This window comes from Rattus norvegicus, chromosome Y, assembly GCF_036323735.1.
Source record: "Rattus norvegicus strain BN/NHsdMcwi chromosome Y, GRCr8, whole genome shotgun sequence".
NCBI classification, from domain to species: Eukaryota; Metazoa; Chordata; class Mammalia; order Rodentia; family Muridae; genus Rattus; species Rattus norvegicus.
The window spans coordinates 5,330,972-5,403,060 of NC_086040.1; the positions used below are offsets into that span (position 1 = coordinate 5,330,972).

Sequence of the window (72,089 nt, forward strand, 5' to 3'; positions counted from 1 at the left end):
GAATCTGTTTCTCTTTTGAGGGACATCTGGCTTCTTTACAGGTTCTGTCTGTTATAAATAAGGCTGCTGTGAACAGAGAGGAACATCTGTCCTTGCTGTAGGTTGCAGCAAGTTTTGGGTATGTGCCAACAAATGGTACAGCTGAATCCTCATTTAGTAAATGAATTCTGAATAAGCTCCAGCCTGTTTTCCAGAGTGTTTTTTTTTTTGGTTTTTTTTTTTTTTTTGGAGCTGGGAACCGAACCCAGGGCCTTGTGCTTCCTAGGTAAGAGCTCTACTACTGAGCTAAATCCCCAGCCCCCAGAGTGGTTTAAGAGCTTGCAATTTCAACAGAGACAGAGTGTTCCAATCTCTCCACATCCTTGCCATGGTCTGTTGTCATCTGACTTTTTAACTTAGCCATTCTGACTTGTATGAAGTAGAATCTCAGGATTGTTTAGTTTCACATTTCACCGATGACTAAGGATGTTGAACATTTTTAGGTGCCTCTCACCCATTCAATATTCATCAGTTGAGAATTTCTTGTTTAGTAGTGTAGCCCACTATTAAATAGAGTTATTTGATTCTCTGGAGTAAATCTTCTTGAGTTTTTTGTAAATATTGGATATTAGCTCTTTTTGGATGTAGGATTGGTAAAAAATCTTTCCCCAATCTGTTAGTTGCTGTATGGAACTAATGACAGTGTCCTTTGCCTTACTGAAACTTTGAAATTTTATGAAGTTCCATTTGTCGATTCTTGATCTTATGGCAAAAGAACACGAATGTGTTCTATTAAGGAAATTTTTCCCCAGTACCCATGTGGTCAAGCTTTCACTGCTTTTTCATTAATTAGGTTCAGTGTATCTGGTTTTATGTGGAGATCTTTAATCCACTTTTACTTGAGCTTTGTACAAGGAGATAGGAATGTATTGATTTGCATTCTTCTACATTCTGTTCTTCAGTTGAAATATCACAATTTTAAAAAAAATGCTATCTTTTTATCCACGGGATGGTTTTAGATCCTTTTTCAATTATCTAGTGGCCATAGCTGTGTAGGTTCATATCTGGGTCTTCAGTTCTATTCCATTGATGTACCTGCCTTTCTTCATACCAATACAATACAGTTATCAATTATATATTGCTCTGTAATACAACTTGACCTCAGGGATGGTGATTTCCCCAAAATGATTTTATTTTTGAGAATAGTTTTATCTATTCTGAGATTTATTTTATCCCAAATAAATTTACAAACTGTCATTTTTATGTCTGTAAAGAATTCAGTTGGAATGTTGATGGGGATTGTATTGAAACTGTACATTCCTTTGACTTGATGGCCATTTTTACAATGTTAATCCTGCCAATACATGAATATGGGAGATCTTTCTAATCTCTGAGATCTTCAGTTTATTTCTTCAGAGAATTTTGTTCTCGTCATATATATCTTTCACTTGCTTGGTTAGAGTCAAACTGAGGTATTTTATATGCTTTTTGACTATTGTCAAGGGTGTCATTTCCATAATTTCTTTCTCACCCTATTTCTCTTTTGAGTAGAGGAAGTCTACTTATTTGTTTGAAACAATTTTATACTCTGCCACATTGCTAAAGATGTTTATCAGGCTTAGAAGTTCAGTTGTGGAAATTTTGGGGTCACTTAAATATACTACCACATCATCGGCATATAGTGACATTTTGAATACTTACTTTGCAAAATGTTTCTCTTTACTTCCATTTGTTGTCTAATTACTCTGGCTAGGACTTGAAATACTATATTGAAAAGGTAGGGAGAGAGTGGGTATCCTTGTCTAGTTCCTGATTTTAGTGGGATTGCATTAAGTTTCTCTCCATTTAGTTTGATGGTAGCTACTGGTTTGCTGTATATTGTTTCTACTGTGCTTCAGTAAGATCCTTGAATTTCTGATATTTCCAAGACTTTTAACATGAAGGGGTCAGTTCTATAAAATGCTTTCTCAGCACCTAGTGAGATGATTGCTTGTTTTTTTCATTGAGTTTGTTTTTGTAGTGGATTAGGCTGATTGGTGATTAGGTTCTGTATATTGAACCACCCCTGTGTCTCTGGGATGAAACATAGTTGTTCATGATGGATCATTGTTTTGAGGTCTTCTTGGACTTAGCCTGCAAGAAATTTACTGAGAATTTTTGCAGGGATATTCATGAAAAAATTGGTCTGAAATTCTCTTTGTTTGTTGGGTCTTTGTTTTCTTTAGTTATAATCATAACTGTGGCATAAGAAAAGGAATTGTGTAGTGTTCCTTCTATTTCTAGTTTGTGGAATAGTTTTAGAACATTGGTATTAGGTATTCTATGAAGGTCTGAGAGAGTTCTGTACGAAACATTTCTGGTCCTGGGATCTTTTGTTTGGGAGACATTTACTGACTGCTTCTACTACTTTACAAGTTATGGGAGTATTTAGACGGTTTATCTGATTGTGATTCAACTTCGGTACCTTGTATCTGTCTACAAAAATATCCATTTAATTCTTACTTTCCAGTTTTGTTAAGTATAGGCTTTTATAGTAGGATCAGATAATTTTTTGAGTTTTCTCATTTTCTATGTTTTTATCTCTATTTCACTTCTGATTTTGTTATTCTTAATTTGAATACTAAGGATTTACCTATCTTCTGGATTTTTCAAAGAACCAGTTCCTCATTTTGTTGATTCGTTATATAATTCCTTTTGTTTCTAGTTTGTTGATTTCAGTCGGGAGTTTGATTATTTCCTGCTGTCTAGTCCTCTTGGAGAATTTGGATTTTTATTGGTTTTGAGATTTCAGGAGTTCTGTCAAACTGCTAGTGTATCATAGTTCCTGTTTCTTTGTGGAGGCTCTCAGAGCTATGAGTTTTCCTCTTAGCATTGCTTTTTTTTTATTCCCTATTTATGCCTTCATTTTCATTAAATTGAAAAATGTCTTTAGTATTTTTCTTTATTTCCCCCTTTAACAAGTTCTCCTCCTGTAAATCATTCCTCAGCTACCATGTATACGTGGGTCTTTGGTTGTTTTTGTTGTTATTGAAGACCATTCTTAGTCTGTAGTGATCTCCTAGGATGCATGGGATTAATTCAAACTTCTTGTATCTGCTGAGGACTGTTTTGTGATGGATCATATTGTCATTTTTGGAGAAGGTAGCATGTAGAACTGAGAAGAAAGTGTGAGGATCCATAACAGGACAAGCTAATAACTAGCAGGTGATCATTCTCAGATGGACAGTCTCGGATTATTTTATAATCCACAACAGGTTTGCCATTATTAAGCAAGGCTGTAAGGGATTCATTTTGTGAAAGTTTCCTGCTATTAAAATTATATTCCTGTTGTTATTATTAGACATATATAACAATCATTGAGTAATAGCACACCGCTTTGGAGCAGATCTCTGCAGGCCTATGAAGTTGTATTGTCCCGTAGTGATGCTATACAGACAAATAGATGAATTCCTTATTCTTTTTTTTTTTATTAACTTGAGTATTTCTTATATACATTTTGAGTGTTATTCCCTTTCCCGGTTTCCGGGCAAACATCCCCCTCCTCCCTCCCCTTCCTTATGGGTGTTCCCCTCCCAACCCTCCCTCCATTGCCGCCCTCCCCCCATAGACTAGTTCACTGGGGGTTCAGTCTTAGCAGGACCCAGGGCTTCCCCTTCCACTGGTGCTCTTACTAGGATATTCATTGCTACCTATGGGGTCAGAGTCCAGGGTCAGTCCTTGTATAGTCTTTAGGTAGTGGCTTAGTCCCTGGAAGCTCTGGTTGCTTGGCATTATTGTACTTTTGGGGTCTCGAGCCCCTTCAAGCTCTTCCAGTTCTTTCTCTGATTCCTTCAATAGAGGACCTATTCTCAGTTCAGTGTTTTGCTGCTGGCATTCGCCTCTGTATTTGCTGTATTCTGGCTGTGTCTCTCAGGAGTGATCTACATCCGGCTCCTGTTGGTCTGCACTTCTTTGCTTCATCCATCTTGTCTAATTGGGTGGCTGTATATGTATGGGCCACATGTGGGGCAGGCTCTGAATGGGTGTTCCTTAAGTCTCTGTTTTAATCTTTGCCTCTCCCTTCCCTGCCAAGGGTATTCTTTTTCCTCATTTAAAGAAGGAGTGAAGCATTCACATTTTGATCATCCGTCTTGAGTTTCGTTTGTTCTAGGGATCTAGGGTAATTCAAGCGTTTGGGCTAATAGCCACCTATCAATGAGTGCATACCATGTATGTCTTTCTGTGATTGGGTTAGCTCACTCAGGATGTCCTTATTCTTAATAATGATCCTACAATAAATCCTAAAATTATATCAATGTTTATTGAGGTCTTTTATAGTGGGTCTGCTAGAAGTCTATTTCTAATTGTCAAAATTGCAGTGACAAATCTGCCAGTCTCCCAGGTGTCACCAGTTATTGTTCTGAGATAGTAAACAGACTTTATCCTTCTCAAAACACATTCCAAGCATTTGCAAAACAGTTAACAAGATTCATAAAAAGAGAACAAATGATTTGTTACAGGTGCAAGGACAGATGATAAGATATTGACTGGGTTTATCTGTAAATAACTTCTCTATCAACTATGGTTTTAGACTTTCAGTGAACATGTAGAGCTGACACTGGTGATGAATGTTTAACCAGATAATTGCTCCAAATGGATATTCATGTAAAAATTCTCGGTTGTAAATTATATTTCAATTTATGCTTTGATCTTTCATATGAACTTGTGATCAACATTGTAATATGTGCTCATGTATTCTGAAATATGTTGAAGCACTTAGGAGAAAGAGAAGACACACAGAAGGATTGAGAGAGAAGGTCTGAACTGGAAGGACAGAGACAGCTGGACTGGGCTAGAGAGGGGCTGAGCTGAAAAGTCTTTGAGATAAGTAAGTAGAACTGAGCCAAAAAGATCTGGGCTGAGAAGAAATGTAGAGATGAATAACTTATGTAACATAAGATAGCGACCTGCAGAATGCAGGGGAAAAGAGGAAAAATGAAGAAGGTGGAAAGAACAGAAGGTGCAGGGAGGTTTCTTCTTACCGTGGGACAGAAAAGGTCATCTCTTAATAGCAATGTAGGCTTAGTCTTGTTAAAAGGAAAAAGCCTTTTCTCTTACAAACTTGGGTTTAATTCACTTATCACTAAAAGGGTAGAAGCAATTTCTTTCTCTCTGTAATAAAGATTGGAGTTCATCTTTCTGCACTGGTCCTTGGTCTTTTGCTCCATATGTATATGTAAGTATGGATGTCTGTGTAAGTATGTAATTATGAAAATGTATGCAAATGTGTGTTTGTAAGAATGCAATTGTGAGATTGCATGTATGTTGGGCCCAGCTGAATTTGAGTGGAAATGTATCAATGCACATTTACTGAATCCAGGTGTGAAATTATATGTTTATGCATATTACTATGTAAAATTTTTACTTCTGTAATTGCTATGCACTTCGCATGGTTTAATCGACGTTTATTGCTCCAAGCTTCTCCCTAGTATGACAAGCAAAAAGCCTAAGGACAAAAGGGAAAAGGCTCCAGCAAGTAATCCTCTACTTTATCTCCTGCTCTTTTAGAATGAGGTGGTAAGTGCCAGATACTGCAGTTTTTGGTCTCAGAGGCAGACCAGTTACACTAGCAAAGCACTGTGACTTAGACATAGATAAGTAAATCAGATACTGTAAAATAGTAACTTATACTTAGATGAGTAAACTTATTATTACACAGCAATCCTAAATATCTTGTAAGACAAAATCTAATCCCATATCTCATAAGACAAAGCCATACCCTCTGCTAACACTCTTCCTCCTCAGCTGCCTCAAGAAGAACCAACAGGAGAAAGAAGATCAATCTTAGGGCTAGCCCATGGCAATGAGGTGTATTATTTGTTTTAGGATGAAGTGTTGTATTGACATTTGTTAAATATATTTGATTCATACCTTCTTAGTTTCTTTGTGTCTCCACTTAGTTTCTCTTTCCATGTTCTGTCCATTTATGAGAGTGGGGTATTGAAGTCTCCAACTATTATTGTATATGGTATTATGCATGCTTTGTGCTTTCGTAAAGTTTCTTTGATGAATGTGTATGCCCTTCAATTTGTAGCATAATTATTGAGTATTGAGTTTTTCTTGGTTTATTTTTTGTTTGATGAGTATGAAATGTCCTTCATTACCTTTATTCATAACTTTTGCTTGAAAGTCTCTTTCATTTGATATTAGAATGGTTACACCAGGTTCTTTCTTGGGAACATTTGCTGGGAAATTTCCAGCCTTTCACTCTGAGGAAGTATTTGTCTTTGTCATTGAATTGTGTTTACTTTATGCAGCAAAATGCTGGGTTTTATATATATATATATATGTGTATATATATATATATATATATATATATACACATATATATTCACACATACACACAGTCAGTTATTGTGTGTCTTTTTATGTAGTATTGAGTCCTTTAATGTTTAGTGATATTTGGGACCAATTGTGGACTTTTTCTATTTATTTTTTGTGAGATGTCAAATTATGATTCTGTGGCTATCTTCTTTAACTTCTTTTGTGTTTTTTCAAAGTATATTTTTTTTTTTTGCTTTGTGTGGTGTGTACTTTCCCTCCATGTGATGGAATTTTAAATCTATTATCTTTGAAGGACTGGGTATGTGGAAATATATTTTATAATTTGCTATCTTCATGGCATATCTTGGTATCTCGATCTTTGTAGTTGAGAGTATTTATTGTAGCATGGGCTGACACTTTTGTTCTTTTAGGATCTGTGTGATAAATGCCCAGGATCTGTTAACTTTCAGTGTGTTTAAGAAGTCTGGTGGAATTCTGATAGGTTTGCCTTTTTATGTTACTCTACCTTTTTCCCTTACTGCTTTTAATATTTTTTCTTTGATATGTGCACTTTATATTTTGACTATTATGTGATGGGAGAAATTGCTTTTCTGGTCCTATTTATTTGGAGTACTTTATTCTTTTCATATGTTTAAGGTTGTCTCTTTCTTTAGGGTAGGGGACATTTCTAGAATAATTTCCTTGAATATATTTACTGGCCCTTCAAAGTGGGAGTCTGCATTCTCTTCTATACCTATAATCCTTAGGTTTTTATCTTCTCATTTTGTCTGGGATACCTGGGATGTTTTGCTTTTGGAGGTTTTTTTTGTGTTTTGCATGTTTTGACAGTTGTGTCAATGTTCTCTGTGATATTTTCTGCCTCTGAGAATCTTTTTCTATATTCTATATTCTGTTGTTTGATGCTTGCATTCTTGACTCCTAATCTCTTCCCCAGATTTTCCATATCCAGAGTGTATCTCGTTGTGTGTGTGTGTGTGTGTGTGTGTGTGTGTGTGTGTGTGTTAGTTGTTTTTGTTGTTGTTTTTTCTGTTTAAATCTTTACTTCCGGATGGGTTGTTCAATTCCTCCACCTGTTTGGTTATGGTCTCCTGTAATTATTTAAGGGATTTTTGTGTTTCCACTATAAGGTCTTCTATCTCTTTATATCTGTTGTCCTGTATTTTTTGGTGGAGTTATTTATGTCCTTCTTAAAATCCTTTAACATCATCATGTTAAGTGATTTGAAGTACAAACATTTCTTTTTCTTTTCTGTTGTGAAGTACAAACATTTCTTTTCTTTCCTGTTGTGTTGAGGGTATCCTAGGCTTGCGTTGGTGTGAGAACTGGGTTATGATTATATCATGTAGCCTTGGTTTATGTTACTTGGCTATTTTACTTCCCTCTTGCCATCTCGTTATCTCTGGGGTTAGCTGGTTTTACTGTCTCTGACAATGGATTGATCTTCCTGTAAGCCTGTGTGTCAGCACTCTAGGGAGACCAGCTCTCTCCTGAATGATCTTGTATACAAAGATCTGTGGATCAGGTTCAGCTACAAGGAATTGATAGAAACCAAAAGTATCGTGTAACAGACTGACCGTCTTTTCCTGGGTTCTGAGGGCTCTAGGCTGTTCCCTCTGAAAAGTGGTAGTCTCTCCTGTGATCTTGAGTGTGTCAGCACTCCTGGAAGTCCAGCCATTTCCTGGTGGGATCTGGGGTCAGAGAGATGAGGTACAGGTTCAGCTCTGGAAACACCGTTTTGGGTCCTCTTGGTTTTTAATCTTTCAGTGAAACAGCTCATAAATGAAATTTGATTCTGTGACCAGGAAGACCCTAGGAATGATCATCTCTATGTATCTTCAGAGATGGGACCACAAATGAATGGCACCTCACATTTTTACATGGGTGCTATGAATTAAAATTAGATATCTTATTCTTTCATGTCAAATGTATTCCTAGCAGAGATAATTGCTCAGTCAACAAAGCATTGCTGGTGAATATGAAATAGACTATCGTTGACAAATAAAAATATTTAGGCAATGTCACCTAGATCATTGAATTTTAATATATTAATGAACGCACATAATTACTTCATTATGGTTTAACTAATGCATAAAATGCATATTCATTAAAACGAAGAATAGTATAACGTTTATTTTTACAACTTACTGAATCATGTAATAAATAATAAGTCTCCATTAATGTATCAGGCTCCATAATATTGGTATAGATTAGGAAAGAATAAAAAGTATTATGATCTTTCTTTTTTAAAAATTGCATTAAGATATAAGAAAAAAAGAAATGAATGCATAAATCAGTGTGTTGGAGTTGATTGTATTCAAATAATTGAAGAATTTATCTTAGAAATGAGGTCTTGGAGATTGTCCAAAGAAGTGACAGTTAAGTTAAATTAGATGAAAAATAATTGAACTATATTTCGGGCAATATTACAATATATAAAGGCCAAGAAAAGGAAAAAGAGCTTGATATATACAAGAAGTAAATGGGAAAGTAATTTGTACAGAGTAAGTGATGGAAGATAGGACCAAATAAAGCTGAAGCTTAGGCAAAACAATAGAAACAATATAAGAGATATAAAATTTTATTTATGGAAAATGTCTTAGAAATCATTGAATAGTTTTAAATAAGTTTGTTTAACTCACTACGTATATAGGAAGGGACTCTGGCTATTTATGTATTATGAAATGATACAGAGAATGATTTGAGGGATGTTTTTGATGTCAATCTGGAAGTAGTGTCTGTGATAATGAAAAAGATTCATATCAGAGAGCTATGTTAAAATTTATGTGTTTGGTAGTAGACTGGTTATGGGGAGGGCAGAAAGAAAAGAAAGACAATGTCTTGTTTTAAGCAAATAAAAATATGTTGGAGTTATTTACTGTGACATGGAGATTTTATGATAAGTGTATTTAGGAAAATTTTAAAGGAATTTATTTTAGATCGTTTTACTTGAAGATGCTTGAGCGAACCTCTAATTCAGTAGAAATTCCTATTTACTGTTCATGGTTTGGTGATTTAAGCCATTACTCAGACCATGCATTAATAGCTGTTATATAACAAAATATTTACTTTAATAGATGTATTTTTTCACGTTATATCTCGTAGTTCTTATTTCATTAAGAGAAAACATATGCTTACATTACATGCTTGTTTAGTACATGCAGACAAATAATTTGCCCATTTACTTACGACAAACATTTTGGATTGCAATTAGCATTTAATCCAACTTTATGGGAACTGACACAGCAGTTTGATTAGAATATAATAGCACATGAATGTGAAATTGACCGACAGAAAAGATTTGCACATATTTTGTAAAGTTACAAACTCTAGAATAGTAAAAATATATAAGATATATCTAGCTCTTCTATGTTTTATCTTTAGTATTTTAGTGTTTTATGATATTCATGCAAAAATTCCTTATCCAGATTCTTTTTAACTATAATATCCATATTAAACACATACACAGCATTTTACAACTATGAATAATATATGCCTTCAGAAAATTTTCATCAAATGAGCCAGAAATTCTTCATGACTTCAACACAACATGGCCATTGGGAACAAAACAAACCACAAATAAGGAAATGTAGAAAGTGATTGACACACACAAAATTCTTGGTTTTATATTTAACAATCATGCTAGTTATGAGATAGAGCTTTGAAGGTAGAGTCAAGGAGAGAATGAAAAATACTGAGGAAGAGTAGTTAAATTAAATTCTTGCTACATGAAAGAAAACACTGGATCTGAAGGTAAGGTATATTTTATAAAATAATCCTCATCTGCAACTATTTATTCAATGCTTTGGTATTTGTTCCTATATTATGCTCCAGAAACATATCAAAGATTCTGGTTATTCTTAATTAAATGAACATGCAGTTCAGCTGATTTAATTTCCACAATATCTTAATGTTCTTCTGTAGCTTTGGATGTTAAAATTATAGAGATTTATTTTGATTAGAGTAAAATTTTATTGTTTGTTTATCATATGAGAGAAGAAATTATTAACAAAGAATGTATACCTGATATTTTCTAAAAAAAAGTCAATAAAGGTTTAAACCATATACTTAGCTCAACCATTTATACCTTCTCCAAATGAAACTCATTGAAATGTCACTACACAAATAGTACATAAAGGAAGTGATATATAGGAATAAAAACATCCCCTATGCATCCAGAGTCATCTATTATCGCCATGATGAAAGCCAATATTAGGAAGAGAATATGGTACAGCCACATTGCAGGATAAATCAGCTTCATTCAAAATGAAGATTGAGCTGGAACGTGATTTGAACTAAGTATAGTATAATTTGAACTAAGTATAGAATAATCTAAATGCCCAAAAATTGCAATCTCACTAGGTGGTATGTCCTTGTTGCAGACTGTATGTTGTTAGTGGTAGGCTTTGAGGTTTCAAAGGACTTAAGCTATTTCAATCTAGTTTTCTCCACCTTCTGCTTATGGTCTGAGATGTAATCTTTCAGCAACCTCTGCCTGTGTATCTTTGCTCTGATATCATCCATCACTGATTCTGATATTCTGGAATGTAAGCCCAAACAAGTTATTTCTTTTATAAAGGAAATAATAATATAAATGAGTTAAATGTTATGAAAAGCAGACATAGGTTACCTGATATGGTTGCCTTTTCCCTTCTTAGCTTGGGCTGCTCCACTTCTGCTATGTTGAATGAGATGTCTCCACATTCTTTACTCTCACATATTGCAGTTTGACACTTGGTCCTCAGGACCTCCTTATACCTGGGGCTGTATTTTTGTTCTTGTAAGTTAGAAAGTTTGGAATTTCCTGACTTTGGAGGCAGGGTTAAAAGTAAATGGGAAGTGAGTGACATACATATCATAACTCTTCTGTTTTAGTCCCTAAATGGGGGTATTGGAGGATGGGATTACTGAGGTGAGAAGAAAGAAAGGTGCTGCTTTATTTGAAATGTTTTCTTACCTCAATCTGGGCTCCTGTAAAGGACCAGCCTTATCTCTCAGGCCTGGCCATGTTCCTGTCACTGCTCCCCTGCCTGTCTCTTGCAGCTCTTAATTCTGGTTCCTGCTTGCCACTCTAGGTTTCTTGTTGACCAGATTTAGGGCATTTTCCAGAGCTGCTGCTCTGAAACATACACGTTTGTTTTTTTTTTTTTTTTTTTTTTTTGCTTTATTTTCATACTTTAATGTTTATGTTGGTTTTTGTTTTACCTCTTTTATGGAAGCCTTAGAGGAGAATCATTCATGGGTGTGTGTTTTGATTGGAATGAGAAAATAAGGAAAATATATTTTTTAAAATTACAGGACATTTTCATGTCTATGTTTTTCTCTTACATCCACACACCATGCTAGTTTATCTCCCTGTCTTGTCCTGAGTCCCTTCCTCCCATTGCTACTTGGATACTGCCTCTTAGGAATTACTGCAGAACCATGAATGCTGGCATACACAAGGAAGGTGTTGACTCTTCACCACTTTTCTAACCCTTTTTTCTTCCTTCATTCTTGAGCTGTTTGAATTAATTTGGATCACTGTACTCAATAGAGATATAGTGCTTGGGTCTTGAAAATATCTTTTATTATTGCCTAGTCATAGTTTTACAGCTCAGGGTTGGACCTAGTTACACTTTGGAATCTTAGTCCAAGATGTTTGAGAACTTTAATAAAATCTTGTCATGAGCTATAAATACATTTAAATGATTCCTTAATACATGAGGCCTAAAAAACCCTTCAATAAATCATGGAAAAAGCAGTCTGAGATTCTTGTTTCTGAAAAGTACCTGAAAAACATGAAAGGAAGAAAGGCCATGGCTCACTCACTCTTTTCATCTGAATGGGTGCTCAAATATGACCTCACTTTTCCTGAGATTTCTGGTTAGAACATAAAGATGTCTGTGAAAGTTTGCATTAACGGATTGCTTATATTAATTCCCCCTTTGATATTGTTTTGTTGTTCTGTCTTCTTTGTTTCCATTAGGGCCATAGCTTCCCACTCTATGTAGATAACAGGTGGGTTCAGTCCAGCTGTTATTGTTCTGGCACACAAACCACTTTTTGGTAACAAATGTTCACCATTGTATAGTTCACCGTGATTTGAAATTCTTCCCTTTTCCTCCCTTTCTTGTAACAACATACTTCTTTATATCTTCTTCAATTAATTGTTTTGACCACCCTGTAATCCTATTATGTATCATGTATATGGAATTAAGTGTTTCTTTAAATTTTCTGTGGTATGTGGAATTATTCTTCCATAAATTATTTCCGAACAGTACATGACATCAGGCCATTACTGGGCATTATTTTATGCTAGGATCATTGGGGTAGGATAGTATGAAATTCATCGCTGTCCTTTGTTTCAGAGATTTTTATTTTTTAATAAGTAATACAGGGGCTGGAGTGATGGCTCAGACGTTAAGAGCACTGACTGCTCTTCCACAGGTCCTGAGTTCAATTCCCAGCAACCACATTGTTTCTCACAACCATCTGTATTAGGAGCCAATACCCTCTTCTGGTGTGTCTGAAGACAGCTACAGTGTACTTATATATAATAAATAAATAAACCTTTATAAAAAATAAGTAATCCATACTATAAAAATAACTAACTCTTGTGTTCCCCTTCCTGTATGGCTGCTGGTGTAAAAAAATTGCATTTTTTTCATTGATAAACAATAATAAAATCACATAAAAACACAAACATACTTAAAGACAGAAAGTATTCACTAAGAAAAATCCATTTAAAATGGAGATAAAATATAAACAAAATGAGATCAAAAGATCTATTCAGAAACCATGATATTAAAAATGTCATTTTCAAACTACAAATTTTTATGATGAGATTATAATAATATATATTTAAGTAAAGAAGAAAAACATTAAATGCACTGTGTGCCCAAAGAGTTCACTCAAAATGTAGTATATAAACAAGAATGGAATGGAGAGCTCACTCTTGCTAATATAGAGGCAAAATGGGTGGATTACAGTTAGGCTAAACCCAACCTGGATTACATAGTGCCAAACTATCAAGAAAGATGATGTTTCAAAAATACCACATAAAGAAAGTATCGATAATAAAAACAAATATAAAAATAAGAAAGTAATGAAGACCAGCCCTAGTCCATGGTAATCTGATAGGGTGCATGGGATTATTTCAATATTCTCGTATCTATTGAGACCCTTTTAGCAACTGAGTATATCGTCAAGTTTGGAGAAGTTACTTTGAGGAGAAGAGAAAAAGTTAAAGTCTCTTGTTTTAGGATGAAATGTTCTTTAAATATCTTTTAAATCCATTTGGATGATAATTTATGTTATTTTTACTCTATCAGTTTACTTTCAGTTTCCACAAATTGTCCAATGATGAACGTGGAGTATTGAAGTCTCCCACTATTATTGTGTTGGGGGCAATATATGCTTTGAGCTTTAGTGATATTTCCTTTGTGAATTTAGGTGCCCTAGCATTTGAAACACAGTTGTTGAGAATTGATAGTTCATCTTACTATTATTTTTTCTTTGACAATTATTTTGTCCTCCCTTATAATTTTTGATAACTTTTGGTTGAAAGTCAATTTTAATCAATGTTAGAAAGGCTATTCCGTTTTGTTTCATGGGACCATTTGATTGGAATTTCTCTTCAGACTTTTACATTGAGATAGTGACTGTCTATATAGTGTTTCCTGTATGCAGCAAAATGTTCGGTCCTCTTTATGTACCCAACCCTTAATTTATATCCTTTTAATGGAGAATTAAATCCATTGATGATAAGAGATACTAAATAAAATGTATTGTTGTTTCCTGTTATTTTTATTGTTAAAAATGGAATTACATTTGTGTGGCTATCAACTTTTGGGTTTGTTGAAAGATTAATTCCTCACTTTTTTCTAGGGTGTAGTTTCCTTCCTTGTGTTGGAAGTTTCCATCTACTATCCTATGTAGGGTTGGATTTGTCTAAAGATATTTTGTAAATTTGGCTTTGTCATGGAATATCTTGGTTTCTGCACCCATGATAATTGAAAGTTTTACCGGATATCGTAGCCTGGAGATCCAGAAATGAATGCAAACACTTATGGTTACTTTACCTTTGACAAAGGTGCTAAAACCATTTAATGGAAAAAGGACAGAATTTTCAAGAAATGGTGATGGTTAACTGGAGGTCAGCATATAGAAATATCAATTATATAAACAAACTCACAGGGTGGGGGAACAAATGTTCACCTTGTTAGATGCTGACAAAAAATGAAAACAATCAATACCTCATGTTAAAATACTTGGTACATATCATAAATTCAAGGTCCATACATAAACGTAGTAAAAGCAATAGTACAAAAAACCAGTAGCCTAACATCAACCTAAATGGACAGAAACTTGAATCAATTCAACAAAAATCAGAGAATAGAAAAGGTTGTCCAATCTCCACTTATTTCTTTAATATAGTACTGGAAACCTTATTCACAGAAATTAGACAACAAAAGCAGATCTAAGGGAATTCAAGAAGTCAAAATATCATGATTTGTACATGATATGATAGTATAATTTAGTGACCCCAAAATTCAACCAGAGAACTCCTTCAGCCAATAAACAACTTCAGTAATGTCAGCCATATAAAATTAACTCAAACAAATCAATACTCCTGTACTTCAAGGATCAACTGGTTGAGAAGAAATTAGGGATATGACGACCTCCATATTAGTTGCAAATAATATAAAATACTTCAGTGTGACTCTAACCAAGCAAGTAAAAGGTCTGTATGACAAGTACTTCAAGTCTGTGAAGAAAAAAATTGAAGAAAATCTCAGATGGAAAGATTTTCCATGCTCATGGTTTGGTAGAGTTAGTATGGGAAAAATGGACAACTTGCCAAAAACAATCAACATATTCAAGGCAATCACCATCAAAATTCCAACTCAATTCTTCATAGAGTTAGAAAGAGCAATTCTAAAACTCATTTGGAATAACAAAACCCCGTAATAGGGAAAACTATCCTCAACAATAAAAGAACTTCTTTGGGAATCACTATCCCTTACCTCAAACTGTATAACAGAAAAATAATCATAAAAATTTAATGGTTATGGTACAGAGACAGATACATGATCAATGGAATAGAATTGAAGACCCAGAAATGAAGGCACAACACCAGAAACATGATATTTGTCCAAGGAGCAAAACCATTCAAAGGAAAAAAAGATCGCAATTAAAAAAAAAAAAAACAGTGCTGTTTTGACTGGAGATTAGCATGTAGAAGAAGGGAAATCAATCAATTCTTATCACCGTGTACGAAGCTCAAGTCAAAGTGGATCAAGGATCTCCACATAAAACCATATAACCTAACACTAATAGAAGAAAAATGCGGAAGAGTCTCGAACACTTGGGCACAGTGGAAATTTCCTGAATATAAAATCAATGGCTTATGATCTATGATCAAGATATGACAAATAGAATTTCATAAAACTGTAAAGCTTTTGTAAGGCAAAGGGCACTGTCATTAGGAAAAATGAGCAACCCACCAATTAAGAAAAGATCTTTACCAATCCTACATATGATAGAGGGCTAAATGCAATCTATACAAAGACTCAAGGTATTATGTTACAGGGGATCAAATAGTCATTTCAAAATGGTGTATAGAGCTAAACAATGAATTCTTAACTGAGGAATATCAACACCCTTAGCCATCAGGTAAATGGAAATCAATAAAAAAAATCCTGAGATTCCACAGCAAACCAATCAGAACAGCTAAGATAAAAACATATTCAGTTGACAAATGATACCTAAAAGGATGTGGAGAAAGAGGAACACTCCTCCAATGTTGATGGGATTGCAAGCTGGTATAACCACTCTGGAAATTCAGTCTGGAATTTTCTTACAAAATTGGTATATATATATAATCTGCCTCAAGCTGAAAAGAACCGAGATGTCCCTCAACAGAGTAATGGATAAAGGAAATGTGGTACATTTACACACCTGTACTTCTAAGGTATCAAAAACAATGTTTGCATAAAATCCTTAGGATGGAAATAGAAATTTTCATTCTGTGTGCAGTAAGCACACAAATAGTATAAACTAATTGGAAGTGTGTATCAACCCAAAAGTGTGGAATGCATAAGAAAGAATCCACAGGTCATATGAAGCCCAAGCAGAAAGAAGACCAAAATGTGGATGCTACATTGTTTCTAAGAAGGGAGAACAAAATATTCATGGGAGGATATACAATGATAAAGAGTTAAGCAGGGACTGAAAAAAGGGCAACCAGAGACTGCCCCATGTGGGGATGCATCAATATGCAGCCAACAAATCCTTGCTGATAGAAGTCAGATATAGATGTCTCTTGAGAGGCTCTGATAGATCACTACTGATATAAATGAGGATGGTTGCAGCTAACCATTGGATGGGGTACCAATGGAGATTTTAGAGAAAATTCTTAATGAGCTGAAGGGATTTGCAAAACCCCAGGAAGAACAACAATATCAACCAACAAGATCACACCAGAAATTCGGGGGATTAAACAACCCACTAGTGAGTACAGATTGAGGAACTCATGATACCAGCCACATGTGTGGCAGAGAAATGCACTGTCCAGCATGATTGGAAGGAAAATCCCTTAATCCTGTGAAGATTTGTTTCCCTAGTGTATGGTAATGCCAGGGCATTGAGGTTGAAGTGGGTTGTGGAAATGGGAACATCCTCAGTGATACCACTTATTTGCTGGGGGTTATGAGAGAAGGAGGAAAAGAGATAACATTTGAAATGTAAATACAGCCCACACCCGCGGATCCCGGCCCGCAGCAGCTCTCTGCTCCCAGACCCGGTGAGAGAGAGACCCAACCGCCTGGTCAGGTGGGCACTCCTGAGGCTGCAGAGCGGAAGAGACCACCAACACTGCTCACCCCTGCCCACATCCCTGGCCCAAGAGGAAACTGTATAAGGCCTCTGGGCTCCCGTGGGGGAGGGCCCAGGAGCGGCAGGACTTCTGCGCCTGAGACACCGCCGGAACCTGAAAGAAACAGACCGGATAAACAGTTCTCTGCACCCAAATCCCGTGGGAGGGAGAGCTAAACCTTCAGAGAGGCAGACAAGCCTGGGAAACCAGAAGAGACTGCTCCCTGCACACACATCTCGGACGCCAGAGGAAAAAGCCAAAGACCATCTGGAACCCTGGTGCACTGAAGCTCCCAGAAGGGGCGGCACAGGTATCCCTGGTTGCTGCCGCTGCAGAGAGCCCCTGGGCAGCACCCCACGAGCGAACCTGAGCCTAGGGACCACAGGTAAGACCAAATTTTCTGCTGCAAGAAAGCTGCCTGGTGAGCTTGGGACACGGAAGCAGAATTTCTCTAGGAGGCACGGTCTGTGTTTACCGGAAGTCCCACACCCGCGGATCCCGGCCCGCAGCAGCTCTCTGCTCCCAGACCCGGTGAGAGAGAGACCCAACCGCCTGGTCAGGTGGGCACTCCTGAGGCTGCAGAGCGGAAGAGACCACCAACACTGCTCACCCCTGCCCACATCCCTGGCCCAAGAGGAAACTGTATAAGGCCTCTGGGCTCCCGTGGGGGAGGGCCCAGGAGCGGCAGGACTTCTGCGCCTGAGACACTGCCGGAACCTGAAAGAAACAGACCGGATAAACAGTTCTCTGCACCCAAATCCCGTGGGAGGGAGAGCTAAACCTTCAGAGAGGCAGACAAGCCTGGGAAACCAGAAGAGACTGCTCCCTGCACACACATCTCGGACGCCAGAGGAAAAAGCCAAAGACCATCTGGAACCCTGGTGCACTGAAGCTCCCGGAAGGGGCGGCACAGGTCTTCCTGGTTGCTGCCGCTGCAGAGAGCCCCTGGGCAGCACCCCACAAGCGAACCTGAGCCTAGGGACCACAGGTAAGACCAAATTTTCTGCTGCAAGAAAGCTGCCTGGTGAACTCAAGACACAGGCCCACAGGAACAGCTGAAGACCTGTAGAGAGGAAAAACTACACGCCGGAAAGCAGAACACACTGTCCCCATAACTGACTGAAAGAGAGGAAAACAGGTCTACAGCACTCCTGACACACAGGCTTATAGGTCAGTCTAGCCACTGTCAGAAATAGCAGAACAAAGTAACACTAGAGATAATCTGATGGCGAGAGGCAAGCGCAGGAACCCAAGCAACAGAAACCAAGACTGCATGCCATCATCGGAGCCCAATTCTCCCGCCAAAACAAACATGGAATATCCAAACACACCAGAAAAGCAAGATCTAGTTTCAAAATCATATTTGATCATGATGCTGGAGGACTTCAAGAAAGACATGAACACACTTAGGGAAACACAGGAAATCATTAATAAACAAGTAGAGGCCTACAGAGAGGAATGGCAAAAATCCCTGAAAGAATTCCAGGAAAACACAATCAAACAGTTGAAGGAATTAAAAATGGAAATAGAAGCAATCAAGAAAGAACACATGGAAACAACCCTGGTTATAGAAAACCAAAAGAAGAGACAAGGAGCTGTAGATACAAGCTTCACCAACAGAATACAAGAGATGGAAGAGAGAATCTCAGGAGCAGAAGATTCCATAGAAATCATTGACTCAACTGTCAAAGATAATGTAAAGCAGAAAAAGCTACTGGTCCAAAACATACAGGAAATCCAGGACTCAATGAGAAGATCAAACCTAAGGATAATAGGTATAGAAGAGAGTGAAGACTCCCAGCTCAAAGGACCAGTAAATATCTTCAACAAAATCATAGAAGAAAACTTCCCTAACCTAAAAAAAGAGATACCCATAGGCATACAAGAAGCCTACAGAACTCCAAATAGATTGGACCAGAAAAGAAACACCTCCCGTCACATAATTGTCAAAACACCAAACGCACAAAATAAAGAAAGAATATTAAAAGCAGTAAGGGAAAAAGGTCAAGTAACATATAAAGGGAGACCTATCAGAATCACACCAGACTTCTCGCCAGAAACTATGAAGGCCAGAAGATCCTGGACTGATGTCATACAGACCCTAAGAGAACACAAATGCCAGCCCAGGTTACTGTATCCAGCAAAACTCTCAATTAACATTGATGGAGAAACCAAGATATTCCATGACAAAACCAAATTTACACAATATCTTTCTACAAATCCAGCACTACAAAGGATAATAAATGGTAAAGCCCAACATAAGGAGGCAAGCTATACCCTAGAAGAAGCAAGAAACTAATCGTCTTGGCAACAAAACAAAGAGAATGAAAGCACACAAACATAACCTCACATCCAAATATGAATATAAAGGGAAAAAATAATCACTATTCCTTAATATCTCTCAATATCAATGGCCTCAACTCCCCAATAAAAAGACATAGATTAACAAACTGGATACGCAACGAGGACCCTGCATTCTGCTGCCTACAGGAAACACACCTCAGAGACAAAGACAGACACTACCTCAGAGTGAAAGGCTGGAAAACAATTTTCCAAGCAAATGGTCAGAAGAAGCAAGCTGGAGTAGCCATTCTAATATCAAATAAAATCAATTTCCAACTAAAAGTCATCAAAAAAGATAAGGAAGGACACTTCATATTCATCAAAGGAAAAATCCACCAAGATGAACTCTCAATCCTAAATATCTATGCCCCAAATACAAGGGCACCTACATACGTAAAAGAAACCTTACTAAAGCTCAAAACACACATTGCACCTCACACAATAATAGTGGGAGACTTCAACACCCCACTCTCATCAATGGACAGATCATGGAAACAGAAATTAAACAGTGATGTCGACAGACTAAGAGAAGTCATGAGCCAAATGGACTTAACGGATATTTATAGAACATTCTATCCTAAAGCAAAAGGATATACCTTCTTCTCAGCTCCTCATGGTACTTTCTCCAAAATTGACCATATAATTGGTCAAAAAACGGGCCTCAACAGATACAAAAAGATAGAAATAATCCCATGCGTGCTATCGGACCACCACGGCCTAAAACTGGTCTTCAATAACAATAAGGGAAGAACGCCCACATATACGTGGAAATTGAACAATGCTCTACTCAATGATAACCTGGTCAAGGAAGAAATAAAGAAAGAAATTAAAAACTTTTTAGAATTTAATGAAAATGAAGATACAACATACTCAAACTTATGGGACACAATGAAAGCTGTGCTAAGAGGAAAACTCATAGCGCTGAGTGCCTGCAGAAAGAAACAGGAAAGAGCATATGTCAGCAGCTTGACAGCACACCTAAAAGCTCTAGAACAAAAAGAAGCAAATACACCCAGGAGGAGTAGAAGGCAGGAAATAATCAAACTCAGAGCTGAAATCAACCAAGTAGAAACAAAAAGGACCATAGAAAGAATCAACAGGACCAAAAGTTGGTTCTTTGAGAAAATCAACAAGATAGATAAACCCTTAGCCAGACTAACGAGAGGACACAGAGAGTGCGTCCAAATTAACAAAATCAGAAATGAAAAGGGAGACATAACTACAGATTCAGAGGAAATTCAAAAAATCATCAGATCTTACTATAAAAACCTATATTCAACAAAATTTGAAAATCTTCAGGAAATGGCCAATTTCCTAGACAGATACCAGGTATCAAAGTTAAATCAGGAACAGATAAACCAGTTAAACAACCCCATAAATCCTAAGGAAATAGAAGCAGTCATTAAAGGTCTCCCAACCAAAAAGAGCCCAGGTCCAGATGGGTTTAGTGCAGAATTCTATCAAACCTTCATAGAAGACCTCATACCAATATTATCCAAACTATTCCACAAAATTGAAACAGATGGAGCCCTACCGAATTCCTTCTACGAATCTACAATTACTCTTATACCTAAACCACACAAAGACACAACAAAGAAAGAGAACTTCAGACCAATTTCCCTTATGAATATCGACGCAAAAATACTCAATAAAATTCTGGCAAACCGAATTCAAGAGCACATCAAAACAATCATCCACCATGATCAAGTAGGCTTCATCCCAGGCATGCAGGGATGGTTTAATATACGGAAAACCATCAACGTGATCCATTATATAAACAAACTGAAAGAACAGAACCACATGATCATTTCATTAGATGCTGAGAAAGCATTTGACAAAATTCAACACCCCTTCATGATAAAAGTCCTGGAAAGAATAGGAATTCAAGGCCCATACCTAAACATAGTAAAAGCCATATACAGCAAACCAGTTGCTAACATTAAACTAAATGGAGAGAAACTTGAAGCAATCCCACTAAAATCAGGGACTAGACAAGGCTGCCCACTCTCTCCCTACTTATTCAATATAGTTCTTGAAGTTCTAGCCAGAGCAATCAGACAACAAAAGGAGATCAAAGGGATACAGATCGGAAAAGAAGAGGTCAAAATATCACTATTTGCAGATGATATGATAGTATATTTAAGTGATCCCAAAAGTTCCACCAGAGAACTACTAAAGCTGATAAACAACTTCAGCAAAGTGGCTGGGTATAAAATTAACTCAAATAAATCAGTTGCCTTCCTCTATACAAAAGAGAAACAAGCCGAGAAAGAAATTAGGGAAACGACACCCTTCATAATAGACCCAAATAATATAAAGTACCTCGGTGTGACTTTAACCAAGCAAGTAAAAGATCTGTACAATAAGAACTTCAAGACACTGAAGAAAGAAATTGAAGAAGACCTCAGAAGATGGAAAGATCTCCCATGCTCATGGATTGGCAGGATTAATATAGTAAAAATGGCCATTTTACCAAAAGCAATCTACAGATTCAATGCAATCCCCATCAAAATACCAATCCAATTCTTCAAAGAGTTAGACAGAACAATTTGCAAATTCATCTGGAATAACAAAAAACCCATGATAGCTAAAGCTATCCTCAACAATAAAAGGACTTCAGGGGGAATCACTATCCCTGAACTCAAGCAGTATTACAGAGCAATAGTGATAAAAACTGCATGGTATTGGTACAGAGACAGACAGATAGACCAATGGAATAGAATTGAAGACCCAGAAATGAACCCACACACCTATGGTCACTTGATTTTTGACAAAGGAGCCAAAACCATCCAATGGAAAAAAGATAGCATTTTCAGCAAATGGTGCTGGTTCAACTGGAGGGCAACATGTAGAAGAATGCAGATCGATCCAGGCTTATCACCCTGTACAAAGCTTAAGTCGAAGTGGATCAAGGACCTCCACATCAAACCAGACACACTCAAACTAATAGAAGAAAAAGTAGGGAAGCATCTGGAACACATGGGCACTGGAAAAAATTTCCTGAACAAAACACCAATGGCTTATGCTCTAAGATCAAGAATTGACAAATGGGATCTCATAAAACTGCAAAGCTTCTGTAAGGCAAAGGACACTGTGGTTAGGACAAAACGGCAACCAACAGATTGGGAAAAGATCTTTACCAACCCTACAACAGATAGAGGCCTTATATCCAAAATATACAAAGAACTCAAGAAGTTAGACCGCAGGGAAACAAATAACCCTATTAAAAAATGGGGTTCAGAGCTAAACAAAGAATTCACAGCTGAGGAATGCCGAATGGCTGAGAAACACCTAAAGAAATGTTCAACATCTTTAGTCATAAGGGAAATGCAAATCAAAACAACCCTGAGATTTCACCTCACACCAGTGAGAATGGCTAAGATCAAAAACTCAGGTGACAGCAGATGCTGGCGAGGTTGTGGAGAAAGAGGAACACTCCTCCATTGTTGGTGGGATTGCAGACTGGTAAAACCATTATGGAAATCAGTCTGGAGGTTCCTCAGAAAATTGGACATTGAACTGCCTGAGGATCCAGCTATACCTCTCTTGGGCATATACCCAAAAGATGCCTCAACATATAAAAGAGACACGTGCTCCACTATGTTCATCGCAGCCTTATTTATAATAGCCAGAAAATGGAAAGAACCCAGATGCCCTTCAACAGAGGAATGGATACAGAAAATGTGGTACATCTACACAATGGAATACTACTCAGCTATCAAAAACAACGACTTTATGAAATTCGTAGGCAAATGGTTGGAACTGGAAAATATCATCCTGAGTGAACTAACCCAATCACAGAAAGACATACATGGTATGCACTCACTGATAAGTGGCTATTAGCCCAAATGCTTGAATTACCCTAGATCCCTAGAACAAACGAAACTCAAGACGGATGATCAAAATGTGAATGCTTCACTCCTTCTTTAAATGAGGAAAAAGAAAACCCTTGGCAGGGAAGGGAGAGGCAAAGATCAAAACAGAGACTGAAGGAACACCCATTCAGAGCCTGTCCCACATTTGGCCCATACATATACAGCCACCCAATTGGACTAGATGGATGAAGCAAAGAAGTGCAGACCGACAGGAGCCGGATGTAGATCGCTCCTGAGAGACACAGCCAGAATACAGCAAATACAGAGGCGAATGCCAGCAGCAAACCACTGAACTGAGAATAGGTCCCCTATTGAAGGAATCAGAGAAAGAACTGGAAGAGCTTGAAGGGGCTCGAGACCCCAAAAGTACAACAATGCCAAGCAACCAGAGCTTCCAGGGACTATGCCACTACCTAAAGACTATACATGGACTGACCCTGGACTCTGACCCCATAGGTAGCAATGAATATCCTAGTAAGAGCACCAATGGAAGGGGAAGCCCTGGGTCCTGCTAAGACTGAACCCCCAGTGAACTAGTCTATGGGGGGAGGGCGGCAATGGTGGGAGGGTTGGGAGGGGAACACCCATAAGGAAGGGGAGGGGGGAGGGGGATGTTTGCCCGGAAACCGGGAAAGGGAATAACACTCGAAATGTATATAAGAAATACTCAAGTTAATAAAAAAAAATAAAAAATAAAAAAAAAAAGAAACAAAAAAAAAGAAATGTAAATACATAAAATAGTCAGAAAAATTATTAAATAAAACTGACATTTTGTCTCATTAAATTAGTCACACAATAAAATATCATTTCTCATTTCAGATACTGGCACAAATGTTAGAGTTTGGCATTAATTCCCTTTGGTATCTTTTGGTGTCTAAAGCCAATATGTCCATTTTTGTTATGGCTTATTTAAAAAAACTATTTTACAATTTAAAGTAATATAGAATGAAAATATATACTGACATCATTTGTGATTCAAAGATACTAACAATTTTACTATATTTCCCATTACTAAAATTTAGACAACTCCTTGAAGAAACTCTGATGGATAATATCAAAATATGTTTATAGGAATGGGACATCAAATGCTTTTTGTTAATAGCCTCAATCAGGAAATGGTTCTAATGTTCTTAGATTTCATAATAATGTATATAAATCATTAATTCTTAATGTTTGTTGACAGAAGGAAGTTATCAACGAATACATATATACAATGTTGTACACATTCCTAAAATAAATAGAGCAAATTAAATATATAATTTATGAAATAAAGATGAGCAATCATGTACAAAAGAAAGATATATCACTGAATCTACCAACAGTTGGAATAAGATATGATTCATGCATCCATGTATTTCTTTCTAGACATCTAATGAGATAAAATTAGTGTGGAAAAAGCTAAAACTTCAATTTGCAGGTTTGATCAAGTATACATATTTAAAAATTGCTTTTGAAAAAATACACAGAAAATATTTTCAAGGTTATATATACAGCATATACAAAAATTAACTGTGTCCATAAATTATCAATATCGCTCAAACAACCTTCTCTGGTTTTATTACTTTTGAATTATCAAAATGCATTTGTATGTATGTATGTATGTATGTATGTATGTATGTATGTATACACACACAGGCACACTCACACACACACACACAAACAAATACACACAATACTTCTAAAAATTTAAAACAAATCAGTTAAGAAGTCATTCAGAGAAAACTAATGAAAAAGGATGAACTAAATTTCCAGTATAATGTACTCACAAAAGTATACTTTCTAGCATATAAAACTTTGCCGTATAAAATTTAGAAAAAAAAGTATGGGTCCAATAAATATAATCTGATCCCATTTGGACTTATCACTCAGAATTGAAGTACAAATTGAAATAGAGTGGGAAAAATATTAAATAACAAGATTTAGCTATACTTTTTCAATTATACAAAAAAATCTGAGAAACAGTGAAATGACACAACGTGTAAAATTGCTTTCTATTATGCATTGATATCTAAGTTTAGTCTTCATAGTCTATATAATAGAGAGAACTATATCTCAGAGGTTGTTTCATGGATAAAATACATTTTTTTGGCTTGTGAATATACACAGAACCAATCAATACAATGAAAATGGACAGATGTTGTGTTACAAAAAGTAAAAGACATTTTGTTTATTTATCCGGTATGAATGAATTTTTGTACCATTTCCTCCCACCTTTCTGTTGGATATCTTATAAATCCTCACTTTGGTGTGGTCGGTGCTTAAATTTAACTGATCATTGCTGAATATGTCAATATAGTAGAAATGGATTCTTGGGGCAGAGAATACCTTTTTGTTAAACCTGGTTATAGTGAATTGGTGGTCACAGTGAGTGCAACTAAATAGAAAGTAAGAAACTGTGGCTTCGGGTATAGGAGTCATTATAAGATTTCATTTTGTAATGTTGGAAAAATAGTTTAATGATATCATGAGATTGTGCAGTGAACAGGCCTTTTCTTTACTCCTGTAATGAAAGCAAATATTTGTTGTTTTCAGTTCCTTCAGAGAGCTTGCTAGGTGACTAAATCCATCAGGAACTTGGGAAGAGGGACTTAGATATGCAAAATATATTTTTTGTTATTGGATTTCTTCTAGGTACATTAGGGAACTAACGTCATACGATTTGGAATATAACCAGACAAGAGCTTGTTAAAGTAGTAGAAAAGCACGGGGTGTGGTGGCACAGGCCTTTAATCTTAGCACTGGGGAGCAGAAGCAGGGAGAACTCTAAATTCGAGGACAGCTTGGTCTACAGAGAGAGAAAGAGAGAGAGAGAGAGAGAGAGAGAGAGAGAGAGAGACAGAGAGACAGAGAGACAGAGAGACAGAGAGACAGAGAGAGACAGAGACAGAGAGACAGACAGAGAGACAGACAGAGAGACAGACAGAGAGACAGAGAGAGAGACAGAGAAAGAGAGAGAGAGAAAGAGAGAGAGAGAGAGAGAGAGAGAGAGAGAGAGAGAGAGAGAGAGAAAGTGTTCTGGTACTGCCAGGGATATAAGAGAAACACTGTCTCAAAAATGTTCAAGAATAAGTTCTGTATTATACAAAGAAAAAATATTCATTGTATTTTAGTAAGATGTTAATAATTTTATCTTGATTCTAATGAAATGTATTAGCTATGAAATAATGTATAGGCACTGCAAATGTATGAAAAGATGTTTTCCATCACTATTCCCCTTAAACTATAAGCTGAATTTGTATTAAATAAACCTATGTAAATATACTTTGAATGCTTTTCTGTGATTAGCTAAAGTCTTTTACATTGTGAATTAAGAATGGTGGATTTCAGGACAATCTTGGATGGTCATCAGTAAGGTGTAGAAGTTTATTAAGCATAGAAAATCAAATATAAAATTTTGCACAATAAAGAATGAGAACCTTAATTGGTTTTCCTCTAATGTAAACAGCTTCTTTCTGTTGGCATGAAGATCAGATGATTTGAACTAATTTTGTGAGAAATACCACCTGCTCTCAGAAGATAAGAAACCAAAAAAAGATACGGAAAAACATATGCTAAGGAACAATGAACTGGGAGAGAGTATTCTATGGAATATATAGAACAATAAATTTGACCTGTCTGTTACTGGTAAGGTGGGGACTTCATTACGCATATCTATGTACTTAAAAATGTTTTCTTTTTCTTTTTAAGTTTGTATGGTTGGTCTGAAAACTCTGGGTTTTGTGTAAAGATCTTTGCATATTTAATGAAAGTTTTGAAATATTAGTGTTATAATCAAAAGCCGTGCTTTGTACATACTTTTTAAGAAATAAAAAAGAGAAGTGTCTTCTTGGGTTTTATGAAGAAACTTACTACGTTAAACATGAATTTATTTTTCTGATATATACCTTCTCTTCATATACCATGCTTATTGATGAAACCTTAGCACATAGGAATGCATAGTAACCATCTAAGTATAGTTTCAGGATTTTATTGGATCTTGTTTGGCATGTGCATTTCTATTAAAATGCTATCTTTTTTCTAAGTCTCTTAATTTAACTGGAGAGGTTTTCAATAACTCCTAGTCTGTTGTTAATTCATATAATCAGTCTTTGGTGTTGTTACTGAAGTTTCTGACAGTAACTTCCTAATGTTCTTTATTTTGAGGGTATATTTAATATATATATATCAAACATTTTTATAAAAAGATTAAATTTTTAGTGGAAATATCACTTAGTGATGGACAGTTTTATAATCATTCTCTAAAGTATTGAGTATTCTACATTTTTAATTAGTATAAAAATATTATGAATAGCAGATCCTTTACATTAATATACACTCTCTAGTTAATATAACCACAAATACGTTAGTTATTTTTATCTTTGAAAATTTATTCTTAGTTTGTCAGTAATTAGTCTTAACTTCTCTATCTGAGCTTTCTCATCGTTATTCACAAGGAAATCTATTCCTGTTTTATTGAGAATAGTAAGGAATGTTCATTTATATGTAGATACATAAGAATGTGACAATATACACAATGGTATTTCATTCACCCCTAGGAAAACTAATCTATCATTGTTTCAGGAAAATAGATGTAACTAAAAAATATACCGAGTAAAGTAACAAAGACTCAGAAAGGCAAATACCATGTGTACTTTCTCATATAGATCAAAGAATCTCCTTTTAATATACTTGTACTTATGTGAAGCTGTGGGTGGTTTGAGTTTATATAACTGGTATAGGTCACATAGATTAGAAACTAGGGTTTCAAACAGTGTGGTATGGAAGATATTGAACATGTGGGATATGAGCATAGATGTAAGAATAATGAAGAGAAACTAGTATAAGTGGTGAGGGACAAAGGGCAGGTGGGAACAAAGAACTGAGGAAGCAAGGATGAGGTTGAATCTCTACAAAAATATCATAAGACAGTCGGTTACGTTATAGGTTAGGTTAAAATAAATGTTAAAATTTAAAACCAATACCATAATGTTTAATTCTATAAACATCATGTTTGAGGAAAAATGCCAGCAAGTGATATGAAAAAGAAAACAATATATTTACCTTATTTGATCTTAGTCATATTATCCATAATTATTTGGTAAAAACATCATTTGTCTGCCAAATTTATGGTACCACTTAAAAATTGCCTGTGATATAATAATTCCTTAGGATAGAAGAGAATTTTTATTATTAGATCAATTTTTAAAACCTGTGATTTGATCTACATTTTAAGTTTCTTTTTACTTAAATTTGCTCCTCATGACATTCACTCATACTAAAGTATAATTTTCATTGTAAACATACTACTATAAAAATATGATCCAGCAGGGTTGTTGAAATTGATATTATCCATAAACTACAGGACATCCTCCACAAAGGTCATAGATACAAAGAAGAAAAACAAGAAGAATGGCCCAAGTGCATATGATTGACTCTCATGTAGAATGGGGAATAAAATAGTCTAGGAGTCAGATTGAAGGAAGGAACTAGATGGGAGATGGAAGGAAGAGGAGAATGGATCCTGTGTGGGAAGGGACAGGAGATATGACCTTATAGTTAGGAGAAGGAAAGGAAATCTTGAACTTCTAGAGATGAGTAGGTAGGGGAAATCTCCAGGAAGAGAAAGAGACATGGAATAATGGAGGTACCCATGAATCAATGGGGGTGACCTAAGCTGTGACTTACATTGGTCATAAGGGACATTATGAGGCCAACTCCTGTAGCCCGAAAGGACCACCAGTGGAGGGGTAAAAACACAAATACACACACAAAACTTTCTAGGCAAAATTTTTCAAGCCCAAAAAAAATTCAGAACGGCATTCTAGGGTCCATGTTGTCTTTTGCTTTACTGATGGCTGGTAATTTTTGTAGAAAATAATGATTTGGGAGATTATCATTTGAAGTAGATATACAATATTTATACAGGTATATTCACGCTTTAGTTGGCCCACTTTGTTGCCAATATCATTATAAAAAATAAAATTGAAAACAAATTTTTTGAGTACAAATTCAGGAATATATATAAAGTCCCCTTTCAAAGAATGTACACTAAGAAAATGTAATACAATAATCATTCAACTAAACGTTTGCAGGGAAAATATTGGACTTTGGGAAACGGAGAAAACCTAGGAACTTGAACTGTATGTCACAGGAATGGACCTGGGAGTGGAAGTTTTATCCAGAAGAATCTCCTCCACCCCATGTTCCTAGCTCTTTTTTACCCATGCCAAGCCCCTGACCATCCTTCTCTATTCTGAACATTTAAGTACTAATGAAGCAAAGAGATGTCTCTAGCTTTAGAGATATATAGTATTTACAGGTTTCCAGTGTGTCAGAGGAGACACTCTTGGAAAAGGCACCCTCAAATCTGGACAATGTAAGGAAAGCTGTTCAACAGTTAGAACATGGCAATTCTCAGTGAAATCTTTATTAGGACCTCCCTGAAAATTCTCTTGTATCCTGGAGAGCACTAGCTTTTCTGTGATGTCACAAGTGTCATGGTGACAGCAACTGCCTCTTGGATATTCTTTGAGGACCTTTAGGGTTAACTCATTGACCTCTTATTCTGGTTAAACAGTCATTTCGGAGGGAGATAAAGGGAGGCAGCTGGACTTCTGTCTTTGTATAAAAAAGGAAGAAATAAATGGTTCATGGGAAAGCTAGGTGAGTCTTGGGTAGGGGTTGAGTGGGTTTGTTAAATAAATAGCCTTGATCTGAGCCTTCCACACTTGGGAATCAGGAGCTGTGGTCCTCTCATAATCATATGGATTCCCCTGCTTGATATGGTTTCTGGAAGTCAGAGAGTTTATATAATCAGTTTCTACATTCCACAAGCCAGTTGATGGGAAGGGCACATTTGTTCTCCTCAGAGCTCATGGCTTTTACTCTTTTTGCCCTGAAGAAAAAGTTTCAAAGAAATAAAGGAAAGAGAAGTATTGTCTCCTCAGCTCAGTGTAAATGTCTCCATACTTTGGATAACTATAGTGGAGTTTGAGTCTGACACTGATATCTGGGAGAGAAGAGTTTCTAGTTGAGACTTCATCATCTCAGTCTTTCCACTAGTATTACTCTATCACTTCATATTTACGAGTCAAAATGTGTGATTACTTGGCAGCTTTCTCTTTCTTTTATAACCTTCATTTTTTTCAGCAAATTTTATTGCTTTTCTTAACTGGATGTTTCTATATTTTGAAGTGTTATTTCCTTTCCCAGTTTCCTGCCCATAAGATCCTTACCCATTCCCATTTCCTTCTTCTCTAACCAGGCTTTCTCCCACATGACATTCCCTTGAACTGAAAGATGTACAAGGGAGGACAAGGGTTTCTCTTTCCAATGTTGCCCAAAAAGACTATAGTCTGCCACATATGCATTTAGAGCCATAGCTCAGTCCATTTACTTTCTTTGTATATTGGTATAATACGAGAAAGCTCTGGTTCATTTTCATTGTTGTTCTTAAGGGGTTGAAAGTACCTTCAGCCCTTCTAATCCTATTTCAAAATTTACCAAGAACAGTTCCATTTTCAGTTCCCTGGTTTGCTACTAGCATTCGCTTCTGTATTTGACATGCTGTATCTTTGTCTCTCAGGAAATATCTTTTTCAGGTTCCTGGCAGAACACATTTCTTACCTTCATCAATCTTATCTAGTTTGGTTGGCTGATGTATACATATGATTTTGGTGGCTCCTACACCTATGTGGTTAAGTGGAATGTTAACATGGATTCTGCCCAACTATGTCAAGAATGTAGATTCACAAATGACAATTTCAAATAGACTTCATGCTGTTTTTATGAACCTACTGCAGTAGACATTTAACTGCTCCTCAAGCCATGTTTCTCCCTGCCCATCATCCAGTATCTTAGGTTTGGCCTGAAGAAAGAATCATGGTAAAACATCCTAAACCCTCAAGTCTGGCCATAGGAATAATGGAAGCTACATAGAGTTGTACTGATATCAAATGGAACAAGAAACTGAATTCAATAGTCCATGTTGTCCTTTGCTTTCCTGATGTCTGATAATTTTTTGAGAAAATAAGGATTTGGGAGTTTATCATTTGAAGTAGGTACACAGTATTTACACTTTTATACTCACTCTATAGCTAGACTCACTTGTGACCAAAATCATTGCAGAAAATGGAATTGGAAAACAAAATTTTTGAGTACACATTGAGGAATATTTGCAAAGTCCCTTATCAAGGAATTTACAATAAGATATTGAAATACAATATTCAGTCTTCTCAAGGTCTGTAGGGAAAATACTAACCTTTGGGAAATGGAGAAACCCTAGAAAATTGAACTGCAGGTCACAAGAATGAACCTGTGATATATAGAATAAAATATTATCTAGAAGAATCTCCTACTCTCTATGGTCCTAAATCTTTTTACCCATGCCAAGTCCCTTAATAAATTTCTGCATTCAGAGCATGTAACCACTAGTGAAGCAGAGAGAAGTTTCTAGCTTTAGAGAGGTGGAGTACATAAAGATTTCCACTGTGTTACAGGAAACATACCTGGAAAGTGCAAACTCGAATCTGGTCAATATAAGTAAAGGTGTTCAGCAGGTCGTCCATGGCCGTTCTCAGTGATATCATCTTTAGGCCATCCCTGAAAATACTCTCCTAACCTGGAGAGTCCTAGCTTCTTCTGTGATGTCACAACTATTATCGTGACTGCAAATGCCTCTCAGATATTCCTTCAGTACCTCTAGGTTTTACTAATTGTCCTCTAATTCAGAGCAAATTGGTGAGTGATAACAAAGATGATGAAGAGATAAGAAATAGGAAGAAAGAAGCTGTCCCTCTGTCTTGGTATAAAGTAGAAGGAATAAATATGTGGTCCTATGGAAATCTCAGTGAGTACTTTATAGGGGTTGAGTGCTATCGCTGAAGACATAGCCATGATCTGAGTCTTCCACATAAGGGAATCAGGAGTTGGGAGACCCTCAGAAGCATCTGGACTTCCCTGTTGTTATGGTTCCTGGAGAGTTTATATCATTCATTTCTTACTTCCAAAAGCCAAGTGTTTTGAATGGCACAGTTGTTTTTCTGAGAACTCATGTCCTTTACTCTTTTTGTCAAGAAGAAAAGGTCCTAAGGAAGAAGTGAAAAACAAGTATTGTGTCCCTAGTTCCGAGTACACTCCTCCATGCTTTGCATACCTATAGTGCAAACACTATATTTGTGTCTGACACTGATATTTTGGAGAGAGAAGTGCTTCTAGTTGAGACTTCATCATCTCTGACTTTCCACTAGTATTACTCTGACTACCATTTCAGATTTCCGATTCTATATGTGTTATTACTTGGCAGCTTTCTTTTCCTTTATATTTTTTTTCATTTTTGGCGAAATTTACTGATTTTTTAACGGGATGTTTCTATATTTACATTTAAAATATTATTTCCTTTCCCAGTTTCCTGCGCATAAGATTCCTAACCATTCCATTTCTTTCTTATCAATCCAGACTTTCTGCTGCATGACATTCCCTTGAACTGGGAGACAAATTAGGGAGGACAAGGGCTTCTCCTTCCAATGTTGCCCAAAAAGGCCAAATTCTGCCACATATCCATTTGGAGCCATAGGTCCCATGTAGGTCCTTTGTATATTGGTCTAGTATGAGAAAGCAGTGGTTCATTGGCATTGTTGTTCCTATGGGGTTGAAAGCACCTTTAGCTCTTCTAATCCTTTTTCAAAATTTACCAACAAGAGATCCGTTTTCAGTTCACTAGTTTGCTACATGCATACACTTCTGTACTTGACATGCTGTATCTGTGTCTCTCAGGAAATATCTTTATCCAGTTCCTGGTAGGATGCACTTCTTAATTTCACAGTTATCAAGTTTTATTGGCTGATGTATACATATATACTTTTGGTGGATCCTACAACTATGTAGTTAAGAGGAATGTTAACATGGATTCTGCCCAACAATTTCAACAATGTAGAATTCACAAATGACAATTTCTAAAAGACTCCCTCCTCTTTTTATACATCTATTGAAGTAGACCTTATTTGGTCCTCAGCCATTCTTCTCCCTGCACATCATCTGGTATCTTACTTTTGGCTTTAAGAAAGAATCATGGTAAAACATCCTAAACCCTCATATCTGGCCTTGGCAACACTGGAAGCTAGATAGTGTAGTACTGAGTTTTCAATAAGAAATTGAAATACAATATTCATTCAATTAAACGTCTGTAGGGAAAAGACTAGACTTTGGGAAACAGAGAAAACCTAGAATATTGAACTGTGTCTCAGGAATGAACCTGGGAATAAAAATATTATCTAGAAGAATCTCCTACACTCCAAGTTCCTAAATCTTTTCTACCCATGCCAAGACCCTGACTAACTTTCTCCATTCAGAGCATGTAAACACTATTGAAGCAGACAGAAGTAGTCTCTAGCTTTAGAGAGATATTGTGCATAAGAATTTCTGCTGTGTCAAAGGAGACAGACCTGGAAATGGCACCCTCGAATCTTGTCAATGTGAGGAAAGCTGTTCAGGATGTAGGCCATGGCAGTTCTCAGTGACATCACCATTAGGCCCTCCCTGAAAACTCTCTTGTAACCTGGAGAGCCGTACCTTCTTTTGGTCGTGACTGCAACTTCCTCTCAGATATCCTTCAGTAACTGTAATGTTTTCTAATTGGCGTCTATTTCACAGGAAAATCAAGTATTGTGTCCCTAAATCAAGTTAAACTCCTCAATGCTTTGGAAACCTATAGTTCACTTTGTGTCTGACACTGATATCTGGGAGAGAGAAGTGCTTCTAGTTGAGACCTCATCATCTCAGTCTTTCCACTAGTATTACCCTGAATACCACTTTGGATTTCTGAGTCAATATTTTTTTTAACTAGATGTTTCTATATATACGTTTAAAATATTACCTTTCCCAGTTTCCTGCCCATAAGATCCCTACTTGTTCCATTTCCTCCTTCTCTAACCAGCCCTTCTGCCTCATGACATTCCCTTGAACTGGGAGACAAACTGTGGAGGACAAGGCCTCTCTTTCCATAGGTCAGTCCATGTACTTTTTTTGTATGTTGGTCTAGTTCGAGAAACCTCTGGTTCATTGGCATTGTTTTTCGTATGGGTTTGAAAACACCCTCAGCTCCTCTAACCTTTACCAAATTTTACCAACAAGTGCTCAAATGGGACAAGAAACCGAATTCAATAGTCCATGTTGTCCTTTGCTTTCCTGATGTCAGGTAATTCTTAGATAAAATAAGGATTTGAGAGTTTATCATATGAAGTAGGTAAACAGTATTTACACTGTTATACTCACTTTATAGCTGGGCCCCTTTTGATCAAAATCATTGCAGAGAATGGAATTGGGAAACAAAATTTTTGAGTACACATAGAGGAATATTTACAAAGTCCCTTCACATGCCCACTCTCTACCAGCAAGGAAGACAGGACCAACGAAGATCTTCTTCAAGCAGTTTTACTCAGGAACCTTGATACAATCTTCTGACCCCGGGGAACCCCTGAGGCACACTTAAATAGCTAGTTCTGGCCAATCCCAGCAACCTACGTGGGTCATGCAGATAGGCTGTCACTATGGGGAAGCTAGCAGGCCAGGCAGGCATAGCCCAATAAGGACTTGCTTACTAAAAGAAGCACGAACCTTTGGGATGGTGGAAGGCGGAAATCAGCACCATCTTTGAGGCGTGCCACATCGCAGCTGCTATAGTTCCCCCTTTTTGTGTAATTAATCAAGCAGGCAAAGAGACCAACCCCCTGTCTTTGGATCATCTGTTCATTAAACCAGTCTTAGGACACCTGGTCTCCAAAAAGGTTCCATGCCTTAGGTAGAAGGGAGGTTGCCCATCACTGGGCAGGGTCACTCACACATACTCAGGCCTGAGGAACAACAAGGTCTTCTGAATGACCATAAGCCAAGCTTGAGGGGACTGCCCTGCTTCAATGACTGCAAATAAATGTACTGCCATCACCGTGTGCAGCCTCTGAACAAACCTCATTCTACAGAGGTGCACTAGGGAGACCAGCAGCAAGAGTCCAGCTAGGGTTCCCATACCTGCCCTCTCCCTCAGATGATTTATAACAGCCTCAATCCAAGATTACAACCCTGTAGCCAGTATAGCATCTGCACGTGTGGAGTTCACGGTCACGATGGCTACACGTAGCTGATCCACTAAGAAATCTCCTGTCCAATTGCCTAGAAGATAACTTGACAACTTTTTAGACAAATTAGAGGAGTGGGCTTAAAAGTCAAGACATATGGGCATGAGTCTCAGGAACACCAATAGTATCCCTCACAGGGGTTCTATTTGGACCAGCGTTTGGGTCACACCAAGAAGTGTCAGCAACAGCAGGATCTTCATTCTTGTTGCACCTCCTGGTCAATCTTTCAGGGACCCACTACGGTTACTCGCAGTCCTGAGGAAACACACAACCAGACCCTCTTGCCAATGCCAACACGGGACCTGGCCCATGCCATAAGCCAGTGATCATGTCTTCCCATTTCTCATAAACTTTCAACGTGCCCGCCTGACACTGATGTCGGTCAGCAGCAGAAAGGCCATCAACATCCAAAATTAAAAAAATTAAGAGTAAAAAGGGCTAAGGATATCTGTTCCTTGGGGGTTCTACCATGGCCTATTCCCCCTTTTTATTTAATTATGCATTCCTTCAAGGTACGATGTGCTTGCTCAACAATTCCTTGACGTTGAGGATTATAAGGCAGGCCATGGCTCAACTGTACATCCATCTGTTTATAAAAGGATTTGAAAGTTTTGGCAATTTAAGCTGGGCCATTATCAGTTTTTAAGTGTTGAGGCTTTCCCCAAGCAGCCCAGGCAGTGTCCAATAACAATGTGTCCCTTTTCTCCACTCATAGGGGTTGCATGAATGACACCTGGATAAGTAACCACAGAAACAAAAATGTATTTTAGAGTCCCAAATCCAGATATGTGAGTTACATCCATTTGCCAAATCTTTAGGGGCAAGGGGCCTCTAGGATTAACCTCTACACTAGGGGGATGGTGAAAAGTGATACACTGTTGACATCCTAAAACTATATGTCGAGCATCTGCTCAAGACAGATGAACCTTCTGCTGTAGGGTCTTAGTAGGCACATGAAATTGTTTATAAACTGTTGGGCATGATCCAATGATGAGCTTAAGAAGATGAACCTAATTTGGGTACATCTATCCACATGATCATTTCACTCACTGAGAGGAACAGGGAAACTTTTATGAGCTCATTAGAGCTCCATTATGTTGGACAAAAAACTTGTGACCTCTTTTTCATATCAATTCCTGAAGTTTGCTTAGCAGCTGGCATACCGTGCTGCTAATTTTAATAGGGCCAGCCCCTTCTAATATCGTAACTGCATTAACAAATATGATGAATCAGGGAGCAAATTAAAGGCAAAGGAACAATTTTGAGTTCAATTATTTGTGGAGAGTCAGGTTTATATTGACACAAAATGGGCTCTTGATGGTTAATCACATAAGCTCCACAGCCATTTTTAGATCCATCTGTAAAAATGTTTGGCACCCCCTGTATAGGAACGCTCAAGGTAACCTTAGAATGATCATGGGATGTTCTTTAAAAAAAGGATAGAAAAGAGTGTTTTGGATAATGATTATCTATCTCTCCATGGAATCCACAGCATATTATATATAGCCCAATCATCCACAGTGCAACACAAGATCTTCATCTGCTGACCTGTGTAGGGCACTATGATCGAGGTTGGGGAAACACAAAAAATTGTACGCACTGTTGGATTCCATTCAGGGCTAATCGTGTAACTGCTGTAGGATAATACTCTACTGATCTAGCTGGAGATGCCTTGAGATAAACTCAAAGCAGAGGGCCATCTTGCCACAACAATCCTGTAGGCTGCATGTAGGTGGCTAGAATGCATAGCACAATGTCTGCACCCTCCTTCCATCGATGTAAAATTATGCCTTGTAATCCTTTTACAACCTTCTTTAAAGCTTCCCTTGCTTCATTAGTCAATTGTCTAGGAGAATCCAAGGCCAAATCCCCAACTTAAGTATTATACAATGGTTTTAGTTCATAATTTGGTAATTTTAAAAAACATCTGACACAATTAATATCATTAAGAGTCTTAAGATTTTCTTTCCTCAATTCAACCTTCTGGGGGACAATAGTATAAGGACTTACTTTTGCTTTTAAATAATTTACAAGATTACCCTCTTGTACCTTTTCCAGGGCAATAATCAATCCCCTACCTTCTAGTAATTTAACTAAATTTCCGTATGATGAATCTAAAATATCTTCATTCTTTGCAGTTAAGAGGATATCATCCATAAAATTGGGCGCAGGAATCTTCTGTCTTATTGGGGCAATGGCATTGCCCACAAAAATTTGGCACATAGAAGGGCTATTGGCCACACCCTGTGGTAAAACTACCCATTCGTTGATCAGGTCTTCAGGATTGCATGATGGAACAAGAAAAGCAAATCTTTCACTATCCCTTGGGCAAAGAGGTATGGAGAAAAAGCAATCTTTTATATTAATCACTACAACAGGCCAACAGGCTGGTAGGTTGCATAAAAGAGGAAGCCCACATTGCACTGGGCCCATGATTTGCATCTGTTGATTAATAACTTGTTAATCATGCAACAGTCTCCATTTCCCTGACTTTTTTATAATCACATATATTGGGGTATTCCAAGGAGATACTGATGGTTTTATATGCTTCGTAGTCACCTTTAGCTGCGGCAAGCTTCTCAGAAGAAGGCAGCCACTGAAAAACCCAAACTGGCTCCTCTGTTTTCCAGGTAATGGGAACCCAACTTCAGCGTCCCCTAGGAAAAACCCAGGTTCTGATTTCTTTCTTTCTGTTGGGCAGTTATAGGGCTTGTCCTAACCTGCAGGTATTTCCCTATTCCTTTGCTGGGAAAATAGCCCATATGTTTCATAATCTTTAGTGAAGTTTCAGAATACTCAATGGTCATTTTGAAACCCATATCTTTCATCAAATCTCTCCCCCAAAGGGAAATGGGCAAATCCAAAACATAGGGTTGCGTAACTCCTGAATCCCGTTCCTGATCTCTCCAACTCAATTGTCTTGCACTCATATCAGAAGGTCTTTCATTACCGAGACCTTGTAATGTTTGAGATGAGGCCTGTACTGGCCATCCAGAGGGCCAATCTTTCTTAGCTATTATACTTCTATCGGCCCCTGTATCCTACAGTCCTAGGATCCTTTTACCATCTACCCTTAGCTCCATTAGTGGGCGTTGGTTTAAACCCAAGGCTAAAAATGTAAGGTCGGATCTTGTGGAACTGAAACCATTCTCTCCCCTCCCTCTAGACTGGGCTACAACTCTTTCATGAAGGCTAAGCAAAAGTAATAGTTGGGCTATTCTCTCCCCAGGGGAAATGGCAGTAATCCCTTTCGGTGATTCTACCATGAACTGGACTACCCCAGTATAATCTGGGTCAGTAACTCCTGGATGGACATGTAGTCCTTTTAAATCTGAAGATTGTCTCCCTATAAGTAACCCTACTCTGCCAGATTCAAGGGGTCCTTTAAAATCAGTTTCTATCAACTGGACCCCCATCCAAGTAGTTAGTACGAGTCTGGCGGTGGAGCAAAGGTCCAGTCCTGCATAGTCCTTTGTGGCTCTCCTTGTCCCCTCGGATGGCAAAGAGACGGCCATCTCTCGTGACTCTGTTCTACATCCTGATTCTCGACTGGCCCATATATTTGTGGGCCCTTGGTTCGTGGGCCCCACTGTCCCTTTTTTGGACATGCTCCACCACAACCCGAGCTAAGAGGCTGCCCGTGGATGTCTTACCGAGCAGCATTCATTAGTGCAATGGTTCTCCTTTTTGCACTTGGGACACAGCCCTTGTTGCCTTGGGCATTGACCACTTCCTATACTGAATAGACTTCTCCTTTCTGGACATTGCCTTTTTAGGTGCCTCTGTTGACCACACTTAGCACACACTCCTGAGCTACCTCCTTTCCTATGGGTCATCTGCATAACAGCACCCGCAAGTCCAGCCTTAGTCAAAGGTCCCCCTATTTCTCTACAGACCTTCATCCAAGTTTCAAGTCCCTTATTCTTGTAAGGAGCGATAGCTCCTCGGTATTCCTTTGTGCACTGTTCATAGGCCAACTGTTTAATCAAGGGCATAGCCGTACTGGGGTCGCCAAAGACTCTACCAGCTGCTTCTACTAATTGGGCTACAAAGTGAGAGAATGGCTCCATAGCCCCTTGAAGGATCTTGATGAGGTGTCCACTCACTTCTCCCTTATTAGGTAAGGATTTCCATGCCTTTGTTGCAACTTCATTAATCTGCTCATAAACCTGTCCTGGATACCCTGTCTTAGCATTGGCAAAGCGTCCCTGACCCAGCAGCATATCTCTATCCCAGGGAGCCTGGCCGCCCCCCACTGCCAACTTACCGTCAGCCTGTTCATTGGCAAACTCAATAAGAAAAGCTCTACAGTCCAAATACTGTCCCAGACTAAGACAGGCCCAAGCAAGTCTAGTCCAATCACTAGGAGTCATGCAAAATCTGTGTAAGACCTCAACCTGAGCTATGGTAAATGAGGCCATAATGGCATATGTCCTGACTGATTCCATCAGGGACTTGTCACCTTTAAGTCTAAAGGCACATGATACCTTTGTTGATTAGCATCCACATAAACAGGATAGGCCAGATGCAGTTCTGTATGGACTGCCTTCCACACTTCTGGGCAGAATGTACTGCCTGAAACTCTACTTCCTCCCTCTATAACTTTGCAGGGAGGAGGAGCTGAGCAGAATTGCCCAGGAAGTTGCTCCGCCATTTTCTTCTGTCTATTCCTTAGAGACTGTTTCTGCATTTGATCTATCAACTCTTGAAATTCTTCTTCTGACTCTGTTTTGTCTGTTTCTTCCTCTGTATCTGTCTTTTCTGAGTCTGTCTCCTTTGTGCTTCCCTGCTTTTCTGACCTCTCCTCTTGAAGCATTTCTAGGGCAGCTTGCCCCTTCTCTATAGTTGCCTGACAACATTTTTGATCCTCAAGGCAACTACGCACTAAGCACCACACTGGATGGACCCCAGGTCTTAGAGTCCCCTATTCCCAGGCAAAATCAAGGTCTTTCACTATTTTTTCCCAACTTGCCCCAGTAAGATGACCAGAGACTGTGAACCAGGGGGCAATGACTTTGCATTCACCCAAAAATCTCTCTATGGTGCTCCTTTTTATTTTTAGTTTCTTATGCTCAAATAGCTCTTGAAGAGCCAGAAACATTGGATGAGACTGTGAGATCCCAATGACAAAAACTTTCTACGCTGCTACGGCTAAATTCACCAAGCGTCTTCCTAATTTTGGTTCGCTGCTACCAAGAACTTTCTTGTTAACTACCCTGAGGATTTATACCCACTTATTTCCCACAGACCTTATGGTCCCACATTAACTTGGGAACTTTCCAGCTCTTTCCTGACTGCAAGAAGTTTTGATTTCAGGAGGTCCCTGTAGGGGACACCACTTGCCGCGCGTAACCTCGATCAGCAAGGAAGACACGAATAGTGAAGATCTTCTTCAAGCAGTTTTACTCAGGAAATTTGATACAATCTTCTGACCCCAGGGAACCCTCGCACCACACTTAAATAGCTAGCGCTGGCCAATCTTATCAAGCCACTTGGGTCATGCAGATAGGCTGTCACTATGCTGAAGCTAGCAGGCCAGGCAGGCATAGCCAAATAAGGACTAGTTTACTACAAGGAGAGCTCACCGTTGGGAGGGTGGAAGGCAGAAACCAGCGCCAACTTTGAGGCCTGGCCCATCGCAGCTGCCTACAGTCGCTTTTCAAGGAATTTACAATAAGAAATGGAAATCCAATATTCATTCAATTAAAGGTCTGTAGGGAAAATACTATGGGAAACAGAGAAAACCTAGAAAATTGAATTGTATGTCACAGAAAAAACCTGTGACATACAGAATAAAAATATTCTCTAGAAGAATCTCCTAAACTCCCTGTTCCTATATCTTTTCTACCCATGACAAGCCCCTGAACAACTTTCTCCATTCAGAACATGAAACCACTAGTGAAGCAGAGAGACGTCTCTAGCTTTAGAGAGATGGAGTACATAAAGATTTCCACTGTGTTACAGGAGACATTCCTGGAAAGTGTTTACTATTTGCCCTATAATTCAGAAAAATTGTGGAGTGATAATAAAGAGGATGAAGAGATTGGAAATGGGGTGAAGGATGCGGGTCTTCTATCTTGGAATAAAAAAACAAGAAAGAAATATGTAGTCCTTTTGGAAAGCTCAGTGATTCCTTGGAAGGGGTTGAGTGGTATTGCTGAAGAGATAGCCTTGATCTGATCCTTCTACATAAGTGAATAAGGAACTGTGAGTCTCTCAGAAGCATCTGGACTTCCCTGTTCTTATGGTACCTGGAAGTCAAAGAGTTTATATCATTCATTTCTTTATTCCAAAAGCCAAGTGTTGTGAAGGGCACAGTTGTTTTCCTGAGAGATCATGACCCTTACTCTTTTTCTCAAGAAGAAAAGGTACTAATGAAGAAAGGAAAAACAAGTATTTTGTCCCTAACTCAAGGTAAACTTCTCTATGATTTGGATACCTATAGTGAAGTTTGTGTCTGACACTGATATTTGGGAGAGAGAAGTCCTTCTATTTGAGAATTCAATAACTTAGTCTTTCCACTAGTATTACTCTGACTTCAGGTTTCCGAGTCAATATTTGTGATCATTTTGCAGCTTTCTTCTCTTTTATATCATTCATTTTTTATATATTTAAGCAAAATTTATTGCTTTTTAACTATATGTTTCTATATATACATTTAAAATATTTTTTCCTTTCCCAGTTCCCTACCAGTTCCATTTACTTCTTCTCTAACCAACCTTTCTGCTGCATTACATTCCCTTGAACTGGGAGACAAACTACGGAAGACAAGGGCTTCTCTTTCCAATGTTGCCGAAAAAGGCCAACCTCTGCAACATATGGATTTGCAGCCATAGGTCAGTCCATGTACTTTCTCTGTATATTGGTTTAGTAATAAAAAGCTCTGGTTCATTGGCATCGTTGTTCTTATGGGGTTTAAAGCACCTTCAGCTCTTCTAATCCTTTTTCAAAATTTAACAACATGTCTGTTTTCAGTTCACTGGTGTGCTACTAGCATTCACTTCTGTATTTGACATGCTGTATCTGTGTCACTCAGTAAATATCGATATCCAGTTCCTTGCAGAATGCAATTCCTACCTTCATCAATCTTATCTAGGTTTTTTTTTTTTTTGTCTGATGTATACATATATACTTTTGGTGGCTCTTACACCTATTAAGTTTATTGGAAAGTTAACATAGATTCTGAACAACTGTGTCAAGAATATAGAATTCAAAAATGAAAATTTCAAAGAGACTTCCCTGTTTTTATGAACCTTTTGAAGTAGACTTTATTTTTTCTCTTATTCAGAGCTGGGGACCGAACCCTGGACCTTTCGCTTGCTAGGCAAGCGCTCTCCACTGAGCTAAATCCCCAACCCTGAAGTAGACGTTTAACTGTTCCTCAAGTAATTCTTTTCCCTGCACATCATCCAGTATCTTACATTTGGCCTGAAGAAAGAATCATCGTAAATCATCCTAAACCCCAATTCTGGCCATTGGAACACTGGAAGCTAGATAGTGTATTACGGATATCAAATGGGACAAGAAACAATATTCAATAGTCCATGCTGTCCTTTGCTCTCCTGATGTCTGGTAATTTTTCGATAAAATAAGAATTTGGGAGATTACCATTTGTAGTAGGTACACAGAATTTACACTATTATACTTACTCTAAAGCTGGGTACCATTTGTGACCATATCATTCCAGAAAATCGTATTCAGAAACAGAATTTTTGAGTACATTGAGAAATATTTACAAAGTCCCATATCATGGAATTTACAATAGGAAATTCAAATACAATATTCAATGAATTATACATCTGTAGGGAAAATACTGGACATTGGGAAACAGAGAAAACCTAGAAAATTGACCTGTATGTCACAGGAATGAACCTGGGAATAAAAATATTATCTAGAAGAATCCCCTACACTCCATGTTCCTAAATCTTTTTCACGCATGCCAAGCCCCACATGGAACCTCTAGTGAAGCAGCGAGAAGTCTCTAGCTTTAGAGAGAAGGAGTACATAAAGATTTCCACTGTGTCACAGGAGACATACCTGGAAAGTGCAAACTTGAATGTGGTCAATGCAAGGAAAGGTATTCATCAGGTAGGCCATGACAGTTTTCAGTGACATCATTATTAGGCATTCCCTGAAAACTCTCTTGTAACCTGGAGAGCACTAGCTTCTTCTGTGATGTCCCAAGTGTTGTTGTGACTGCAACTGCTCTGAGATATTCCTTCAGTTCCTTTAGGGTTTACTCATAGGTCTATACTTCAGAGCAAATTTGAGAGTGATAAGAAAGAAGACGAAGAGAACAGAAATAGCGAAAAAGAAGCTGGTCTTCTGTCTTGGTATTAAAAGCAAGGAAGAAATATGTTGTCCTTTGGAAAGCTCAGTAAGTCCTTTATAGGGGTTGAGTGGTATTGCTGAAGACATAGACTTGATCTGAGTCTTCCACATAAGCTAATCAGGAGCTGGCAGACTCTCCGAAGCATCTGCACTTCTCTGTTCTTATCTGGACTTCTCTTTTCTTATGGTTCTTTGAAGTAAGAGAGTTTATAGCATTAATTACTTTATACCAAAAGCCAAGTGTTGTGAAGGGCATAGCTATTTTCCAGAGACGTCATGACTTTACTCTTTTTGTCAAGAAGTAAAGGTCCTAAGGAAGAAGGGAAAAACAAGCATTGTACCCTTGCTCTGAGTAAACTCCTCCATTCTTTGGATACCTATGGTGCAGTTTGTGTCTGACACTGATATCTGGGATAGAGAAGTACTTGTTGTTGAGATTTCATCATCTCAGTTTTTCCACTAGGATTACTCTGAATTACACTTCAGATTTCTGCGTAAATATGTCTTTTTACTTGGCAGCTTTCTTACTTTTATATCATTCTTTTTTATTTTTTAGCAAAATTTATTGATTTTTTAACTGGATGTTTCTGTATTTACTTTTAAAATATTATTTCCTTTCCCAGTTTCCTGCCCATAAGGTTAATACCTGTTCCATTTCCTTCTTTTCAAACCAGCTTTTCTGCCGCAATGCATTCCCTTGAACTGGGTGACAAAGTAGGGAATACAAGGGCTTTTCTTTCCAATGTTGCCCAAAAAGGCCATCTTCTGCCACATATGCTTTTGGAGCCATAGGTTAGTCCATGTACTTTCTTTGTATATCGGTCTATTATGAGAAAGCGCTGGTTCACTGGCATTGTTGTTCTTTTTGGGTTGAAAGCACATTCAGCTCTGCGAATCCTTTTTCAAAATTTACCAACAAGAGGTCTGTTTTCAGTTCACTGGTTTGCGACTTGCATTCACTTCTGTATTTCACATGCTGTATCTATGTCTCTCAGGAAGTATCTAAATCCAGGTCCTGGCAGAATGCACTTCTTCCTTCATCAATGTTACCTAGTTTTCTTGGCAGATGTGTACGAATATAGTTTTGGTGGCTCTTACACCTATTTCATCCATTGGAATGTTCACATGGATTTTTCCCAACTGTGTCAAGAATGTAGAATTAAGAAATGACAATGCAAATAGACTCCCTCCTGTTTTTATGAACAAACATATAACTGGTCCTCAGGCCATTCTTCTTCCTGCCCATCATTCAGTATCTTACTTTTGGTTTTCCTGATGTCTGGTAATTTTTTGTTAATATAGGATTTTGGAGTTTATCATTTGAAGTAGGTATACAGTATTTACACTGTTATACTCACTCTATAGCTGGGCCCCCTTTGTGACCAAAATGACAAGCCCCTGACTAACTTTCTGCATTCAGAACATGTAACCACTAGTGAAGCAGAAAGAAGTCTCTAGCTTCAGATAGATGGAGTACGTAAAGGTTTCCACTGTGTTAAAGGAGATGGATCTGGAAAGGACACCCTCGAATCTAGTCAATGTAAGGGAAGCTGTTCAGCAGGTAAGCCATGGCATTTCTCACTTTTATCACCATTAGGCCCTCTCTGAAAAGTCTCTTGTAACCTGGAGAGTCCTAGCTTCTTCTGTGATGTCACAACTGTTGTTATGACTGAAACTGTCTCTCAGAAATCCTTCAGTACCTCGAATTCAGAGCAAATTGGGGAGTGATAACAAAGAGGATGAAGAGATTGGAAATGGAGAGAAGGAAACTGGCCTTCTGTCTTGGTATAAAAAACAAGGAAGAAATATATGGTTTTTGGGAAATCTCAGTGAGTCTTTGGTAGGTGTTGAGTGGTATCACTGAAGAGATAGCCTTATTCTGACCCTTTCACATATGGGTATCAGAAGATAGGAGCCTATCAGAAACATCTGGACTTCACTGTTCTTATAGTTTCTGGAAATCAGTGGGATTATATCATTCATTTCTTTATTCCAAAATCCAAGTGTTGTTAAGGGCACAGTTGTTTTTCTGAGAGCTCATGACCTATACTCTTTTCGTCAAGAAGAAAAGGTCGTAAGGAAGAAGGGTAAAACAAGTATTAAATCCCTAACTCAAGGTAATCTCCACCGTGTTTGGACATCTATAGTGCAGCTTGTGTCTGACACTGCTATTTGGGAGAGAGACGTGCATTTAGTTGAGACTTCATCATCTCAGTCTTTCCACTAGTATTACTATGATTAATAATTGTGATGACTTTGCAGCTTTTTTTCTTTTATATCATTCATTTTTTATATTTTAGCAAAATTAATTCCTTTTTAACTAGATGTTTCTATATATACATTTAAAATACAGTTTCCTGATCATAAGTTCCCTACCAGTTCCATTTCCTTCTTCTCTAACCAGCCTTTCTGCTGCATGACATTCCCTTGAATTGGGAGACAAACTAGGGAGGACCGAGGGCATCATTTCCATTGTTGCCCAAAAAGGCCATCCTCAGCAACATATGCATTTGGAGTGGTAGGTCAGACCACATACTTTCTTTGTATATTGGTCTAGTAAGCAAAAGCTCTGGTTCACTGGAATTGTTGTTCTTATGGGGTTGAAAGCACCCTCAGCTCTTCTAATCCTTTTTCAAAATTTAACAACTAGAGGTAAATTTTCAGTTCACTGGTTCACTACCAGCATTCACTTCTGTATTTGACATGCTGTATCTGTGTCTCTCAGTAAATATTTATATCTGGTTCCTGGCAGAATGCACTTCTCTCCTTCATCAATTTTATCTAGCATTGTTGGCTGATGTATACATATAAACTTTTGGTGGCTCCTACACCTAGACGTTTAAGTAGAAAGTTAACATGCATTCTGCCCAACTATGTCAAGAATGTAGAATTCGCAAATGACAATTTCAAATACACTTTCTCTTGTTTTAATGAACCCATTGAAGTACATGTTTAACTAGTCCTCAAGACATTTTTCTCCCTTCCCCTCATCCAGTATCTTACGTTTGAGCTTAAGAAAGAATCATTTTAAATCATCCTACCCTCACTTCTGGGCATGTAAACACTGGAACCTTGATAGAGTGGATTGATGTCAAATGGGACTAGAGAACCAAATTCAATAGTCCATCTTGTCCTTTGATTTCCTGATGTCTGTTAAGTTTTCGATAAAATAAGGATTTGGTAGTTTCTCATTTGACGTTGGAATACTGTATTTACACTGTTATACTCACACTATATCTGGGCCCCCTTTTTGAACAAAATCATTGGAGAAAATGGTATTGGAAAACAGAATATTTGAGTACACCCTGAGGAATATTTACACACCCCCTTAAGAAGCAAATTACAATAAGCAATTGAAATACAATTTTCATTCAATTAAAGGTTTATAGGGAAAATACTTTGGGAAACATAGAAAATCTAGAAAATTGAACTGTATATCAAAGCAATGAAGCTGGGAATAAAAATATTATCTTGAAGAACTTCCTACACTCTATGGTCATAAATATTTTCTACCCATGTCAAGACCCTGACTAACTTTCTCCATTCAGAATATGTAACCACTAGTGAAGCAGAGAGAAGTCTCTAGCTTTAGAGAGATGGAGTACATAAAGGTTTCCACTGTGTCACAGGAGACAGACCTGGAATGGGCACCCTCGAATCTGGTCAATGTAAGGAAAGCTGTTCAGCAGGGAGGCCATGGCATTTCTCACTGGCATCACCATTAGGCCCTCCCTGAAAACTCTCTTGTATCCTGGAGAGCCCTAGCTTCTTCTGTGATGTCACAACTGTTGTCAAGACTGCAACTGCCTCTCAGAAATCCTTCAGTACCTCTAGGGTATACTAGTTGGTCTCTAATTCAGAGCAAATTGGGGAGTGATAACAAAGAGGATGAAGAGATTGGAAATGGAGAGAAGGAAGCTGGCCTTCTATCTTGGTATAAAAAGCAAGGAATAAATATGTGGTTTTTGGGAAAGCTCAGTGAGTCTTTAGTAGGTGTTGAGTGGTATCCCTGAAAAGATAGCCTTGATCTGAGCCTTCCCTAAATGGGATCAGAAGCTTGGAGCCTCTCAAAAGCATCTGGACTTTCCTGTTCTTATGGTTCCTGGAAGACAATGGGTTTATATCATTCATTTCTTTATTCCAAAAGCCAAGTGTTGTGAAGGGCATATTTGTTTTCCTGAGAGCTCATGACCGTTACTCTTTTTGTCAAGAAAAAGAGGTCCTAAGGAAGAAGGGAAAAACATCTATTGTATCCTAAGCTCAGAGTAAACTCCTCCATGCTTTGGATACCTATAGTGCAGTTTGTGTCTGACACTAATATTTTGGAGAGAGAAGTGCTTCTAGTTGAGACTTCATCATCTCAGTCTTTCCACTAGTATTACTCCGACTACCACTACAGATTTCCAAGTCAATATGTTTGATTACTTGGCATCTTTCTTTTCTTTTATGTTATTCATAATTTTAGCAAATTTTATTGCTTTTTATAACCGATGTTTTTATATTTACATTTAAATATTATTTCCTTTCCCAATTTCTTCCCTTAAGATCCCTACCTGTTCCCTTTTCTTACTTCTCTAACCAGTCTTTCTGTCCATTGACATTCCCTTGAACTGGGAGAAAAACTAGGGAGGACCAAGGGCATCATTTCCATTGTTGCCCAAAAAGCTCATCCTCTGCCATAGGGCAGTCCATGTACGTTCTTTGTATATTGGTCTGGTATGCGAAGGCTGTGATTCATTGTAATTGTTGTTCTTTTGGGGTTGAAAGCAACTTCATCTTTTCTAATCCTTTTTCAATATGTACCTAAAAGAGTTCCATTTTCAGTTCACTGGTTTGCTACTAGCATTTACTTTTGTATTTGACATGTTGTATCTGTGTTTCTCAGTAAATATCTATATCCAGTTCCTGGAAAAATGCACTTCTTAGCTTTATCAATCTTATCTAGTTTTGGTGACTGATGTATATATATATAATTTGGGTGGCTCCTACACTTATGTTGTTAAGTGAAATGGGAATTCTCCCCAACTACATTACGAATGTAGAATTCACACATGACAATGCAAATAGACTCTCTCCTGTTTTTATGAACCTATTGAAGTAGACATTTAACTGGTCCTCAAGCCATTCTTCTCCCCGCCCATCATCTGTTAGATTAAGTTTGGCCTATAAAAAATAATGGTAAAACATCCTAAACATTCGAGTCTGGCCATGTGAACACTGGAAACTAGATAGGGTAGTACTGATATCAAATGTGACTAGAGAACCGAATTCAATAGTCGATGTTGTCCTTTGCTTTCCTGATGTCTGGTAATTTTTCAATATAATGAGGATTTGGGAATTCATCATTTGAAGTAGGTACACAGTATTTACACTGTTATACTCACTCTATATCTGGGCCACATCTGTGACTAAAGACATTGGAGAAAATTTAATTGGAAAACAAAATTTTTGATTACACATTGAGGATCATTTACAAAGTCCCTTATCAAGGAATTTACAATAAGAAATTGAAATACAATATTCATTCAAATAAAGGTCTGTAGAGAAAATTCTGGCCCTTGTGAAAGAGAGAAAGCCCAGAAAATTGAACTGTATGTCACAGGAATGAACCTGGGAATAAAAATATTATCTAGAAGTATCGCCTACACTCCATGTTCCTAAATCGTTTCTACCCATGCCAAGCCCCTGTCTAACTTTCTCCATTCAGAGCATGTTACCACTAGTGAAGCAGAAAGAAGTCTATACTTTAGAGTGATGTAGTACGTACAGGTTTCCACTGTGTTACAGGAGACATACCTGGTAAGGGCCCCCTCGAATCTCTCTAGTCAAGGTAAAGAAAGGTGTTCAGCATGTAGACCACGGTAGTTCTCAGTGATATTATCATTAGGACCTCCCTGAAATCTTTCTTATAACCTGGTGATCCCTATCTCCTTCTGTTGTCATGACTGCAATGCCCCCTCAGATTTTCCTCCAGTACCTCTAGTGTTTACTAATTGGCTTCTAATTCAAAGCCAATTTAGGAGTGAGAACAAAGAGGATGAAGAGATATGAAATGGGGAGAAGGGAGCTGGCCTTCTGTCTTGGTATAAAAAAACAAAGAAGAAATATGTGGTCCTTGGGAAAGCTTTCTTGTTAGGTGTTGAGGGATATCACTGAAGAGATAGTCTTTATCTGTGCCTTCCACATATGGGAATCAGGAGCTGGGAGCCTCTCAGAAGCATCAGGACTTCCCTGTTCTTTTGCTTCGTGGAAATCAGAGAGTTTATAGCATTCATTTCTTCATTCCAAAAGTCAAGTGTTGTGAAGGGCACAGTTGTATCTCTGACAGGTCATGGACTTTATACTTTTTGTTAAAAACAGATAGTTACTAAGGAAGATGGGATGGATAAATATTGTGTCCTCAGCTCACAGTAAACTCTTCAATGTTTTTGATACCTATATTGCAGTTTCTGTCTGACACTTCTATCTGGGAGAGTGAAGTGCTCTAGGTTAGACTTCATCATTTCAATCTTTCCACTAGTATTACTCTGACTATAATTTTAGATTTCCAAGTCAATAGGTATGACTAGTTGGCAGTTTCTTTTCTTTTATATCTTTCATTTTTTATCAAATTTTATTTCTTTTCTTAACTGGATGTTTCTATATTTACATTTATATGTTATTTCCTTTCCCAGTTTCCTGCCCATAAGATCCCTAACTGTCCCCCCTCCCCTTTTTTATAATCCTCTTTACTACCCCTTGACATTACCTTGAACTTGGTGTCAAAGCAAGGGAGGACCAAGTTCTTCTCCTTCCTTTGGTTCCCACCAAGTCCATCCTTTTCCACATATGCAGTTGGAGCCATAGCTCTGTCCATGTACATTCCTTGAATATTGGTCTAGTTTCAGAAAGCTCTGGTTCATTGGCATTGTTGTTCTTATGGTTTCAAAGCCCCTTCAGCTCTTGTAATCTTTTCTGAACATCTACAAACAAGAAGTCCATTTTCAGTTCGCTGGTTTGCCACTCGCATTCACTTCTGTATTTGGCATAATCTAGCTGTGTCTCTCAGGAAATATCTATATCTGATTCCTGGCACAATGCATTTCTTACCTTCATCAATCTTGTCTAGTTTTGGTGGCTGATATATATATATATATGTACTTTTGTTGGCTCCTACAGCTATGAGTTTAGCTGGAATATTAACATGGTTTCTGCGTATCTAGGTCAAGACTGTAGAATCCACAAATGGCAACACCAAATAGACTCCAACCTGTTCTTTTGAAACTACTGAAATTGAGGCTTCACTGCTCCTCAAATCATTCCTCTCCATGTCCAGCCTCCTATATCTTATGCTTGGCCTTAAGAATGAATCATGGTAAAATATTCAAAACCCTCAAGTATGGCAATGAAACAGAGGAAGGTAGATATTGTAGAACTGATATCAAATGGTACTAGAGAACCGAATTCTATAGTCCATATGGTCCTTTCCTTTCTTGATGTCTGGTAATTTTTGGATAAATAAGGATTTGGGAGTGTATCATTTGAAGTACGTACACAATATTTACACTGCTTTGCTTACTCTATAGTTGGGGCCCCTTTGTTCCCAAAATCATTGCAGAAAATGGAATTGGAAAACAGAATTTTTTAGTACACATTCAGGAATATTATATAGTCTCCTATCATGGAATGTAAAATAAGAAAATATAATATAATATTCATTCTATTAAAGAATTATAGGGAAAATTCTAGTGTTTTGGAAACAGAGATATATGAGAAAATTGAACTATAGGCCATAGGAATGGACCTGTGAATAAAATTATTATTCAGAAGAATCTCGTCCACTCCAGGGTTCTAAATATTATCTACCCATGCCAAGCCCCTGTCTATCTTTCTTCATTCAGAGCATGTAACCAATAATGAAGCGAAGAGAATTCTATAGCTTTAGAGAGATATAGCATGTAAAGTTTTCCACTGTGTAAGAGGAGACACTCCTGTAAAGTGCACCCTTGAATATAGTCAATGTTAGTAAAGCAGTTCAGCAGGTAGTCCATGGAAATTCTCAATGATACCATCATTTGGCCGACCCTGAAAAAAATCTCCTGTGTCCTGCAGAGCCCTGGCTTCTTCTATGATGTCACATGTGTTGTTGTGACAGCAATTTAATCTCAGACATTCCTTCAGTACCTCTAGGGTTAAGTAATTCGTCTCTAATTCAGAGTAAACAGCCATTGGGGGGGGGGGACAAAGAGCATGAATTGTTCAGAGATGAGGAGAGGGAAGCTGGCCTTCTGTCTTCATAATACAAAAGGAAGAAATGTGTAGTCTATGGGAAAGCTCATTGAGTCATGGGTAGGAATTGAGTGGGTTGGCTGAAGAGATAGCCTTATCCTGAGCCTTCCACATATGGGAATAAGGAGCTGGGAACATCTGAGAATCATCTGAACTTCCCTGCATGTTATGGTTCCTGGATATCAGAGTTTATATATCATTAATTTCTTTATCCCTAAAGCCAAGTTTTAGGAAGGGAATAGTTGTTTACCTGAGAGCTCATGGCTCTCATTCTTTTTTCACAGAAGAAAAAGGTCCTAAGTAAGAAAGGAAAGACAAGTATTATGTCCTCAGCTCAGAGCAACCTCCTCCATGATTTGGATTCATTTAGCGCAGCTTGTGTCTGACACTGACCTAAGGATGGAGGGAAGGACAATTATTGTGTCCCTGCTCACAGTAAACTCTACCATGTTTTGGATATCTATAGTGCAGTTTCTGTTTGACACTGATATCTAGGAGAGAGAAGTGCTTCTAGTTGAGTCTTCATCATCTCAGTCTTTTCTCTAGTATTACTCTGACTATCTCTTCTTCTCAGTGACTTTTTAGATTTTCAGTCAATAGGTATGAGTAGCTGGTCATGTTCTTGTCTATAATTTCTTTCATTTTTTTATTTTTTAGCAAATTTTATTTCTTTTTTTAATTGGATATTTCTATATTTATATTTCAAATGTTATTTCCTTTCTCAATTTCCTGCCCATAAGATCCCTAACCAGTCTTGTCCCCTTGTTCTATTACTCCCCTTACTGCCCCTTTACATTCCATTGAACTGGGAGTCAAACCCAGGGAGAACAAATGGTTTCTTCTTCCATTGATGTTCAAGAAGGACATACTCTGCCGCATAAACAGTTCAAGCCGTAATTCTTTCCATGTACCACCTTTGAATATTGGTTTAGTACAAGAAAGCACTGGTTCATTGGCATTGTTGTTCTTATGCGTTTGAAAGCCCCTTCACCTCCTGTAATCCTTTCTCAAAATCTACCAACAAAAGATCCATTTTCAGTTCACTTATTCGCCACTAGCATTCACTTCTGTATTTGACATGCTCTAGCTTTGTGTATATATATATATATATATATATATATATATATATATATATATATATATATAGAGAGAGAGAGAGAGAGAGAGAGAGAGAGAAAGATAGAGATAGAGATAGAGATAGAGAGAGAGAGATGTCTTGGCTCCTAAAGTTATGACGTAAAGTGGAATTTTAACATGGATTCTGTGCAACTAAGTCAAGAATATAGAATCCACAAATGACAATGCCAAATAGGCTCCCTCCTGTTCTTATTAACTTACTGAAGTTGAGGTTTCACTGGTCCTCAAGCCATTTTTTTCCCTACCCATCCTCCTGCATCTTATGTTTGTCCTTAAGAAAGAGTCATGGTCAAGCACCAAAATCCTCAAATCTGGCCCTGGAACACTGGAAGGCAGATAGTGCAGTGCTGATTTCAAAAGTGACATCATCATTATGCCCTCCCTGAAAACTCTCTTGTAACCTCGAGATCCCTAGCTTCTGTTATGTCACAAGTGTTGTTATCTGGCAGATTTCTTTTCTTTTCTCTTCTTTTTCTTTAATTTTTTGGAATTTTTTTTGCTTTTTTTAATTGGATATTTCTATATTTACATTTCAAATATTATTTCCTTTCCCAGTTTCTTTTCCATAAGTGCCTTATCTGATCCCCCTCCCCTTCTTTGATAACACCCCTTCCTGGCTCCTGACATTCCACGCACTGAGAGTCCAACCAATGCAGCACCAAGGGCTTCTCCTTCCACTGGTGCCCAACAAGGCTGTTCTCTGGCACACACGCAGTTGGAGACATATGTCTGTCCATGTATATCTTTGAGTATTGCCTTAGTACACGAAAGCTCTGGTTTGTTGGTACTGTTTTTCTTATGGGGTTGAAAACCCCTTAAGCTCTTGTAATCAATTCTCCAATTCCACCAACAAGAGGTCTGTTTTCAGTTCAGTGGTTTGCTGCTAGTATTCACCTCTGTATTTGACATGGTCTAGCTGTGACTGTCAGAATAGATCTACAGCTGGTCCCTCTCAACATGCTCTTCCTAGCATCATCAATCTTATCTAGTTTTGTCGGCTGCTATACATACATACATATATGCATCTTGTGTAATTTGAGCTTTTGGGCCAATGTTCACTGTTGATGATTGCATACCATGTGTCTTTTTCTATGATTGAGTTGCCTCACTCAAGATAATATTTTCTTGTTCCATCCATTTGTCTATGCATTTCTTGAAATCATTGTTTTTGATAGCTGAGTAGTATCCAATTGTGTAGATGTACCCCATTTTCTGTATCCATTCCCCATAAATGTCATCTGGTTTCTTCCCAGCTTATGCATATTATAAATAAGGCTGCTATGTACATAGTTGAGCATGAGTCTTTGTTGAATTTTGCAGCATCTTTTCTGTATATGCTCAGGAGGGGTATAGCTGAGTCCTCAGTTTGTGCAATGTCCAATTTTCTGAGGAACCTGCAGACTGATTTCCAGAATGGTTGTACCAGTTTGTAATCCAACCAACAATGCGGAGTGTACCTCTTTTTCCACATCCTAATCAGAATCTGCTGTCACCTGAGCTTTTAATTTGAGTCATTCTGACTTGTGTGAGGTGGAATCTCAGGGTTGTTTTCTTTAACATCTCCTTGGTGACTAAGTATGATGAACATATCTTTAGATGCTTCACAGATTTTTGATGTTCCTAAGTTGAGAAATCTTTGTTTAGTTCTGGACCATAATTTTCATAGGGTTGTTTGTCTCTCTTAAGTCTAACTTCTTGGGTTCCTGGTATGTATTGCATAATGGCCGTCTATCAGATGTAGGATTGGTATAGACCTTTTAACAGTGTCCTTTGGCAGGCAGTTTTCTACTACATTGAAGAACTCTCAGTTAGTGAACTAGAACAGGGACAGGCTCCTTCCTGACTTCCATACATATCCTGAACAGTAATTGGGGGAATTAAACAACCATGTTATACCCCTACAAGGCATGTCTAATGAATTTGTGTGTCTAGAGAGACCTATCAGTGATTCTGGGTATCTGTCCAGGAAATGTAGGCTGACAGAGTTTGTAGTTTTCATCTTGGCTTCTGTAACATCAGGCCATGCTGTTGTGAAGCCAAATTACACCTGTGCAGCTGTGAATAGGCCTTAGGATGCTGTCTCCTTGGATTTCTGAAGCATTGCTAAGGGATCCTGAGGAAATCAGCACCCCTTGCTCAACAGAGCTCTGGGAAAGGTCACACTATTGCTTTATCTCTATATGAAGCTAGGTCAAAAGACCACCTGTCAGGAATATTCTTGAATATCCTTCAGTGTGCTAGCATGGGAGTGCACTGAAATACTATGCAGGAGAGGTGTGGGAACCACCTCAACACTTCCATTAGAGGTCAGAGAGATGAGCTGTGTTTGCATTTGATTGAATGTATTTTCTTGGCCTTTGGCTTTGATCATGCAGATCTATTGTCTCATACTACATTGTTCATTTGGCCAAGTTGTCGGGAAAGCAACACTCACAATTGTTTCCCATCCTCCTTCATAGGGTCATAGATATTCTTCAACCATTCATATCTTATATTCTAGATTAACTGACCTAACTTTTCTTCAATAAGGACATCTCTGTTATTCCTACATCATGTGTGTGCATGTGTGTGTGAGTGTGTGTGTGTGTGTGTGTGTGTGTGTGTGTGTGTGTTTGTGTGCTTAAATGGTCAGTATGTATGCAAGTTTACAGAAACCTTGTCACTGAAAGGAGTCCATGTTTGACATCTATAAACTGTGGATGGGGCACCATCCAAATATTCTCGCACAACATGACCTTCTAGAAAAAGTAGCATAATCTGAAATAAAATAATACACTTGAAAGTAAAACTTGGAGGAAATGCCCTGGCATGGTTACATTATCAGTGTTAACTGTGACATTTTTCTCTTGGCTTTTGTGGCCAGACATGAAAGCTCTGAAGCAAAGTTGCATCCTGTTGATCTTTGAATAAGCGGAAGGAGGCTATCAACTTGGTCACATGAAGCATATGAGAGGTGTGACAAGACAGTATCAGGCCATTGTGACACTGCCCTCCCAATGGAAACATGGAAGTGTTGACAACCATGAAGTGGGAGTCTCATGTCTGAACTTTGACACCCAGTGAGGCAAAGTGTAACCTATCAGTTAACTTCCTGAGTACCATCCACAAGCCAAGGGTAGGCTCAGATGAAGCACCTTTAAAGATAGGTACTGTTCCTTGTGAGCTACTTTTCAGGGTATGTGGAAGACCATTCAGCCTCCGGTGACATGGGAGATCAGAGTAATGAGAGGCAGACAGAGGGGACAAGTCAGTGTTAGTTTTTAAGGACCAAAATAACTGCATTATCCAGGCTAAGGATTTGCTCATGGAAGTGTAGTGTTTCACATTGGTAGAGGCCAATCTTTATGAAGTCTCAATAGCACAACTGGCTCCAGGCTTCTCTCTTAGTTACTAAGATTTACAGGCAGACATTTATACCTTGTCTTCTAGATACACAAATTATTTTCTGGCTTCATATACACAAGGCATATTTTCTCTCTCTCTCTCTCTCTCTCTCTCTCTCTCTCTCTCTCTCTGTATGTGTCTTTCTCTGTCACTCTGTCTCATCTCTCTTTCTCCTTCTGTCTGCCTCTCTTTCCTATTTTTCAGCTTTCCCAAAACAGTCTTTACTAATAGGTCATGCCAGTTTATGCTTGATTCTCTCATAAACACCAGTGAGATCTGAACTTTCTGGCTACTGGAGAACCACAATTAAAAATAGAATTGATGTCCAAATCTACTATACTAGAACTTTAACAACTGAGAAGACATAGAATATTCAACAAGACCCGACAAGCCAAGGGGCCAAGGATCATGTATGGAAGGAAAATTTTCAGAGATCAAAGAAATGCATGCCAGGCTGACCATGGGCTTGATTCTCTTTACAGGGACAGCCAACATCAGGAGAAAGTTAACATGGGACTTTAATAAACATGCATTGTGTAATAATACCAAGACTCTTCCCTTACGTTACCCTTCCCTCTCTGCATTTTCCTAATGGATGTTGTACATAAATGTAGTAGTGACTGCCTGTCAGGAGTATAGAAGTTGTCACATGTGGCACCCAAATGAAGAATTTGACTTTTCTACCCTGGCAGAAGCTCCTTACCAATGATCTACAACATTGTTTTCCCTATTACTGCTGCTATGTTTTGTGTGTGTGTGTGTGTGTGTGTGTGTGTGTGTGTGTGTGTGTGTATTATCTTGCCGTTCTGTCTGTCTTTCTGTCTTTCTCTCTGTCTGTCTCTTTCATGATACCTCTCTATACTTCAATTGACTTCTTAATTGCTCATTCCAAGATTGACCCATCTTGCTTTCTCTGTTTCCTTTGAATAGTCATATTACACCTGTGTTAATCAATGAACCTGCAGCCAGAACTGTGTACCACTGATCACATCACAACAAGCCTCATGGCTAAAGTAAGTAATTTTCCAGGCTCTGAGGGAAGTTTTAATCGGAATTTATATGTTTTCTGTGTTTTTTACTGCCCTACCCACTGCAGTCTGTGGATCTTCCCCAAGTCTTTGCTTAATTGTATTTTTCTTTGTACCTGGCCTACTGAGAAGACATCATCCCAACCCTCCATCATTACTTAGCAGGAGAAATAGATGAAGAATTTGGAAAATTGGTCATTTAGCTACAGATTATGTCCCCTGAGATGGATTAACTGTGTCGAATCATCGCATCACTGACAAGCATTCTGAACAATGTTCTCAGTTTATTTTCTTCTTTGTCATTTTGAGTGTGTTACCTAAGGTGGGGAGGACCATTTGTGAGTTGTGTTTGAAAATTGAGTCTTCACTCTTCATGCATGAAGGTGGTAAAAATTACAATAGATCAGTGATATCTCTGGGTTAGAAGGGATAGTGATATAAAGTCTTCCCTTGTGTCTCAGGCAAAGATCTTTGAAAGGGCAACTTGGCTTGTTTATTTGGATAAGATCTAGTTAAGGGGTCGTTATGTGCTGTTAAAGTGGACTCTCTTCTGGATACACTAATGTATGCTGGAATTTCCATGGTATTCTCTGTAATGTTACAACTGTTATGGAACAGAAACTGCCCTTGTGGCATTTATTTAGTACTTATTGGTTTACCCACACAAATGTTTTTCAGGATGATCAAGCTATTTACAAAGAAAACAGGGAGCATGGAGAGACAAAAGAGAGAGGAAGAAGAAATTAAGATACTTTCTTGTTATACAAGTGAAAACATAAATTATCTGGTGGAAAAGGGCAAGTGAGAGTAGTGGGCTGATTCTGAGGGGCTTCCTAGAGGAGGTGTTCCTGGCTAAGGCCTTCCAGGAGTAGGACTTATGACCTGAAGCCTCTTGATTCCTAAAGAAGAGACACAGTTTCAGGAATATCTGATGAATTTTTGGCACAGCCAGGAATTGTCAAGCATGAAGCTGGTCTATAATCAGTTCCCTAATTTCATTCTAAATGAGGAAGAATACCAATAAGAGCTCCAGGGGTAAAAGCTTTGACTCTCAGGATAGAGTATTGAATTTTATCTTCAGAAGATTCCTGGACATGCCATTGGAATTTTATGATAAGAATGGAGAAATTACTACTCACCTGGACATGCATCAAGGTCTCTGACTCTTTCTCTTGAACAAACATGATTAAGGCTTGGTGGTCCTAAACACTATGGACTCCAGGATTTACCTACATCCCATCAGATATGAACTGAAAATATCCACCATTTCTTAATCTCTTGGTCTGATTTTGTTGTTAAGGGCCAGGGGGACTGCAGAAGGGAGTGAGGTTTATGTCTAGCGATCATGGTTGGGAGTAAGAAAATAACAAATAGGTCCAGCTTGAAGAGAGCTATCCTCCACTTTCAGTGCTTCCAAGTGTCTGTAGATTTCCCCTTTCATCATGCTTCACTGGGGGACTAGCATTTTCTCTTCTGTGTCTGGGCCATTACTTTGCATGTTCCCTTGGGTTTATCTACAGGGTCTGCTGAGAAGATATCATCCCAACCTTCCACCATCAGTGAGCAAGTACAACAGATTAAGAAGTTTGAGAAATTGACTAATGAGCTCCAGAAGATGACCTGTGCATTGGGTAAACTCCCAGGAATGCTGACCCATTGCACCAACAGCTTTTGGACAAAAGATAGCTACTATGCCCACTTCTTTGTTGACTGTCCTGACCCCTCTGTGTTAACCTCAATTTTCTCACACCACAGGAAAATGCAAGTGTAATGTCCTCATGTACAAATAATTTTCTTATGTGCCTCTCAGAGGCAGGACATGAAGAAAGGATAGGAGTGTGATAAGAATCTATTTACTTTCTCAGAAATGCAGAAGAGGTGTTTTGAATAAATGTCATTGCATACGGCAAGTATTGTGTGAGCTCTCATCATGGATTTTAATAGACAGAACATGCATTTTCTGTCCTCAGAGGAATACAAAAAGGTGGTTAGCTACAGAAGCACAGTAACTTAAACTTTGATAAGTAAACTTTTATGTATTTATTTTCAAGATTTATTTTATTTGATTTGTATGAGTATTCTGTAACTGTGAGACAGAACAGAAGTGGGCATCAGATGCCATTATACATGGTTGTATGCCATGATGTTTTTGCTGGGAATTAAACAAATGACCTATGGAAAAGCAGTCAGTGCTCTTAAATGCTGAATCATCTTACCATCCTAAATTACTTTTGATGTTGATGGTGATGGTATTGATGATGGTGATAGTATTGATGATGATGAAGGAAGGTGCATAAAAGACTGTATAACAAATTTGAAGATATTACACGATGCATAGATGAAAATATTTTCCTTTACACAGGTGAAGGAAGGTGTATCAAAGGCAGTATATCAAAGGTTTTAGATATTACATGATCCATAGACGAAAATATATCAAGAAGAATTGCATAGGGCTACACAGATTGATCTATGTATCCCCACACAATTCTAAGCCAGGAGAGACAAGAAATCACTTCACATGGAAAACTTAAAATAATCTGATGCTATGGTATGTAGACTGTTAATAGATAATGAAAAACCATCTAAAAAGCAAATGCATATATGCAAGATGCTATTCAAAAAGTATCCTGAGTCAGTTTGCAACCTATGTTTAGCACAGATAGATTGATTTCCCACTTTACAGAATCTGATCAGAACAATGAGTATTAAAAAAATATTAAAACGCACTTGCATTTAATAAGAATGTATAATTAGGTAGTCACAGCAAACATAACATTCAGGAAGCATAGCCTGAACTTGCAAAGAATGGAGGAAATGCATTTAGCTGATGATTTCTGGCCTTGAAACTCAAATGTCCAAAATACCAGCTGGATTTGCATTCACAGAACAATAAATATTTAATGAGTTTTAGGACAAAACTTGAATCATGTATCCAAAAATTATTTATCATTGATCTCTGAATCCCTATGGAGATTGGAGGATATTATGAGTTTAATCTGTGACCCAGAGGTATAAGTAAATGGTGCAATTTGAAGTGATTAGATATGTTAAAGATGCATGCAAAACAAAGGAGGCCATGCGATATTTGAAGAAGTGTGCTTCTTGAACATGTTGCAGGAGTTACCTTGGAGTGACCTACACACACACACACACACACCCTATAAATAAGTGACTTGCTCTGAGCTGTTGGGGCATGTTGGATTGATCCATGTTATGAGATATATGCTCCACAATAAGTCAAATCCAATGTCAATGAAAGAATTCAGAATTCCACCTACTATCTTGAGAAAGAATTCTGTGAATGGGCAATGCTTACATTTTAAAGTTTAAGAGGAATGATTTGAATCCCACTTTGAAAACAACTTTTCAGAGATGTGAACTGACTCAATTTTGATTTTATAGAACTGTAGTTGCTCAGTTCTCATGATTGTAGGATTGAATCAGGTCGTTACTAGTCATAACTCTGTAGGGACAGTAAGAGCTTTGACAATTCTTCAACTTGAAAAACCTAAGAAAACGTACTGGGAACTGCTGAATTCAAAAGGGAGAAACTTCTGCTTAGGTAAATCCAGTACCTAAGACTGAGCAACTAGTTCAAAGCCAAGGAGAAACATTGTATCTAAATAAGGACTTCCTGATGCAAAACCTGTTACTAAAATGAAGAAAGCTAAGGGCTTATGGAAATATGCATTAGAAAGTCTTTGAATGGTAGAAATTATATGCTACTAATTTAGTGGTACACATTGAGAGGATGAATTTTTAAAATCTTTATCTTCTTGAGAGTGAAAATATTTGAGCTGAGTAAATGCTGTAGCCCAGGTAGGAAAGGGAAGTGAGTTTCCATTCAGACATTGGAATTCCTTTCACACTGACCATGAACATGAGAGGGTTTCAAAGAATTGTTGAAGCATATCAAAAACTGCTGGGCATACAGCACGTGTCTCAGAAGGTTAAATCATTCTTGTTATGAGGGATTTTCAACTTTATTATTGGAAATCATTCAAGAGAAATTCAAAATCTCGAAACCAAATTCTATACATGTCTCATATTAATCTTGGAAGTCCTTGAACTGTAAAGGCCCAAAAGAGGCATAGCTAGATTCATCTTTAAAACTCTATTACAATTGGTGACTGACTGACTTCCAGCTATGTTCCCAAGGCCAGCCCCAGGGTACAATGGTGGTGCTAATCTTCAACAGGAGAATGCTGCTTAGCTTAATTACTGTGTTTGTTTTTGGTTTGAGTTTTGTTTTTTTCAGGTATTAATATTTTTTGGTTTGGTTGGAAGTTTTGTTATTCATTCTTTTTTTTTAATTTTTGTTCTGGTGAATTTTCAGTTCGGTTAAGGTCATGCAATTTATGATTGTATCATTTTAGCACTTTTTGAAAAAAGTTAATATATATTTTTCAGAATAAATTGTGTTTTTCAACTCTTAAGAAACTTGTTTTTTCATGTGTGGTGTAGCCATCTTGTAATCCGACAAACCAGATGCGGAGGTAGGTCATTGAAACATTCAAGGGCCTTGGGATTGATAATTTATTCACAACAAGCCTGAGGTAAACATGTGGATTGATCTTTCGATGTCGCTAATATGGCGCAAAGTGGATACCAATTTCATGATATATAAGGTATCAATGATGCATCCTTGTGATCAAATATTTAGGTTCTCTTAAAATATAGTACTCTAGGGGTGATAGTATAGAACAAACTAGTGAGAAACTCAATATTTTTGCTCTAATGATTGTGAGGAAATGAAAACATTCACCAATGGAGTAAAAATAGAAATCAGGAAAACCAGACCTATCTGTCTCTGATTTCAAGAAACATAGTCACATTGGGAACCACTTCGGTGAGATATTGAGTTCCGTGTTTCTAAAAACCTTTTATATACTTAGTTTTTATCTTTTTGGACTTGAATATGTATTTGGTGCCTATTTTGAGTAGTTGTTTGGGTCAGTTTATTATCATTAACTTTATTATTGCTATTATTTCATTTTTTGTTTTTTTTTTAATCTTTATTAACTTGAGTATATATAATTTACCTTCCAGATTGTTATTCCCCTTCCTAGTTTCTGGGCCCACATCCCCATAACAACTCACTCTCCCCCTCAATATGGGTTTCCTCTCCCCATCCTCCCCCCATTACCACCCTCACTCCAACAATCACGTTCACTGTGGGTTCAGTCTTGGCAGAACCAAGGGCTTCCCCTTCCACTGGTGCTCTTACTAACTATTCATTGCTACCTATGACGTTGGAGCCCAGGGTCAGTCCAGGTATACTCTTTGGATAGTCCCTGGAAGCTCTGGTTGTTTGGCATTGTTGTTCATATGGGGTGTCAGGCCCCTTCAAGGTCTTCCAGTCCTTTCTCTGATTCCTTCAACGGAGTTCCCATTCTCAGTTCAGTGGTTTGCTGCTGCCATTGGCCTATGTATTTGCTGTATTCTGGGTGTGTTTCTCAGGAGAGAACTACATCCGGTTCCTGTTGGCCTGCAATTCTTTGCTTCATCGATTTTATCTAATTATGTGGCTGTATATGTATGGCCACATGTGGGACACATTCTGAATGAGTGATATTTCTGCCTCTCTTCTAAACTTTGTGTCCCTATTGCCTGCCAAGGGTACTCTTTTCCCCTTTTAAAAAAGGAGTGAAGCATTTGCCTTTAAGATCTGTATGGTAAGAACTTCAAGCCTCTGAAGAAAGAAATAGAAGAATATCCCAGAAGGTGGAAAGATCTCCCATGCTCATGGATTGGCAGGATTAATATAGTAAAAATGGCCATTTTACCAAATGTAATCTGCAGATTCAATGCAATCCCCATAAAAATACGAATCCAATTATTAAGAGAGTTAGACAGAACAATATCCAAATTCATCTGGAATAATGAAAAATCCAGGATAATGAAAACCTCAATAATAAAATGACTTCTGGGGGAATCACTCTCCCTGAACTCAAGCAGTATTACAGAGCAATAGTGATAAAACTGCATGGTATTGGTACAGAGACAGACAGACATTCCAGTTGAATAGAATTGAAGACCCAGAAATGAAACCACACACCCATGGTCATGTGATATTTGACAAAGGAGCCAAAACCATCTAATGGAAGATAGAATTTTCATCAAATGGTGCTGGTTCAATGTGTGATCTGCATGTAGAAGAGTGCAGATTGATCCATGATTATCACCCTATACAAAGCTTAAGTCCAAGGGGATCAAGGACCTCCACATCAAATCAGATACACTCAAACTAATAGAAGAGAAAGGGGGAAGTATGTCGAACACGTGGGCACTGGAGAAAATTTCCTGAACAAAACACCAATGGCTTATGCTCTAAGATCAAGAATTGACAAAGGGGATATCATAAACCTGTAAAGCTTATGTAAGGCAATGGACACTGTTACTATTTCTTTTTTAAGATAAGGCAAAATAACTGTTTTGCCTGCTTTAATTGCTATGCACCATATATATATATGCAATTCCCACTGCAACCAGTTGGGTCAGAGAATTTCACATTGAATTTGGTTACCCTTTTGGTTCTATGCTTAGCAAATGCTCAAAATTCATGAGCTATCTTTCTAGCCCATGTGCATGACTTTTATCCTTTCTTTTGTACTGTATTAGTTGAACTGGATAAAACTCAACCAAAGAGAGAAGTTTTGTGAGACCTACAGGAATATATATATATATATATATATATATATATATATGGTATAGACATGGTCATTATCTAAACTGCCTGTCAACCATGTGGATACAGCATTATACCACAGCATCTCTAAACTCTTAAATCTCATCCATGGTGACAATGTAGATTAGACCCATCAGATGAAATGAAGAATTGAAAAATTCTTCTAATGGTGAAAGTGGAAAGGAAATCACATTGATGTATCATAAATGAAGAGCAAGATTCAGACTAGTCTGGGTGGATGCAGTCTGCAGCTGAGACAACAGACATTTGGTGGAAAATGATTCAGTTAAAAAATTGGAAGGGAGAAAGGTAGTGAATATTGTTCTTATAGATTTCACAACATTTAAAATGTGTTTCTTCTGTTTTAAAGCAACACCTTCAATGAACTTCTGAGACAAACATCAGCCTGAGATTTAATGTGTGAATGAATTAATTCTGTGTCTCCCCAGCCTGTTGCTTTAAACTAAGAGTCAAAAGTATCCATTCTACGAATTATATCCACCCTGATATATATGGTGGATGCAGAGTTTCTTCATTTCAGAGAATGATGAATTCAGCAGATGAGTTGGGTCAGCAATAAAGGTAATTTTTGCTGACTCTTGATACCTGAAATCCTTCCCTAGGAGCCCCGTGATTGAAAGAAAGAACAAACTTCAGACAACTTGTCTCAGATTTTTATATACTTCAGTTTTCCTGGTCTTGGTCCACAAAAGTATAGACATCTGGTTTTCCAATTCTTGTTTGTCCTATGATTCTTCTACATGATGCACTCATGGAAATTTAATACTGTGCATTGACAGATTACTATTTTTTATTCTTTTGCCAAGAACTATAGAAAATAAGAACTGTATCAAAGCATCATATGAAAATCATGCTAAGGGAATGTGGCCATTGGAAATTTGTAACTGAGCTGATCCTCTTACTAGACACAAACTGGTCTAACAGGTTTTCTCTAGATTCCTGCTGCAGAAGCTGGCTTTCCCTAACAGAACCTAAAGGGTGAATCTCTCTCTACAAAGAAAAGTGATTTGTTGCAATGATCGCAGGCTATGGACCACATATTTTAACAAAGGCTGGCTATTTGGAAAGTCCTAGAATCCATTAGTTTATTGATCCAAAAGGCTAGGTATCACATCTGATCATTAGTATATGAATAAATGTTCAGAATCCAGGTTCTAATGTCTGTGAGGGTTTGGCAGCAATGTGAGTGCAAGCAGGAAAAAGGAAAAGCTTCTTACTTCCATGTTTTCTATGGACTTCAAGTTGAATGGATGGTTTAGAATACATTGGGATTGTGATTCGCTAACAGACCAGTATCTTCAACTGAATTTTCTTTTCTGGGAAGCTGCAGCATGTCAGCATGGCTCACGTGTATGTGAACTGCAAGATCCAGTCTGGGAAGGTGGTTCTGTTCATTGATGCCACCTGTAGTTTTGAAGAAATATGCAAGAAATCCTCAATCACCTCCCTTTCAAACATGTTCTTCTGGGATTTGTAGACATCACAGACACTAACAACACCAATGCAATTCAAGATTACTTACAACAGCTCACTGGAGTAAGAACAGTTCCTTGGGTCTTCATAGGTAAAGAAAAACTGCATAGGCAGATGCAGTGATCAAATTTCCCTCCAACAGAATGGGGATTTGATTACATAGCTGAAGCAGATTGGAGATCTGCAGTTATGAAAGGGATGGCAGTAAAAACCCATGCTGACAGCAGACATTCAGTCATGCTGAAGCCAGTGCACCTGAGAGTTGATATGCATCATGAAGGATGTCAGTATTTTCTTATGATTGGGATTTTCAACACATTGGTACTATTCTATTTCTCATTGCTAAAATCTCATGCTATTTGCCTGAAACCATGGAGTAGGGAAGCTTATCAGATCACACAGGATTGACAATCCATTCTTCATGTGCTGAATTGTCTCTAGCTCTAAGCCCATATTTAACAATCCAGTGCATCTAAATCTCCTGTGAATCAGTTACCTCTTTTCTACCATGCTGTTCTGCTGAGGTCATTTTGCAGAAGTTCACTTCCTAATGATTATTATAACAATGAATATTGTGAAGTTGTTTATGATCTACACACTGGCCTTTCCCTCCTCGTACATGTACTTCTGCATTTACAGCTCTCAAACTTTCCCTACCATAACCCAAAGAAGTCCACACTTGTATGAGGATGCTGTCTGAAAAACAGATGACGAGCTTTAGCAGAGATTTTCCTCACTGTAGCAATATTAACATATGCAGCAGACCATATGATGAATTCAGCTCTGTTCACAATTGGTTAGTTGCCAAGAAAATCCCAAACAGTTGTGAGTACATTCTTGTTAGAGTCCCAGAAAACTCAAATATGAAATGCAAAATTTCAGAGCTCACCTTCAAAGACTGTCTATGAAAGAAGTTCCCTGCAAAACAGTGTCCAAAAATATTTGTTCCATTCACATTTTACATTTAGCTTTGATGTCTTACAATGATATTTATTAATCATGGAACTACAGGTCTCTTCTCTGGTCTCCAGTGAGAAGGATTCATTCCTAAAAAAGATGTATCTGCAGATGACCAAAAAAATAAAAATAACGAATAGATCTTGAATAAAGTTCTGGGTTAAAGATGCAACATCCTACCACAAAGATCAGATTAGAAGTAGTATGTATGTATGTATGTATGTATGTATGTATGTATGTATGTATGTATGTATGTATATCTCTATGTCTATGTCTATGTCTATATATATATATATGCGCGTGCACACGTGTGTGTGTGTGTGTGTGTGTGTGTGTGTGTTTGTTTGCTAATATCAGACTTATATGTCTGGTATTTTAAGAAAGCTTACCAGGTTGAAGATTATTTTTAATGTCATTTTGAATCTGTTCACAAGGATTTTATTGAGAATATGCATGTATTGGTGTAAAGTAGTCTGTAATACTCAGTCTTTTTCTCTTTCTGTCAGTCATCTGTTATTCTTACTCTCTCTGTCTGTACCTTTCTGTTTACCTCATTTTCCACCTGCCTCAATCTCTCTCTTTTGTTCATTGTCAATTGTTGGATAATACCAGATTCAAAATAGAATTTAAATGTATTCATTCCTTTTGTCTACTTTATGGAATCATCTAAGAAACTTTCAATGCTCTTTAAATGTCTAATCAAATTTTTAAACTGAATACATGTGGTACTATGATTTTTTTTCCGAGGGAGATAGTAAATGTCTGACTCTGTGTCATTGTTCAGTATAGTACTGTTTAAATTATGCATATTGAGGTGATTTAATATGGGTATATCCAATACATTCAGTAAATATTTAATGTTTTAAAAAATATTCTAGATTTGAGATTGTAAATATAAAAAAAGTGTTTTCTCCATGTCTCCTCTCTTCTCTTTAAGTTTGTTAATTCTCCACTTTCTTTAATTAACTTGGCCAGAGGTTAAGACAATCTTGTTACTTCTTTCCACGAATGAAACCTTCATTTTATTCATTATATTGTTGTCCTCATTTTATTGATTTCGGCCATGATGAGTTGGATATACATGTTATACCCCTTCCACAAGGTTCAAAGGCCACCCAGAAACAAGGTGCAAAGAGACTGTAGGTGCCCAAATGTGGGGGTGATCATAGGAAAAGCATGTCTTCTGGATACACAGAGTGCTCACCTCATGACACATAGCTGCTATGGTTCCCTGCATAGCTTCAAGCCAGTCAACAGTCCAGAATGCAGTGTAAATGCCTGAAAGCTGTTACTCCTAACTGATACACTATGAACAGTTAGTGTCTTCTAGTGGAGGGTTGAACAATTTTTTTAAGGGATCGTCATGGGGTTATTAAACACCATTTTAATGTAGGAGATATACAAAGGTAGGATTCAAAGAAATATAGTGATGTAGGTAAAATAAATGGGAAAATTTTCATCAAAATATTTCGGTGGAAATTCTCAAAATATAAAACAATTAAAGGATATTCCTCAATATTATGTAAATAGAGATTGTTTTATTATATATGGATGTTTCATAAAGTGACATTAATGAATTCTGTTAGTTACAACAGATCTGCCAATTCTGTAGGTTAGTGGGAGCACATTATGTGATTTGACCTTAGTAAATTTAAAGAGGCTATTTTCAAATATAGTAAGCGTTTTTTTCCATGTACACATTCAACAATGGGCTTCTATAAATCATAATGAAAAACTAAAACACTGTATATACAGAAAAAATAATTAATTGGGTACATATCTAAACAAAATATTCACAATTGAAGAAACTTAAATGACTAAGAATCTAATGCAAAATATATACATTACAGAAATGCAAATCAAAATTATTCTGACCTTATTTCATCCCTTTCAGAAAGCTTAATTTAATAACACATAAGCCAACTTATCTTTACTGTGTTATGGAGAGAGGAGAACATTGCTATTCTCTTGTCAGGACCAAAAACTTCTACAGCAACTTTAAAATGAGCATGATGTTTCTTCATGAATGGAGAAATGGATACATCTAAAGATATAACTCTAGGACATATATCCAAATGTTGATTTATTGTAGTATAAAGACCTTTGATAATTTGGAAATATTCAAGTTGTTCTTTAACAAATGAATGCATAAGGAAAATATGGTACTTAGACAGACTAGAAAAGGAAAGCAAATAATTTTAGGACAGTGAATGGATCTTGTGAAAGTCATCATAGATGACTTAACCCAGATCAAAAAGGGAAAATGGGATACTTATTCACTTTAATCTCAATGTTAATTCAGCAAACTGTGTATCTGTAGGTTCAGTTTAGTATCCTCTGTCCCCATTTTGGGAAGTACAAATGTACTTATGAATTGCTGAGGGACACTGTCGAGGGCGAAAATGCAGGGAAAATAGAGATGTACAGCTAAAATTGAGTTAAATTTCAGTCATAGAATAGAAACCTAATGGAGGAGAAACACTGTTTTTTTAATTTTTATCAAGGTTAGTAACGATTTATTATAGGTACAGGGACAGAAAATAAAATATCGATTGGGTTTATCTACGTAAATTTTCAATAATAAGTATATCTCAAAAAATATTGATTTCAGCTTTCAGTAAATCTGGAGTACAGATAATGACTGTATAGTCCTTAAGGAGTGAGTTGTGAATGTCTCTGTTGGAAACATAAATGTATTATATTATAAACATTATATGAATACAATAATCTATTTATTTGTTTACATTTAAAAATGACATTTCCCAAATTTGTCTGTTTTGAATATCTATACTGCAGTCTGGGAAGCAGCAGAGCTATTAGTTGAGACTTCATCATCTCTGTCTTTCCACTAATATTTCCACTGACTACTACTTCACTTTTCTGAGCCAATAGGTATGATTAGCTGTCAGTTTTCTCTTCTTTTATTTCTTTCATTTTTTATGTTTTAGCAATTTTTACTGCTTTTTTAATTTGATGTTTCTATATTTACATTTAATATTATTTCGTTTCCCATTTTCCTGTTCATAAGATTCCTACCCGTATTCTTCCCCTTCTTCTCTAACACACCTGACTGTGTCTTCACCTTCCCTTGAAATGGGAGAAAACCTAAGGAGGACCAGTAGCTTCTTTTTCAATTCGTGATGAACAAGGCCATCCTCTGCCACATGCAGTTTGAGCCATAGCTCTGTCTGTGTACATTCATTGAATATTGGTCTAGTACTAGAAAGCTCTTGTTCATTGACATTGTTGTTCTTATGGAATTGAAAGATCTTTCAGCTCTTGTAATCCTTTCTCAAAATCTGACAACAAGAGGTGTGTTTCAGTTCACTGGTTTGCCACTAGCATTAACTTTTGTAGTTGACATGATCTACCTGTGTCTACTTTTGGTGACTCATATAGTTTAGTGGTTAGGTGAAATGGTAACATGGGTTCTGATCAACTATGTCAAGAATTTAGAGCTCAGAACTGACAATGCCATATAGATTTCCTCCTTTTCTTATGAACCTATTGAAGTTGAGGTTTCACTGGTCCTCAAACCATTCTTCTTTCTGCCCATCCTTCTGTATCTTATGTTTGGCCTTCAGAGAGAATGATGTTAAAACACCCGAGCCTCAAGTCTAGCAACGGGAACACAGGAAGGAAGATAGTGTAGTACTGATATCAAATAAGACTAGAAAACTTAATTCCATAGTCATTTTGTCCTTTGCTTTGCTGAATATGGAATTGGAAACAGAATTTTTGAGTACACATACAGGAATATTAAAAATGTCTCTTATCAAGAATGTACAGTAAGAAAGTGAAATACAATATTAATTCAATTAAGGTCTGTAGGCAAAATACTGGCCTTTGGGAAATACAGAAAACCTGGGATATTGAACTGTATGTCACATGAATGAACCAGGGAAAAAAATATGATCTAGAACAATCTCCTCTACTCTATGTTCCTAAATCTTATATAGCCACGCTAAACCCCTGACTAACTTTGTCCATTTAGAACATGTAAACACTAATGAAACAAAGAGAAGTCTCTAGCTTTAGAGAGATGTAGTATGTAAAAGTTTCCACTGTTAAACAGGAGACACTCCTGGAAAGGGCACCCTCAAATCTGGTCAATGTAAGGAAAGCAATTTAGTAGGTAGGCCATGGCAGCTCTCAGTGACATCATCATTAGGCCTCCCTGAAAAATCTCTTGTATCCTGGAGAGCCTTAGCTTCTTCTGTGACATCACAAGTGTTGTCCTGACTGCAACTGTCTCTCAGATATTCCTTCAGTACCTCTAGGGTTTACTACTTGACCTGTAACGCATTGTAAAGAGCCATTTGGGAGGGAGAACACAGAGGATGAAGTGATCAGACATGGGGAGTAGGAAGCTGGCATTCTGTCTTGGTATAAAAATGGAAGAAATATGTGGTCAATGGGAAAGCTCCTTGAGTCTTGGGTAGGGGTTGAGTAGGTTCACCTAAGAGATAGCCTTGATCTGAGCCTTCCACATATGGGAATCAGGAGCTGGGAGCCACTCAGAAGCATCTGGACTTTCCTGCTTGTTATTTTTCTTGGAAGTCAGAGTTTATATAATTCATTTCTTTATCCCAAAAGCCAGGTTTTGGGAAGGGCACTATAGTTTTTCCTGAGAGCTCATACCTTTTATCCTTTTGCCAAGAATGGAAAGGTACTAAGGAAGAAAGGTATGGCAAGTATTGTGTCTTCAGCACAGAGTAAACTCCTCCATGCATTTGGATTCTTATAATGCAGTTTGTGTCTGGCACTGATATCTGGGACGGAGAAGTGCTTCTAGATGAAACTTCATCATATCAGTCTTTCCACTAGTATTACTCTGACTACCATTATCTGACAGTGACCCCTTAAAATTCTGAGTCAATAGGTGTGATTAGCTGGCAGATTTCTTTTCATTTATTTCTTTTATTTTTTTAAAAAAACTTAACAAATTTTATTGCTTTTTTAATTGTATATTTCTAATTTTACATTTAAAATACTATTTCCTTGCCCATTTACCTGACTATAAGATGTCTTACCAGTCCCCTTACACTTCTCCTATAACAGCCCTTACTGCCCCTGGACATTCACTTAAACTGGGAGTCAAACCTAGGCAGTACCAAGGGTTCTCCTTCCATTCAGGCCATCCTCTGCAATATATGCAGTTGGAGCCATAGGTCTGTTCATGTACATTCTTTGAATATTGGTCTACTACCAGGAAGCTCTGTTTCATTTGAATAGTTTTTCTTATTGGGTTGAAAGCACCTTCACCTCTTCTAATCCTTTCTCAAAATCTACCATGAAGAAGTCCCTTTTTCAGTT

At 37.6% G+C, this 72,089-nt stretch overlaps 1 long non-coding RNA gene across 2 annotated transcripts; it reads left to right on the forward strand.

Annotated features, from left to right (window-relative positions):
* The first annotated feature begins 29,869 nt into the window (after nt 1-29,869).
* LOC120099596 (uncharacterized) lies at nt 29,870-59,544 on the forward strand. Of its 2 annotated transcripts, none has more exons than XR_005498730.2 (3): nt 29,870-30,018; nt 57,537-57,619; nt 59,155-59,544. It is a non-coding gene; the product is annotated as an uncharacterized LOC120099596 (long non-coding RNA). The 2 variants fall into 2 exon arrangements; XR_010061927.1 differs by lacking the exon at nt 29,870-30,018 and adding an exon at nt 47,660-47,751.
* The last annotated feature ends 12,545 nt before the right edge of the window (nt 59,545-72,089 follow it).